Source organism: Coffea eugenioides, chromosome 1 (genome assembly GCF_003713205.1).
Source record: "Coffea eugenioides isolate CCC68of chromosome 1, Ceug_1.0, whole genome shotgun sequence".
Lineage (NCBI taxonomy): Eukaryota > Viridiplantae > Streptophyta > Magnoliopsida > Gentianales > Rubiaceae > Coffea > Coffea eugenioides.
Genome location: NC_040035.1, coordinates 40251859 through 40312806, shown reverse-complemented (window position 1 = coordinate 40312806; position 60948 = coordinate 40251859). Strand labels below are relative to the sequence as shown.

Below are 60948 nucleotides of genomic sequence, written 5' to 3'. Positions count from 1 at the left end.
TTTGCCATTGAACTTCAATTGGTATGTGAATCAACAAATTCTACCATATGCTGTTCTTTAATATAGGGTATTTCATATTTTCTTGAGATTTTCCTTGGTGTGACTAATTTGTGAATGCAATTATGGCGAGTTTTTTATTTCTATTATAAGAAATTGATGAATTGCGGGCAATGTTTTTAATTAGATGGTTAATTCTCTTGAACTGATTATTCTGGATCGTATATGTTTTTTATGTCGATGCCATGATAAATTGGTTAAATTGGTTCTTGTTCATTGTGAGCAATCTAGATTTGTATTGGAACAGATTGCCTTTCTTTTTTTATTTAAATCAAATGGTGAAAATGATTTGCCTTACCTACTTATGTGCCTATAATTTGCTGAAGAAAATGACCTTTTGTTTATTCAGCTTAACCTAAGCTTTCGCCTTTCTTGGATTTCTTCTGGACCTGGAAGCAAAAATGGCCTCCCGTGAAAAACAATTGGTGAGGGAAAACGTAAGTTTTGTTGTATCATTCTGATTTAATTTTTTCCTTTAAATTGCTCTCTTCAGACCTGGCATGCTTTCTCTTTGGTTATTTTCTTTGGCCTTTGCTCTTTTCAAACTTATTCAAATTTTCTTTTTAATCATTTTTTGGCGTCTTTCACGCAGATATTTTGTTGATCTTCTCCAAAAAAGCAATCTATATGGTAACTAAAAAGATTCACTTGTATAAAATATATTTCTTCATCTTCAAATGTCTTTCTTTTTGCTTCGGTTCTTCAGTTTCTTTTTCCTTCATTGGGTTTCCAACACTTGAAGAACTAATGAATTTCTTCTCTAGGAATTCTGTGCCAAGCTGGCCATTGGCCAAAATTTTGCATTACAAAAGATCTTGGGATGCTACTCTTTTGAATGCTTTGTGTTGAATTTTTTTTTTTAGCACAGAAAATTGTCTCTTGTTAAAACCTTTTGAATATTTGTTTTATGAGCCTTAAGTGGATATTAAACCAAGTATTTTCAGCAATATTTTTTTGATTAATTGTTTCTGATTCACTGGATCTTATAAACGGTTTCCTGTTTATAGGTGGTTAAAGGTTTGCCCAAGACAAGGATTCTCAAATATTAGATTCGAAGCACCTGCTTGAAATAGTGAGTAAGTTATTGTTTTAATTAAACACCTTAAATGTTCTATTCATTCACTGGAAAAAGAATTAACTTGCTACATAACTGTAGTTTTGCCTCTTTAATCATAGACTAGGATGTTTAGTAGCTTAGAAATTCTTGTTAGAAAATTCAGTTTTAGTTGATTTAAATCTGTATTTACAAAACATGTGGTGTTCTCTCAGATTTGTAACATCTCAGTAAGATTAAGTCTGGAAAACTAATCCTTACAACAAATTTATTTTACTTTGTAAAATTGAACTTAATTGAAGAAAGCTTACACAGGAAATTTTGCAAAAAACATGAAGATGGTATTCCAATTGATAGGTTCAAAGAGGTGAATGTGCTGCGGACCTTCAATTTGTGTTGAAATTTTTATACAGGAAAGAACTTAAAGAAAGGGCATATTACTTTTGAAGAAGATTTGGTAAAACTCACTGATTTGTTTTAACAGGATGGATAATCTGTAATAAATATGACACATCCAGATGTTCCAATATGAGGAGAATGCCTCTACTTTGAGATAAATGACACATACTTCTTCCTAGAGTTTGAGAATACATTCACTGCTTCGACACATTCAATTTTTTTTCCTTTTTTTGTTCTTTTGGTGTTAGTTTTCTAAGTATAATGAGTTTGGCTCATCTTTTCATCGAATTTGATCCCAGTAAAGATCCCCAACTGCACCCAGTAAAGATCCTCAACTTTCTCGTTTGGCTCATCTTATTCTTTTCATCGAATTTGAAGTGTATACTATTTTTCTCTTCTTCGTCTGATGAAAAAGGAATGATTTTTTAAAATCGTGGACAACTGCTTCTGTTGCCTGTGTGAAAAGATTTCAGTAGCCAAGTTCTCGTATCGGCTGTTGTTATTTGGAGTAACATCATACGTGTTGACACAGATTTTTCACTAACCCGTAATCATGAAATCAAGATCAACATTTTGGGTTTACAAGAATTATTTGGCATGTTGACTTGATCCAAAATTGGTATTTCCTTGGAGCCCTGTGGAGCCAGTGAAAAGTAAAAGTTAATTTTCTCAAATAATTTCATTCTTCGCTGCTGAATACCGAGGAAATTACAATTTGCTTGGAAGTTTTGCAGTTTACAATCGCTCACAATTAACATATACATGCCAAAAATGTAATTGTTCTCAATTGGAATTTTCTGTAACTTGGTTCGTCTCTGAAATTGAACACTAGCTTGAAGTCGGATAATCAAATTATTACAGCTGCTTCCTGTTACAGTAGAATCTAATAATGATTCTGATCCAGATTTATCACTGGTCTTACCAAGATTGCTTTGCTTTCCCAATGTTGCTTGTAGGCCTTTCCTTGAAGTCTCAGGAGCTCACGGCCATATTTTTGGCCGTAAGATTATGCTGTAGCTTCTTCATGGAGGGAGATATCCATACTGCACTTGATTTTGCCACCCTTGTATCAACTTTATGGGTTATTTACATGATAAGATTTAAACTGAAATCCACCTACATAGCAGAGCTGGACAATATGCCCATCTATTATCTGGTAAACTCGTTGCTCCCAGATAGCTGCCATCTTATGCTAGCTTTTTGAGGCACATTTCAGTTCCTCGTGTTGATTTCATGCATTAATGCAAGAGTAGTTTAATTGTGGTGATCAGTTAGTAATTATTGTAGTATGCAACTGATTTTCGTCTGTCTGCTTTGGCTCATCTGGTATATCTGCAAAGGGTTTTACTAATCGCCATGCCACTTGTTCAGCAAATTTTGTTACTATAACATGTGGATTAATACATATAATAATCTCGTTTACTGAGAACAGACGCCTGGTTTATTCTTTTCTATTAATGTCATACTCTTTGTCCGCGTAACATGTTTGTTTGGGTGGAGAGTGTGGAATGGTAGGGGAAATCTGCCCTAATTTGCTCGAGTTTCGCTATGCAGCAGCTCAATCTGTGGAGCATTTCAGTAACATAAAATTCAGCCCAATTTAAATAAATTAAAAAAATAAAATGAACATTCATCACATGCTTATGGTCTATGTATTTTAGTAGAAATGTTTTGCTATGTCGCCCTGTGATTTTGTTGGCAGGTGGTGCCATGCGCAATTCTAGCTGTAATTAGCCATCCATATACCTATCACGCACTCATCTACAGAATACTTTGGGCCTTTTGTGTTTATTTGGAATCCGTGGCAGTGTTGCCCCAAGTCAAGGTTTTCGCCATTTCTTGTTAGGTTTGCTTTTTTCAAGCTGATGCATGTCTTGCAAGAATCTATTCATTTTCTCACATGTATTTCAGATGATTGAACCATTTACGGCCCATTATGTATTTGCTCTGGGTGTTGCAAGATTCTTGAGCTGCGCTAACTGGATCATCCAGGTTAGTATGAGAGTCCATATATATATATATATATATATATTTTTTGGCAACGATAATATTTGTATAATCTAATCGTATATTGAGAAGCACAATTCAGTATTTATAAGGGCAACTGATTGATATTTTATGAGGTATTTTGCTTGTGCACTCTTTAGTGGGACTTGGGAGGTGCAAATTTGTAACTAGAATCTCTGATCCACTAGTCCAAAACTGGGAGGTGATATTTACAATTTTGTGATAACTTTTGTTAATTGCTATCACTAAGACTTGCTAAATTCCTATTCATTACTCAAACACTCATTAACACTGAATAAAATGCACCGAGTATCTTAGAATTTTTGGGGTTTATAGGAACTATGAATGAGATGGTTTTGCATAGGGAAACCATAAAAATAGGTTGACGTGACCTGACCCTTATTTGAGGAGGCAATTTTGGTTTTCATAGTGTATTTCTTGGAGGAGACATGAGATGTACTAGAATGCCCCTAGCAGCATAAGTCTTGTAAATTTGTAGATGTTGAATAGCTAGCATTCTTCCCTGGAAATATAGTCCCTAATCCATTTAAATACATTTGCAGGTTTATGATACTTCTGGAAAGTATCTGTTTGTGCTTGGAGGAGGGTATTTGTGGGTTCCAATAGTTCTTCTATCTGAAATTGTCCAGACGTTCATCTTGGCTGACTTCTGTTATTATTACGTCAAGAGGTGACATGCTTAAGCATTTCATTTCAACTTCTTGCTCATAATTTGTCATTCACTGGTTCTCAAGTAGCTTACCAGTCTTACGCCTATTTTTTCCTTTTGCAGCGTGATCATGAATGGCCAGCTTCTAGTCACCATGCCTCTGCCTGTATAATAGTACCACATTAATATCTTCTTTTTTTTTTTTTTTTTTTGGGGTGATCATGGTGGGCTTGGACAGAACATTTTACCATGCTTTTATTGGGTAAATTGACTTTTGCCTTTTTTTTTTTTTTTTTTTTAAAAAAAAAAACCATATTCTTGCGATTTTCTGTGGGTCTGGATCAATTTGGGCTTGGGTCATGGTCCATGCTGCGGTAAACGAAGAAGGAACGTGATTTATAATTGCTTGTCCAATATCTCAATCCAACAATTATTTGTAAAATTTTGTATTCGAGATTCATTAATAATGGAGCGAGCTGCAACTAAAGACCATTTCCCTTCTCTGGGGACTGAATTCCGTATCTACCTAATAACCCTACAATCCACGCCAATGGCATCAAAATTCTTAAACAATGGGTTGTCTTAACCAAGAAAGGAGGGTACTAGTGTATTTTGCATTTGTACTTATTATGATTAGCAGTTTTACCAAAAAAGCTGTACTATATCATATGATTGGCTATTTTTCTTTTTTTAAAAAAAAATGCAGCACGTGCATTATTTGACCAAGACAAGAGAAACAAATCATATATATCATTCTACGACTAATGGTATGGATAGTTGTGGTTTAGGGGCGTCACTGAGTATTAACTACACGGTACAATATAAATGGTAACACAATTAATATGGATATGGATATTAATAAAACAAATATACACACTAATATAAGAAGAAGACAAGAAAATTTTAATAAATTTTTTTGGCACATTGAAATTAATAATGTCTTTTCCTCCGTTCAATTCCAAAACACCCAATCTTCTACCTTCAACCGTACCTGAATGAATTCCTATGACCAGGGAGGGAGGATCTCAATTCGATAGTGATGAGGCTTAAAGGCACAGATAGTGAATCAAATACCAGTACTTGCTGCTTTACCTTGTTTTGATTGCATTGTTTTTTTTTTAATTTTCAATCACTTTTTCATCCACTATAATATAATTTTTTCTATAAAAATTTCAAAAAAAAAATAGCAATAGAGAGGGGTTATAATAGTGGGTGAATTATTCACCCCTCTCTGACCATGTCTTTGTAGAGAGGGTAATGTCTTTGACTGTCAAACAGAATCTTAATATTGTCAGCCTCATTGCACCAAAATTGCACGAAAGAACACTTGTTTGCTGCATTCAACCTTCTCCTTCAACATTCAGGCTGTCTCGAGCATCTGCGTTCAACATTATAACTTCGTACTTTTTGGATGATCTTCTAGGCATTTATCAGCTCAACTTCCACAACCTAAACATTCAAGATTAAAATTAAACTTGTTTGATTTTCATATTTAGAATGTCTGTATAATTAAAACTTCTTTCCAATCTTACTAATTTTCACTAATATGCTTGTATAATATAGTTCCATTTTATGGTTCCATTTCATTGTACTCCATTTCACTAATTTTCATTCTCACCAACATTACTAACTAAACATTAACTGGACATATATACCACCGCGCACCGCACGGTGCCACCACCTAGTATGATGCTAATTGATATAAGCCATATGCATAAAATGACAAAATAGCAGGAAACCAACAAAAATCACACAGTCCAAAGGTAATCTTAGAACTGCATAATTGATGAGCAAAAAAACAAAAAACAAAAAAAGAAAAGAAACATCTGCGTAAGAAAATCTGAGACTCAACGACTCAATTGATAAGAGCACTAGTAGAAATTAGGCCGGTGGTGCAAATTTTTCTCTCAAATCTCTCCTAAAAGTCTTAAATAGTTCTGTTCCATGCAGCGTCTGTCAGCGGATAAGATCGTCATAAATTATGAAGATGTTATACGCATCACATGGGTTGTGACGTAGGATTGAGATGGAATTTGCCCACAAACGCTCCACCCCCACCCATCTCCGTCCCTCTTTGGTCGTTCTCTCCAACTCTTATCTAATTCTTCTTCTGCACTATAAGTACATGCAAGACTTGCACCAAAATAATGCCATCCCAGATTTGCGTGATTGCATCTTGTCCATGCAAATTACTTCATTTATATTCATATAAAGAGAGCAGTTTTATTATTAATTAAGCCACAGATATCAAATAAGTGAAGGTAACCAGCTAGCTAGGGAGACAGGAATAATGGAGGAGATGTTGTTGAGTCGTTCATCTTCATCATCATCAATACATTCTTTTCCATCATCATCATATTCTGCTTCTTCTTCTTCCGCTGCTGCTGCTGAGGAAGCAAAGCAGGCCGCACAACAACTACCCCTGTTGTCCTTGAACCATGTCTCATTTGTTTGCAAATCTGTCGGCAGATCGGTGAGGTTCTATGAGGAAGTACTAGGATTTGTGCTCATTAAAAGGCCTTCTTCTTTCGACTTTGAAGGAGCTTGGTATGTTCCATTTGATCTCTTACGTACATGTCATCTTTGCTTAATCTTTTTATTCAGTCCAATAAAATTGTTCCTCAGTTCCTTATTTTTAATTATTTGAGTCAAAACCAAGCCAAACAAATGAATAGGGTTAATGTATGAGAGATGAATGGCTACTAATCAATTGCATGATATATATTGCCCAAAGAGAAGAGGAATCTAAATGAAAACTAATTCCACACGATCGATGAGAACTTGCTTAATGCTTATAGACCCTCCATGTAATATTAGGGGCCCATGTCGAATTAATTAGAAGGCAGTGACATTAAGATCTATCAATAATTGAGGGCCCTAGAAAACTTTTGACTTCGTGAGGTTCACAGCTCACACATATTATTTCCTGTGCAAAACAGCTTTGCTCATTGTCTGGTCTCTTATGCTAGTTCTTTAAGAACTCAAGGAAGAAGTGAGAAATCAAGAATTGATGATGAACAAAGACATTGATCCACTCCCTAACCTCCTCCTAAGTCCTAATTCTTGGCCTTAAAGTTGCAGTACTAAAATGTGAAATTCAACAGTAAAAAAAAAAGTTTATCCTATCCTATTTCAAATGGGAGAGAATCCAATTAGTACTGTTACGTAAAGGGTTAGAAAGAAGATTTAGATCTCATCTGGTACCAATTACCACGTTGTTAATAGTACTTTAACAATTGTTCATGCCAAAAAATATAACTGCAATCACCACTCGGAAACGTCATGCAACCAACCTACCAGGAAAGATACAGTTACACACAATAATGGCATACAAAGGATCGATGTGAGATCCATATATATTCGCCAACCAAAATAAAAATTTCATTTAAAGATGATGGGAGGTGGGATATATATAGAAGTCAAACACAACTTAGATCATTTTTAAAGAGAATTGTGCAATTATCTATGGTTGGAATACGTACATTTATATGTTAGCGTGGTAGTCTAAATTTAACTTTTGATGAAAACCATTACCTATTAAACCCAAAATCTATATGGCGATTATTAAGAAATAAATTAATAAGAAAAATTGCGGAAGTATACCTTGATCCATGTTGACAAACTTGATACTTGAATCCCTAGAGATTTTGGGGTGGCCTTCCAGATCAACACGTATTCGCCAGTCCTTGAAAGAGCCTTTTAGTTTCTCTCTGGTATCTTTCTTGACGATAGGATATCAGGAAAGAGTTATTTTGTCGGTACTAGAAAATACGACAATAAGAAATACGTGTAACCTGGGAACCATAACTCTATTTATAGATAATATTTCTGTTATCTTTTGGATCCCTATTTCAGTCCATCATAGAAATAGAAAATACTCTTAAATCTCTACACATTAAAGACTCACACCCTATTAGATACATTAAATTCAAATCATATTTGATCACTTTAATTGGACTTAGCCTTATTTGATAGTTTGCAACACATAATTATTCACATATATAAGTCCAACGTTGGATTAAGGATCCAACAATCTCCCACTTGGATTATATGTATAATTTTATAATTATATTTTACAATTAACTGTATGAGTTCAATTTTATTGTCATTACTAAAATATATCTGTAATCAATTCAATCCATTAATCATACTAATACAGGATCAAAGCGGCTTTTGTTAGAAATAGAAAATACTCTTAAGTCTCTACACATTAAAGACTCACACCCTATTAGATACATTAAATTCAAACCATATTTGATCACTTTAATTGGATTTAGCCTTATTTGACAGTTTGCAACACATAATTATTCACACATATAAGTCCAACGTTGGATTAAGAATCCAACAATCTCCCACTTGGATTATATGTATAACTTTATAATTATATTTTACAATTAACTGTATGAGCTCAATTTTATTGTCATTACTAAAATATATCTGTAATCAATTCAATCCATTAATCATACTAATACAGGATCAAAGCGGCTTTTGTTAGAAATAGAAAATACTCTTAAGTCTCTACACATTAAAGACTCACACCCTATTAGATACATTAAATTCAAACCATATTTGATCACTTTAATTGGACTTAGCCTTATTTGACAGTTTGCAACACATAATTATTCACATATATAAGTCCAACGTTGGATTAAGGATCCAACAATCTCCCACTTGGATTATATGTATAATTTTATAATTATATTTTACAATTAACTGTATGAATTCAATTTTATTGTCATTACTAAAATATATCTGTAATCAATTCAATCCATTAATCATACTAATACAGGATCAAAGCGGCTTTTGTTATAATTTCGTAACTCAACCCATTAATGGTCACATATATTGATATAACTGAATGACATGAATCATGATGTGAATGTGTAGTATGAAAATTTCATGTAATGTGATCATAACATGCCGATTTTCAATTGGCCCACTTTAAATTTTCACGAGATCAAACCATACCAAAGTCAGAGTGTAAATAAATTCAAACTTTATTTATGTATAAAATACCTTAATCATTAATAATCGAAAAGTATCATAAGAGCATTTAAAATAACAAACTCCCACTAAAACTGCACGTCATTTAATAACATGACATCCATACGAGCAGTATTCTCATGAAACATTTTACGTGACAATCTCTTAGTAATCGGATTCGCAACCATGGAGTTTGTCCCGATATGCTCTATCGATAATTGTCCACTCTGTACTCTTTCCCTAACAGTCAAAAACTTGATATTTATATGTTTAGATTTCGTCGAACTCCTATTATTATTGGAATATATGACTGTTGACTTATTGTCACAAAATAATTTGAGTGATGTTTCAATACTATCCACTACACGTAATCTTGTGACGAAGTTTCGCAACTAAATTTTATGGTTGAATGTCTCATAACAAACTATAAACTCTGCAGCCATAGTAGAAGATGCTATGAGGGACTGTTTAGCACTCTTCCAGGATATGGCACCTTTAACCAACAAGTAGATATAGTCTGACGTTGACTTCATAGTATCTTGGCATCCAGCATAATCGTAATCTGTATACCCAATGATCTCTAACTTATCTGACCTCCTATACGTGACCATGTAATCTTTTGTATTCTGTAAATACCGCAAGACCCGATTGGTTGCTTTATTACTTAAATATCTACCCAACATCCCAATAATGTATACAATATCCGGACGCGTATAAACTTGAGCATACATCAAACTTCCCATTGCTAATGTATAAGGAATCTTTTGCATCTCTTTTTCCTCCAAAGCATTCTTAGGATACTGTTCAAGACTAAATTTGTCTCTTTTAACCACAGAAGTGTTACTTGATTTACAATTTTGCATGTCATACATTTTAAGAACTTTTTCGATATAACTCTTTTGTGATAGTTTCAAAATACCCCGAGAGCGATTCCGGTATATATGTATGCCTAATACAAAAGATGCATCACCAAAATCTTTTATCTCAAAGTTTTTAGTTAGAAATTTCTTGATTTCATACAATAGACCCATATCGTTGCTGGCAAGCAAAATATCATCAACGTATAATACCAGAAAAATATATTTGCTCCCACAGAACTTATGGTATATACAATCACCGACTAAATTCATCTCAAAATCAAATGAGATGATCACTTGATGAAATTTAAAATACTATTGTCGAGACACTTGTTTGAACTCATATATGAATTTTTTAAATTTGTAAATCATATTTTTTGGATCTCTCGATACAAAATTTTCTGGTTGTACCATATTAATCGTCTCATCAATGTCACCATGATGAAACGCTGTCTTCACATCAATCTGGTATAACTCAAGATCGAAATGCGTCACTAATGCCATGATAATTCTAAAAAATTCTATGAAAAGACCGGAGATAAGGTTTCTTTATAGTCGATACCTTCATTTTGTGTAAATCTCTTAGCGATAAAACGAGTTTTGTATCTTTTCACATTGTCTTTTGAATCCCTTTTAATTTTAAATATCAATTTACAACCAATGGGTTTCGCTTCTTTTGGCAATAGGACAAGATCACAAACATCATTGGATTTGCTTGGATTGAAATAATTTCAAATAAAAAATTTGCTTCACAAATTTCAATCATTTTTTATCTCACATACATCACATTACAAAAAGTACTACAGTAATTATCTTAAATAAACTCCTACCCAAACAAACTTATTGTCTTTCATGGATTTAATCTCCTCATTCATGGTGTCGATCCACTTTTGAGAATTGAATTTTTCATGGCTTGACAGAAGTTGATTGGATCATCTTCTATCAATTCAGTGTCATCTTTATGTTCTTGGAGAAAAACAATGTAATCATCTGGAACTCCACTTCTTATTTCTCTAGTGGATCTTCTTAATGGCACTGGTTTTTGGAGAGGGAGAGTTTGTTCTTCTCTAACGGTTTATTTTTTGACATTGTCTTGATTTGTCATGTCATGATCAAATTCAGGAATAAGATCCTGAACAAAATCAATGACACCTATGAAAATATTAATATATTTTTCTTTAAAGACAATGTCTCATATTGTATTTTCTCTCCTAAACTCGATATCCTCAAAGTACCGGGTATTTCAGGTCTCAAAAATTGATTTAGTCGTGGGATCATAAAATTTGTAACCCCTGGATCTTTCAAAGTATCCAATAAAATAACAACTAATTATTTTTGAAACTAGTTTCTTTTCATTTGGCCTGTAAGGTTTTGCCTCAACTGGACACCCCGAAACATGCAGATGCTTTAAACTGGACTTTTTTCCTGTCCAAAACTCATAAGGGATTTTGATAGTTACTTTAGTTGGAACTCTGTTAAGAATATATACTGCAGTCTTAAGTGCTTCTCTCTAGAGTGATCTGGTAAGGTAGAATGACATATCATACTCCTTATCATGTCTTTAAGCGTTCTATTTCGTCTTTCAGTTACACCATTCATAGTGGGTGATCCCGGTATAATGTACTGTGGGACGATACTGCATTTCTTTAGGTATTTAATAAATAGTCCTGGAAGTTGTTCACGTGAACCGTCATATCTACCATAGTACTCACAACTACGGTCAGATCTGACACTTTTAATTCTTTTATTGAGTTGATTCTCAACTTCAGTTTTAAAATTTTTGAACATGTCCAGTGACTGTGATTTTTCTGAAATGAGATATATGTAATCTTGAAAAATCGTCTATGAACGATATAAAATATTGTTGACCATTTCAAGCACATGTAGGAATGGTCCACAAATATCTATATGTATAAGTTTTAAGATGTCTAAGGACCTATTGGTTTTAAATCTCTTTTTATTGGTTTGTTTCCCCTTTATACAGTTAATACAATCATTAAAATCTGTAAAATTCAAGGGGTCGAGAATTTCATTTGACACAAGTCTTTCCATTCTCCGTTTAGAGATATGTCCCAATCATTTGTGCCATAATGGAGCCGAATTCTCATTGATTAATTTTCTCTTTACTCCTCTAATACTCAAATGCAGAGATTCATTAAATAAGATAATTGTATCAATTAAATATAGATTATGGTAGTCCATTAAGGACCCAAAACCAACCAATTTTGAATCATGAAATAATTTAAACTTTCCATTCCCAAATAAATAAAAATAACTAAATTTGTCCAAAATAGAAATATAAATCAAATTCCGTTGAGAAGACGGTACAACAAATGTCTCATTGAGATCCAATAAAATTCGATTTTTAATAATAATCTAAAAACTCCTATTGTCTCAACTTGAACTATTTTGTCATCGTCCACGTAGATATATTTTTCATTATTATTAGGCTTTCGACAATTCAGGCAACCCTGCATAGACACACTGATATGAGTTGTTGCACCAGAATCTAACCAACATGTGTATTTAGGCACCGAAGTTAAATTTACCTTAGAACAAACCAAATTAAGAAGCATACCTTTTTTAGCACGCCAAACATGATAGTTGGTGCAATGCTTCTTTTTATGCCCTTCAGATTCACAGAAGAAACAACTATTCTTTTCCTGATCAACTGATTTCTTTTGTTGTTTCTTTTATGGCGCTGTACCTGCAGCTCCTTTTTCCTTCTTTCTCTTAAATTCCTTGCTTTTATTATTAGTAATTGACACCAGATGGTCACTTTCTATCTAATCTTGTTTCAACCTTTTCTATTCCTCTACACAATGCGAGATAAGTTCATTTAGACACCAAATCTCCTTTTGATAATTGTAACTCACCTTAAACTGGCTAAACTGTGTAGGAAGAGATATTAAAATCAAATACACTAGTAACTCTTCGGAGAGTTTCAATTTAAGTGCATTCAATTTTGAATGCACTTGAGATATCTCCATAATATACTTTTTGATATTATTTTTATCACTATATTTCATTAAAATTAGGCATGTCAAGAGTATACTAATTTCAATTTTTTCATTATTGACAAACTTTTTTTCAATGTACTGAAGGAACTTTTTAGCGGTTACTATCGTTTCTAACATTATTCCTCTGAATGCTTCTGGAACAGCCTTTTTAATGATCATCAAACACAAGCGATTCAATCTCTCCCACCTTTTGTTATTTCTCTTTCATCAGAGGTACTCTGATCTGTAAGAGGTGGGGGAGAATCATCCCTTAACGCAAGGTTGAGATCCGTCACTCCAAGTACTATCAAGAGATTTTCTTTTCAGAACTTAAATTTTGTGCCATTCAACATAGGAATATTATTGATATTGGTAGTAATATTTGTAAGATTATTTGCAACTGAACAGAAAATATAAAATAATTAAAACTATGCTCATATAAATCAAATAATTATAAATTCAAATAATGGTAACACCATCTCAAGATACCGATGTTCCATCAATATTTTATCTTTGGATAAAAATATTAACTTCAAAATGATATTTTGGTACAGTAATAAACACTGATAATAACAACATGTCAAAAATAAATTTACCTTTGGGCCAATTTATAATTCACATGTAAAAAAAAAAAAGAAAATCCAAATAATCATCATGTATTTATTACCACAAATGCACATGTAATTTTATTAAATATTGACATTCCTTGGGGTCGATCAATATTCATAAAATTACAAGTACCCAACTAGTTATATCTTAGAACAAATCAATTTCCATAATAGAGGTCACATTGGAGGCATATTATTTCAATTAATTTATTCTAATATATATATATATAATCATACCAATATTCAAATTAAAATTATCCAAATTAAACAAAAATTTTAATCAAAGTCAACTTTGGTCAAAACGTGGTCAAATCAGTCAATTCGATCAAGACTTATTGGACCAAAAGTCCATATCCATAATTTGACCCAAATTTGTCATTCAAGCCCAACAAAAATTTTTTTTTTTGAAGTCCATAAATATTTTATAAAACTATATATTTAGTGGGCAAATATATGGACTTTTATAGGGTTTAAATGTTGTATTTAACTTTATTAGGGTTCATTCAAATTAAAGAAACTCTAATTTCCTGGATTCATAAATATATGCAAATTCTCTTACGCAAGGAAGTAAGCCAAAATAAAATACTAATCACGAAAGTTATATAAACAAGTTCTTTAAAATGAACCCCACGGTAAACAAGATAATCCATAGGTCTCTTAATCAAGTGTTAATGTCCCGTTAATAGTCTAACAAAATTTAGCCTTTACGGGGAACATTCATGGTTCATAGGATATCAACAAATAATGAATGAAACAGAGGAACTTGAATCACGATTGTTACTGTTTAAGAAACATGGACTATCTTGACTTTATGTTATATAGCAAGTACGACCAGAAGAGTGAAAATCGAAACATATGACTAAAGATTGAAACCAAGTAACATGTGGGGCCTGCCATGACTTTTGCAACATAATAGTTCTATGGCCAGAACATAAGTTAACAATCGGCCAACTCAAGCTTGACTAAGGTGGGATCCACTGAATTCCATATAATCAAAACTATGAATCAATGGCATGAATGACATCATAGCAATCAATCTGAACATAACGACAGAACCATATCATGACTTATTCATCATGCGGTGGATCCAGGCATTCATAGTCAAAATTCAAGACAATCCTGATTACCAAGAATTCTCTTGTTTAATGGCCTATGTGCATATATATATATATAAAACGAATTTGCGAGACATAAATATATATATGTTTATATATAAATTATTAAATTCAAATTATTTCCTAATAATCAATCACATTTAGCACTGATACCACTTGTTAGGGTGATTGTCTAAGTTTAACCTTTGATGAAAATCATCACCTATTAAACCCAAAATGTATATGGCGATTATTAAGAAATAAATTAAAAGAAAAATTGCGGAAGCGTACCTTGATCCATGTTGACAAACTTGATTCTTGAATCCCTAGAGATTTTGGGGTGGCCTCCAGATCAACACGTATTCACCAGTCCTTGAGAGAGTTCTTTAGTTTCTATCTGGTATCCTTCCTGACGATGGGATGTCAGGAAAGAATTATTTTTTTCGGCACTAGAAAATACAGCAATAAGAAATACGTGTGACCTGGGGACCATAATCCTATTTATAGATAATATTCCTATTACTCTTTGGATCTCTATTTCAACCCATCATAGAAATAAGAAATACCCTTAAATCTCTACACATTAAAGACCCACACCCTATTAGATACATTAAATCCAAATCATATTTGATCACTTTAATGGATTTAATCTTATTTGACAGTTTGCAACACATAATTATTCACACATATAAGTCCAACGTTGGATTAATGATCTAACAATCTCCCACTTAGATTATATGTGTAGCTTTATAATTATATTTTATAATTAATCGTATGAGTTCAATTTTACTGTCATCACTACGATATATATGCAACCAATTCGATCTATCAATCATACCAACACCGGATCAAAGCAACTTTTGTTACAATTTTGTAACTCGACTCATCAATGGTCACATATATTGATATAAGTGAATGACATGAATCATGATGTGAATGTATAGTATGAAAATTTTATGTAATGTGATCATAACATGCCTATTTCCAACTGGTCCACTTTAAATTTTCATGAGATCAAACCATACCAAAGTCAGAGTGTAAATAAATCCAAACTTTATTTATGCATAAGGTATCCTTAATCATTAATAATCGAAAAGTATCATAAGAGCATTTAAAATAACAAACTCCCACTAAAACTGCACATCATTTAATAACATGACATCCATACGAGCAGTATACTCATGAAACATTTTACGTGGCAATCTCTCAGTAATCGGATTCGCAACCATGGAGTTTGTCCCAATATGCTCTATCGATAACTGTCCACTCTGTACTCTTTCCCTAACAGTCAAAAACTTGATATTTATATGTTTAGATTTCGTCGAACTCCTATTATTATTGGAATATAGGACTGTTGACTTAGTGTCACAAAATAATTTGAGTGATGTTTCAATACTATCCACTACACGTAATCTTATGACGAAGTTTCGCAGCAAAATTTCATGGTTGGATGCCTCATAACAAGTTATGAACTCTGCAGCCATAGTAGAAGATGCTATGAGGGACTGTTTAGTACTCTTCCAAGATATGGCACCTCCAACCAACAAATAGATATAGCCTGACGTTAATTTCATAGTATCTTGGCATTCAATATAATCGGAATCAATATACCCAATTATCTCTAACTTATCTGACCTCTTATACATGAGTATGTAATAATTTATTTTCTGTAAATACCGCAAGACCCGATTGGTTACTTTCCAATGATCTAATCCAAGATTACTTAAATATCTACCAAACATCCCAATAATGTACGCAATATCCGAACGCGTACAAAGTTGAGCATACATCAAACTCCTCACTACTGATGCATAAGGAATCTTTTACATTTCTTTTTCCTCCAAAGTATTCTTAGGACACTGTTCAAGACTAAATTTGTCTCCTTCAGTCACAGGAGTGTCACCTGATTTACAGCTTTGCATGTCATATCTTTAAAGAAACTTTTTTATATAACTTTTTTGTGATAGTTCTAAAATACCCCGAGAGCGATCACGGTGTATCTATATGCCTAACATAAAAGATGCATCATCAAGATCTTTCATCTCAAAGTTCTTAGTTAGAAATTTCTTGGTTTTATGCAATAGACCCATATAGTTGCTGGAAAGCAAAATGTCATCAACATACAATATCAGGAAAATATACTTGCTCCCACAGAATTTATGGTATATACAATCATCTACTAAATTCATTTCAAAATCAAATGAAATGATCACTTGATGAAATTTGAAATACCATTGTCAAGACGCTTGTTTGAACCCATAGATGGATTTCTTAATTTTACAAAACCATATTCTTTGGATCTCCCGATACAAAGTTTTCTGATTACCCATATAAATCATCTCATCAATGTCACCATTGAGAAACGCTGTCTTTACATTCATTTGGTATAATTCAAGATCGAAATGCGCCACTAATGCCATAATAATTCTAAAAGAGTCTTTTGAAGAGACTGGAGAGAAGGTTTTTTTTAAAGTAAATACCTTTTTTTTGTATAAATCTCTTGGAGACAAGACGAGTTTTGTATTTTTTCATATTGCCTTTTGAATCCCTTTTCACATTACTCTAAGTACTATCAAGAGATTTTCTTTCCAGAACTTGAAATTTGTGCCATTCAACATAGGAATATTATTGATGTTGGTAATAATATTTGTAAAATTATTTGCAACTGAACAGAAAACGTAAAATAATTAAAACTATACTCATATAAACCAAATAATAATAAATTCAAATAATGGTATCCCCATCTCAAGATACCGATGTTTCATCAATATTTTCTCTTTGGACAAAAATATTAACTTCTAAATGATATCTTGGTGCAGTAATAAACACTGATAATAACAACATGTCAAACAATAAATTTACCTTTGGGCCAATTTATAATTCACATGTAAAAAAAAAATCAAATAATCATCACGTATTTATTATCACAAGTGCACATGTAATTTTATTAAATATTGACCTTCCTTTGGGTTGATCAATATTCATAAAATTACAAATACCCAACTAATTATATTTTAGAACAAATCAATTTCCATAATAGAGGTCACTTTGGTGGCATATTATTTCAATTAATTTATTCCAAAATATATAATCATACCAATATTCAAATTAAAATTATCCAAATTAAACAAAAATTTTGATCAAAGTCAACTTTGGTCAACTCTAGTCAAAAGGTGTTTAAACCAGTCAAATCTGGTCAAATCAATCAATTGGATCAAGACTTATTAGACCAAAAGTCCATATCCATAATTTGACCCAAATTTGTCATTCAAGCCCAAAAATTTTTTTTTTTAAGTCCATAAATGCTTTATAAAACTATATATTTAGTGGGCCAATCATATGGACTTTTATAGGGTTTAAATGTTGTATTTAACTTTATTAGGGTTCATTCAAATTAAAAAAACCCTAATTTCCTGGATTCATAAATATATGCAAATTCTCTTACGCAAGGAAGTAAGCCAAAATAAAATACTAATCACGAAAGTTATATAAACAAGTTCTTTAAAATGAAACCCACGGTAAACAAGATAATCCATATGTCCCTTAATCGAGAGTTAATGTCCCATTAATAGTCTAACAAAATTCAGCCTTTACTGGGAACATTCATGGTTCATAGGATATCAATAAATAATGAATGTAACAGAGGAACTTCAATCACGATTGTTACTGTTTAAGAAACATGAACTATCTTGACTTTATGTTATATAGCAAGTACGACCAGAAGCGTGAAAATCGAAACATATGACTAAAGATTGAAACCATGTAACATGTGGGGCCTACCATGATTTTTGCAACATAATAGTTCTATAGCCAGAACATAAGTTAACAATCGGCCAACTCAAGCTTGACTAAGGTGGGACCCTTCCATGTAATCAAAACTATGAATCAATGGCATGAATGACATCATAGCAATCAATCTGAACATAACGACAAAACCATATCATGATTTATTCATCATGCGGCGGATCTAGGCATTCATAGTCAAAATTCAAGACAGTCCCGATTACCAAGAATTTTCTTGTTTAATGGCCTATGTGCATATATATATATATATATATATAAAACGAATTCGCGAGACATAAATATATATATATTTATATATACACTACTAAATCCAAATTATTTCTTAATAATCAACCATATTTAGCTCTGATACTACTTGTTAGGGTGGTTGTCTAAATTTAACCTTTGGTGAAAATCATCACCTATTAAATCCAAAATTTATATGGCGATTATTAAGAAATAAATTAACAAGAAAAATTGCGGAAGCGTACCTTGATCCATGTTAACAAACTTGATACTTGAATCCCTAGAGATTTTGGGGTGGCCTTCCAGGTCAACACATATTCGCCAGTCCTTGAGAGAGCCCTTTAGTTTCTCTCTGGTATCTTTCCTGACGATCAGATATCAGGAAAGAGCTATTTTTGTCGACACTAGAAAATACGACAATAAGAAATACGTGTGACCTGGGGACCATAATCCTATTTATATATAACATTCCTATTACCTTTTGAATCCCTATTTCAGCCAATCATAGCAATAGGAAATATCCCTAAGTCTCTACACATTAAAGACTCACACCCTATTAGATACATTAAATCCAAACCATATTTGATCACTTTAATTGGACTTAACCTTATTTGACAGTTTGCAACACATAATTATTCATACATATAAGTCTAACGTTGGATTAAGGATCAAACATTATATAGATAATTTAACTTCTATTGGTTAATTGATGTTAAATGCTACAATTAGTTTCATCTTGTTTATTCAGCCGTTGACTAAAGTAGTACCATGTAGCTTGAATTTTGGAATGTTAACTAAGGTTGATGAACTGAAACCTGCAGGTTGTTCAACCACGGAATTGGAATCCATTTGCTTGAAGTAACGGATGTCCCAAGCAAGAAAGGCAAGATTAATCCAAAAGACAATCACATTTCTTTCCAGTGCTCCAATATGGAGGTCATAATGCAAAAGTTGGAGGACATGAACATAGAATATGTCACAGCAGTGGTTAAGGAAGGTGGTATAACAGTGGATCAGCTCTTCTTCCATGATCCTGATGGCTACATGATTGAAATTTGCAATTGCCAAAATCTCCCAGTCCTTCGACTTTCTTCCTGCCCACTTAAGAAGCTACCAAGACCAACCAGCAACAACCAATTAAAGTCATCCTCCTACGGTGTGAATGCACCAAAAAACAATAATGATATTTCCTTTAGGTTACTTTAACGAAAAATAAGATAAAACAAAGAACTAATCCAGTTAAAATTTTAAGCTAAGAATTGGGTGAAAAAGTTCACTAACCACTATTTTTTTCCTTTATGCAGGAAAGTCAACCCCAAGTGTACAATACTGTCGTGGAGAAGTAGAAGCTATAATGATGGAGAACTTAGCTGTGGACATGATGAATATTTCCTTCTGAGATTGGGAGCTTCTTTGATTTCCTCAAGAAAAACAAAAATAGTAAATTTTACATGATTGCAGCTTTATGAAATAATTGTAGTCTATATCTAAAAAGATGTATGCAAAAGTATGTAAGAGTTAAGACTGCAAAACGAACCGAACCGCTCGAGTCGAGTTCGAGTTGGCCAAATCGAACTCGAATTCAAAATATTAAGATCGTTAGCTCGCGAGATCAAGTATATATTTATTTTTTATTTTTTATTTTAATAGTAAAATTACATATATATCCCTAATATTTTATTATTTATTAAGAATAATAATTATTTTTTGTTTTTATTAGATTAATTTTCAGAAACTCAAGCTAACGAGCTGCTCGTGAGTCAGAAATTTGAGCTACGTTAGGACCTGAAAATTCGAGCTGCTCGCAAGTCAGAAATCGAGTTATATCTCGCGAGTCTTGTTGAGCCGAACTCGACCCTGGCTTTTTCTTAGTCGAGTCGAGCTCAAGCTCGAACTCGATCCTACTTATTATTAAGTCAAGCTCGGTTCTATAAGTCCAAAACTCGACTAGACTCGGCTCGTTTACAACCCTAGTAAAAGCAATTATAACACAAGGATCATAGTTCAAGGTTGGCTCTTTTCGGTCCTTAATAAGAAAGGTCCTTTGTTTACAAGTATGCCGCTGTGTGATTTGTTCTCCACTTTTCCTTGTAAGTTTTTGGCGTGTAAGTTTGTTCTCCACATTTACCTTTGTTTATTTGTGAGCTTGTTTGGGCAGTGAATTATTGGTCAGAGTTTTTTTATTTGTATAATCAACACGTCTTTCAGTTGTTTTTTTATTTTATATATATCACATATCTGTATCATCAACATATTTGCACAAAACTTGCCATTGTCAAAAGGTACTCTAACACCTCTGGCCGATATTGTCCCACAATTAGCCGTCCCGTGGGGTCATGGGTTTTGTTCCTGGCGGTGCTGGATAATGCAACAGGCTAATGCCTCACCAAAAGGCCTCGGTCAGGTGAGGGACACCATAACAGGTTATTAAAGCAACCCAGGACTTCCTCCCTAGCCGATGTGGGATCATTACAACCCTAGTACGTACTTTGTTGTACATGTTTTTCCTCCAAAACATCAACTTCAAAAGAAAAAGAAAGTATTAATGGCAACGTCAAATTAATACTCCCTCTATCCCATTTTGATAGTCCTAGTTTTTTTTTTTCTACACAATTTAAGAAAAAGTAGTTAACTCTATTGGAAAAACAAATTTAGATTGCTATTTTTTTAAAATACCCTTACATTAAGTAAAGTTGGTTTTTCATATATCAATATATTTTGGAAAATCTAAATGCATTAAATGGAAAGGTTATATTCAATACTAATAATCTATATTAAATAAGATAGTTTATAGTAATAACAACTTACATTGAATAAGGGTATTTTAGAGAAATTAAAAGACACCTACATTTTTCAATTGGAAAGTGGACTACAATTTGAGACAAACGAAAAAGAAAAACAAGATTATTAAAGTGGGACGGAGGGAATACTGTAAATCTCGGGTCTATATAAGCGTAAGCTGGCGGAACTTTGCTACCACAACCAAAGTCTCACCCTCAAAATTTCCTTTCCTTCTTACAAAGTCTCCCAACTGCCATACTTTTTCCCTTCTTACAACTCTCGCTCCCATTATTCTCTTTCCTTCTCACAATGGTTAACTTGATTGCCTCTCACATTGTCAAACCAGCAAAACCAATCCCCACGAAAGTAATGTTTTTATCTGAGTGTGATCAACGTGTAGCCGTGACTCATGCGCCTGTCGTCCATTTTTACAAGCCAGAAAGTCCAGAATTGCTAAAAGATGCCACTGAGGTTTTGAAAGACTCACTAAGCGAAGCCTTGTTGGCGTTTTATCCACTTGCTGGACGTTTATACCCAAAAGATGGGGGCCGAGTTGAGCTGCAGTGCAATTCCATGGGAGCTTTACTTGTTGAAGCTCAATCTGAACTCAAAATCCATGATTTTGGAGACTTCTGTCCAGCGCCACAAATCCGTGCCCTGATCCCAGCTATAGATAACAATAATACTCCCCTTCATGAGGTACCGCTCCTTCTAGTGCAAATCACAAAGTTTGCCTGTGGTGGTGTTTCTATAGGCTTGGCCGTGTCACATGTCATTGCGGACGGCCAAAGCGCGTGTCATTTTGTTTCCGAATGGGCAAAGATTGCACGTGGTGAAAAATCTGATGATCAACCATTTCTAGATCGAACAATTTTTCAGAAATATGAAGACGATCACCCATCATCAACAGCTCCAAAATTACAGTACTCGGACTTTTTCCCACTACCCGTCCTGATAGGCCAGTCTAGCAGCTTGGAAGAGCGTAAAAAGGCTAGCATCTGTGCCATGCTTAAGTTAAGTAAAGACCAAATTGAGCAGATCAGGAACAAGGCCAACTACCAAGATTTGATGATTCACAAAACTAGCAATCAAAGCCCCTTTAGCCGGTTTGTAGCAGTATCTGCACATATATGGAAGTGCTTATCCAAGGCCCGGATGCACAACCCCGCCCAAGAAACGGTTCTATATGTGATTGTGGATTTTCGCAATCGGCTTAAACTACCCTTGCCCGGAAGGTACTTTGGAAATGCTGTCTTACCTGTACCAACAAGAGCTATTGTAGGTGACCTCCAATCGAGGCCACTAAGCTATGCTTCAAGGAAAATTAAGGAAGCAATAGAGAATGTTACAGATGAGTATGTAAGGTCATATCTTGTTTGTATGAAGAACATTTCGGAGGTATCTACCAGTCCATATTTTCACACCGTTGGTCGTCCGCAGGGGTTGTTCTTCGGAAATCCCAATTTGATCGTTACGACTTGGGTTGGTCTGGGCTTGCACAAAGCCGATTTTGGGTGGGGAAATGAAATTTTCTTGACCCCTGGGTCAGTAGCTTATGATGGAAAACTCTTCATTATTCCTGGTCCTAATGGAGATGGGTCGTTCTTGATACCATTGCGCCTACAAGTAGAACATATTAATGCTTTTAAGAAGTATTTCTATGAAGATATATGATGATATAGACTTACAAGGTTGGTTCTAGTGTAATTTGTGTAGTTCCATTGGGCTCGCTAAAAAGCTTAGCAATATATGATGTAAACTCTAGGTGCCACTAACATTTGAATTTATTTGTTGTACAGGGAATCTACAAATTGGCAGCTGTTGGAGAACAGTTCCAGGAGATATTATTGCATACAAACGAGACGAGGGTGCCCAAAAATTTGTTTCCAAAGCAGTAGCAAAGAAGGAGACTTTTGCCTCCAAAGTAGTAAATAAGGAGACTGGCAAATAAGAAGATGGAGCAGAGGGTACCCAAAAATTTGTCTCCAAAGTAGTACTAGCAAATAAGGAGATAGCTAGTATGACGTTTACGATGTCCTTTTTCTTAAAAAAAAAAAAAGAATTAATCTTGTATATGTACCGGAAGTGGATACGTTAATAAGTATGGATACTTGTTATTTCATCTCAATTCGAATTTGACTCTCAATTTGAATTTTTACACGTGTTGTATATATTTATGTCTAATGTTAGTGTATGTATTATCAATATATGATCTTTTTAATGATATTGTTGCTATTTAGTGTCAATCTATACAACTTGCTTCCTACACAGTTAAATTTTAAGTATGATGATCAATGTGTATTAGGTACTTAATTGTCATATTCCATCCCATAGCAAAGAAAAGGATATACTACAACCTAACCGGGAAACTTGTAATTGCATCATGGCATGTCGACTACTAGGTTAAGCTAAGAATGGAGTAGCTTTGGAAGCACCATGGACACTACAAAAAATGATCAACCATGCGCTTGAATTTATTTAGAGAAAAATGGTGACCATGAAATCTTTTTTCCCCCCCTCTTATGCAATAACATTTATAACCTATCTTACCCAAGTCTAAGAGGAAGAAAGAGTCCAAGTGAGCTATATGAGGGATAAGAGGGAAAGAACCCACATATAGTAGAGGAGTGCACTATTGGACATCCTTTTGATTTTTTTACTTTTAAGTTTCAAACACCTGACTTCCTTACAGTCCCAAAAGGAATTTAAATTCCTTCTCGATAATCAACTTAGTGCAGAGTTCCCTTCATGTCTTTTAGCTTCTACATTGTGCACTTAAGAACCATTCCTTTTCGTCTTGTCTCAAATTTAGAGCTGCCTCAAAAAGAAAAAGAATAATCATGCAAAGTTAACCTCTTAATTTCGAAATTTGATATATAGAACTCTTTTGATTATTTTCCAAAGTCTTTAAGGTACTTTACCAGGTCATAATTCTCTCTCTCTCTCTCTATTTTTTTTTTTTAAATTGCTTACATATTTGTAAATTCCTTTTTGGTTAATTGCCTTTTTCTCACAAAAAGATCGCCATCCAATTTATCAACTTAAAAGGGGGTCTTTATAATCTCTATATTTTTTTAAAAAAGGAATAATTTCAAAAATTTTAAGTGCTATAGACTTGTTCTTTTTTCTTTTTTCAAAATATAATGGTACAGTTAAACCCCTATGTCAAGGCCTGTGGTCAATTTTCTCCTTCAGCAAAACAGTTGAGATTTTCTATCCATCACCATCAGCATCCAAGTTGCTGGCACCATTAATGCCACTTATCCATAAAAAAAGTAGAGATTTTCTATTATTAATGCGACTATTCATGATTAGCCCAACCAGATGCATAATTATTTTTCCCTGCTCCAATATTCACGTGACGGTTTTCTGTGCCGCCGACATATATACATTTATTTTTCCCTGGTACATGTTGATGGTATCAAAGTACCAGTACTTATGTAAGATGGAAAACCTAATACAATCCTTGCGCATTTTCAAACCGGGAAGAATTTTCAAACCAAGTGTAATGCCACAATTATGTATGCTAACACAAGGCAGGGCCGGCCATGCTTTCAACCTTTATATGGCATACTAATAATTTGGAAATTGAAGTATATATAAACCTTCAAGTTGGCTGAAGCAATCAGTCTGACAATTTAGAAGCTATATACATAGAGATAATTAACTTCTACAATGCATATAAAAGTGCCCAGTGATATATTGACTGTTTAAATAATGAAAAATTCGACACTAAGCGACATTGCGACTAAACGACAGAAATAAACTAAAAATTAATTTATCTTCTTGATTTTGGCGATTCTAGTGCTTGTATCTATTGCTTAGTAATGTCCGGATTTACCGTCACTTTTTGTAGATGGGTTCTTAATTAACAACATCTCCTAGAGATTGACATTCGAATGCTATTTACTTGTCTAACTTAAATTTTCTAAGGCACTGTAAATAAAATTAGAACTTGCCAAGTTTTTTGTCAAGCAAAGCTATAATTCATTGATATGAGCTAGAAGGTTTCTAAAAGAGAATGAAATCTCAAGTACATAAACCACCTTTAATAATGGGCATTCCTGTAGTAAAGTATTATTAAATGGGCATGTGTGTTTGGATTAAGAAGATTTGAAATAAATAATTTACTTCATAAATTTCAACCACTTTTTTATCTTCTCAATTACCTTTTTATTTCACATATATCACATCACAAAAAGTGTTACAGTATTTATCTCAAATAAATCATCCAAATAAACTTTATCCAAATATTAACTTTGAGTTCGAGTCTTCTGTACGGAGAAAACAGTTTTGAGATAGCCATCCCCAAAATAGGACATGACAAGGTTGAGATTAGGGCTGCGTTCGAGTCGAGTCGAGCTCGAGTAGTGCACTACACGAGCTCGACTCGATGTAAAATAACTAACCTCGAGATCGAGCTCGAGCTCGTCGAGCTTTTAAAATTCGAACTCGAGCTCGAACTGGACATCAATTTATATTACTCGAGCTCGAGTTTAATTAGATATAATCAATTCAAATCAAGCTCAATCGAGCTTATTCGAGCTCAATCAAACCTAATTAAGCTCAATTAATTAAAATTAATAATTTTAAATAAAGGATATTATTGACATTTCACAATAATAAAAATTAAAAAATATATTATAAAGAGCTTGATTAAGCTCGTCGAGCTTTCGAGTGCGAAATATTGAATCTCGAGATTGGCTCATTGCTTTTACCAAGTAGCTCAAGCTCGAACTCAAACTCGATCAAAACGAGCTCGAGTTGAGCTGCTGACCGAGTAGCTTGCAACCTCGAGCCAAGCTACACAGTTCAGCATCAGCCCTAGTTGAGATAGCCACCCCATTCCCATTATTGGCATTCTACCCTACTTGTGGTAGAGCATTATTAAATGTGCATGAAGCAAATGAAATGCCAACAACTGACAGTTTAGTGCGGATACAGTACCCTTCACGTCCTATCCTTAGGGGAGTTGGCTTACGAATATGAATAGTAGTAATGGTAGGGGATCATGACTAGGTGGCTAAATTTGAAATTTTACCATAACATGTTAGTATTGTACAGATTGAGTTGGGTTAGTGGTACATCGGTTTTGTTGCCTTATTACGTGGAAGCAATTGGAGGCTGGTGAATTTGCATGTCTGTCTAAAATGCTCTAAATGCAAATTTAGTGTTTTTTTGTGCTGGCAGTTTCTTCTCCCCACCTATGTCTAAAACCATATATCCCACATATGTTTTGAATAGAGGTGTCAAAATAGGTAATTTGAACGGATTTTAGTTGATTAAAATAGATAATGGGTATAACATGTTAGTATTGTACAGATTGAGTTGGGTTAGTGGTACATCGATTTTGTTGCCTTATTACGTGGAAGCAATTGGAGGCTGGTGAATTTGCATATCTGTCTAAAATGCTCTAAATGCAAATTTAGTGTTTTTTTGTGCTGGCAGTTTCTTCTCCCCACCTATGTCTAAAACCATATATCCCACATATGTTTTGCATAGAGGTATCAAAATAGGTAATTTGAACGGGTTTTGGTTGATTAAAATAGATAATGGGTATAAGTGAGTTAACCCATTTATATCTATTTTAATTAGGTACGTATAAATAGGTAAGTCAAAAAATGAATTAGATAACCTAATAACCCATTTATAACCCATTTATTTTAACTTTTTGTACACTCATTTAAATTCATTTTTACAAACTAAGTTATCATTTTATACCACTATTTGTACCCATCATTAGTCTTAAAAATTTACTTATAATGTTCAATAAGTCTACTTACCAATTTTTTTTTCGATTCGTACTCTATGTCGCAAAATTACATATTATTTAATAATTGAATAATAAGAATATAAAATTTTGAACTAAATACTATAAAAGTTAACATAAAAACTTAATCCAAAAATAAGAGAGGAGAGTTGGGAGAAGACAATTCTAAATAAGTTAATTAGATTTGATAGGTTACACAATAATACCCATTTAATATAATACCCATTTATTGGGTATCGTTGGGTAACCCATTTATATCCATATGCAAAAATTTAAGATATCGGTATCTATCTATTCATATGTGGATATGAATAAATTTAGTCAAATGAATTTATTTGTTACCAATGGTTTTGCAATAGTCGTTGACATTAGTTTTCTACGATGCAACCAATTACTTTTGCTAATATAAATAGTGCTTTTGTCTACAAATGCAATGACCAGTTTTTGGTAACTTACAAATAAACTCTAGTGATATATATAAGTGTGTGAATGGGTTGGATGAACAGTGATTATGGGTTGGATGAACAAAATTATATTTTTAAAAAATAAGGAATAAAAAATATCATTTTATAAAATATGATGGATGTTTTGACCGATTTTCCTTATCAAAAGTATCTCTTCTGGTCCAGACAAGATCAATTAGTAGAGACTTTTTTCCATGCATCCATGTCCATATGTATACGATCCCCCCCTCAAGACACTGTTCAGCTGACTTTGAGTCGTACACTCATACTTCAATTTGGCTCTTTCCAACTTCAACACCAGTCCAACACACTCTTTTAGAGCTGCCTCAAAAATGAAAAAATAATCATGCAAAGTCTTTAAGGCAAATTACCATGTCATAATATTCTCTCTCTCTCTCTCTATCTCTATTTTAAAAAAAAAAAAAATTGCTTACATATTTGTAAATTCCTTTTTGGTTAATTGCCTTTTTCTCTGATGTTAAAATAGGCAATACATAATATTGCTGGAATGAGATTGACGTCAAAGTAATGAAATGTCATCTTCTTATTCTTTTAAAAAGAAGTAAAGAATGTTAAGAAAGAATGCCATATCTTATTAGCTTGAACTCTTTGGGTACATTCTATCTTTGATATTTTTATTCGAGGAGCCCACCACCCCTTTCAATAATTGATATTTGTTAAGCGTAAAATTACGATCATTATTCTTTGTGAACATCCATTTTCCAAGAGAATTTTATGAAAAGTTGAGAGTAAATGTAAATGTCACAAAAAGATCGCCATCCAATTTATCAACTTAAAAGGAGGTCTTTATAATCTCTACATTTTTTAAAAAAAAAAGGAATAAATTCAAAAATTGTAAGTGTTATAGACTTGTTCTTCTTTTTTTTTTGTTTTTACCGTTAAACCCCTATATAATGGCCTGAGGCCAATTCTCTTCTGCAGCAAAAGAGTTGAGATTTTCGCATCTAATTTGCTGGCACCATTAATGGTAACTGTCCTTCCAAATGCCCCACACGATATTGGACACAATTAGCCTGACCAGATGAAACTTCCTTCACCGGAAATTACACGTGGCGGATTTCTGTGCAGCCGACATATATACATTATTTATTTTTCCCTGGTCCCTGTTGATGGGGTGTCATGGTACCACTAGTTATGTAAGATGGAAAACCAAGGGGAGGAGCCCAAGCCCACCTTTCAATTAGACAATGACCAGGAAGAATTTTCAAACCAAGCGTAATGCCACAATTTAGGAGCCATATACATAGAGATAATTAACTTCTACAATGCATATAAAAGTGCCAAGTGATATATTAGCTGTTTAATTAATGAAAAATTTGATACTAAGTGATATTGCGACTAAATGATAGAAACAAATTCAAAGATAATTCATCTCCTTGTTTTTAGGATTCTCACGTTTGTATTTATCATTTAATAATGTCATGATTTATAATCGTTTTTTTTTAAGATGAACTCTTAATTAATAACATCTCTTAGAGATTGGTATCCCAATGCTATTTATTTGTCTAACTTAAATTTTCTAAGGCACTGCAAATGAAATATAAGTAGTCTTAGAAATATGACGGACAATATTGATAATATTCCACCTGTAGCACAGTATTATTAAACGAGCATGAAGCAAATGAACTGTTAACGACCGACAGTGTAGTCTGGATACAGTGCCCTTCATATCCCAACAATAATATAAGTCTGTGATTTAGGGTCCCTCATTATTCATTAACACCTTTACTATGTGGATTCTTTCATTTCACTTGTTTTTTTATGTTCATGGGTTGCAGAAGTAGACTTGGCAATAGGGTCTTTTGGTTCCATCAAAGTCATTCAGACACCTACTGCATTATCACATAGCTCAGGTTCCGATTTGGTCTCGTTTGGACGGCCCCGAAAAATGACACCGTTTTTTGTGATATTTTTTTATTATTTTTTTTACGTACATTAAATCATTATAATAATTATTTTATAAAAAATTCAAAAAAATGCAGACAAAACCTTAGCATTGCGGTGGAGTTCTGTTTTTCCTTGCTGCTGCATGCTCATTTGTTTTGTCTTTACGCTGGACCAATTTGTTTTACCTACACCAGGTATGGTTTAGTACTCGCTCAGCTACCTTCTCTACGCATATTATCAGTTTTCTGCTTGTTAAACAATAAAAAATTCTACTAAATGGTATAGCGGTCTGTACCAATACGTTGGTAAGGAGTACGGATCACGTGTGAGGTACTAATATAATTACTGACATCAAAGCGGTTTAGATCAGGTACATGAGGGATACCTTTATGGTAGGAACCTGCCTATGGTAGGAATGCCGGCAGAGAGCGACACGTGTTAGGGGCAAAACGGTCCAAACGGAGACGTTAAATTGTTGCAGAGCGCGTGCATAGGGAATCAAGTAAAAGCGTGTACGGATGGAAGCAAACAGCAGATTGACTTCCGTACTATGTTATTGCAAGTCTTTCCTTTGTACCAAATATTTGGTGACCCCACTTCTTCCCCATAGCGTCTGAAGTAAGCTTCAACTTTGGCTTTTCATTATTGAAGTTCGGCTTCCACTATGGACCCGAATACCGGATGACACAATGTAACTACATTCATTTTATATTCATTTTTACATTACATATGCATGTCATTCTTTTTAGTGGTTGCACCTTATATTCGTGAACTATCTGCAGAAAAAAAATAAAATTTTAGACTATACCAAATTTGTTATACCAAATATGTTATTCTTATTATTGTATTATTTGTTACGCCACTTTTCTCATTTTGTTAGGTCAACATTAATGCAAGTTTAATTCTTATTATGTCTCGTGTATCAGAAAATACATATTATCTTATTGACGTTGATACGTCCAATAGGTAATCAAATTGATGCTAAAATTTTAGAATGAATAAGTTGCTTTTGCATAACGGTTGTAAAGGTTTATTGAGACTTTATGAATTATTCTTCTTGCGTTTGTAAAAACAATTGCAGAAGATTTTTTGTAGTGGAAACGGAATTAAAACTTGCTATAGGTTACTTTCCTGTATTTCAATTTTATCCTAAAGGGTAATTTGCTGTTCAACCTAATTTTATTCCAATTTTATCCAACTAGTAAATTAACTTATGAAATATAGTGAAGTGGATAATTTATGGAGGCAAGCCGTAAATAGTGGGTGGTTAATTGTAAAACGCCTTTATGTTTATTTTATTTTGATAAATAAATGTGTTTTTGAGAAAATGGGTACTCTTTCCTTATAATGTAGGAAAGCCATAAACATCGACTGTTTTATTAGAAAACGGGCTTATTTTCTTTTTTTTTCGAAAAGAAAATTTGTTTTTGGAAAAATGAGTGTTAAAATAAATTTTCTTTTGATCCGATCAATAAATTTTATCTAGACATCCATACAAAAATTTATTTATCGGATAAAATAAAAATAAACCTGTTTTTGAATACAACACTAGCTCTTTATGGCTTTCCGCCATTATAAGAATAGAGTACACATTTTTCCGTAAAAAAAATTTATGGATAAAATAAAATTCTGCATAAACCCATTTTCCAATAAAACACTAGCTCTTTATGACTTTCCTCCATTATAAGAACACAGTGCCCATTTTTCTCATAAAAAATTTTATTTATCGGATCAAATAAAAATAAACCCGTTTTTCAATAAAACACTAGCTCTTTATGACTTTTTTCCATTATAAGAACAGCGTACCCATTTTTCTATAAATAAAAAATTTTATTTATTGGCTAAACTAAAAATGAACACATTTTTTTATAAAATACTAGCTCTTCCTGACTTTCCTCCATTATAAGAATAGAGTACCCATTTATGCATACAAAAATTTTATTTATCGGATAAAATAAAAATAGATCCTTTTTGAATAAAACACTAGCTCTTTATGGCTTTCCTCCATTATAAGAACAGAGTACCCATTTTTCATAAACTAATTTATTTATTGGATAAAATAAAAATAAATCTATTTTTCAAAATAAGCACCAGCTACTTATAGCTTTCCTCCATAAATTATCTATTTTCTTAAGTTAATTTATTAGCTGGATATAATCAGAAAAAAAATTAGGTTCAACAGTAAATTACCCTTTACGATAAGATTGAAATACAGGAAAGTAACCTATAGCAAGTTTTAACTCCATTTCCAATACAAAAAATCTTCTGAAATTCTTTTTGCAAACGCAAGACACCTAATTCATAAAGTCTCAAGAAACCTTTACAACCGTTATGCAAAAGCAACTTATTCATTCTAAATTTTTACCATCAATTTGATTATCTGTTGCATGTATCCACCTGAATAGGATATTATGTATTTTCTGGGACACGAGACATAATAACAATTACACTTGTATTAATGTAGACCCAACAAAATGAGAGAAATAGCGTAACAATTAATACACTAATAAGAATAACAGAGTTGGTATAACAAAATTAGTATAGTCCAGAATTTTTTTTTCTGCAGATAGTTCATGAATATGAGATTGAACCACTAAAAAAAAGACATCTATATCTATCTATATCTATATAAATTTGAGAAAGAATTTTTAGCAACAAGCCTTCACACGTCTTCCCACTACCAATTCTATTTTTCTAGCATTTCACATTTAATTTAATTTATAAAATATATTTCTCTTAACTTCTACATCTACTCTTCACATTTGAAATTGTTAGTTATTTTTTAAAATCATTTCATTTCAAATTGTTGGTTAATGTGCATGTTATCTTATTTGTACTTCAACCTATCACGTTTTCGATTACCTTGCGTTATTTATGATTCTACTCCAATTAAAACTTTTATAAGACCATAACAAGAGATTACAAATATGACATCCTTTCATGCTTTCTTATTAATTTAAATAAGTAAGATTATTTACACTATATTTTTGTTATTCACACTTCAATAATCATTTTGATCATATAGTTTTCATTAATTAGACTATATGATAAAACAAATGGTGGAATTACAAATAATAAAAAATGGAGTGCAAATAACATTTTTCTAAGTAAGAAGTGCCTTCCATGCCTTTCTAATTTAAATAAGTAAGAAGTGGCTCCACTTATATAGGAATTTGGTTTGAAATTTATTAGTGGGAAGGTAAATAAAGAGAAAACATTACCAAACTTAGTAAAAGTAAAAAAGTAAATAATAATATTTTATCTTTTAACTTAGTAATCCTAAGTAAAATAGCAAAATTATACAGAAAACAAAAGGAAATAATGTCGTGGATTTAAAAAATCAAGAATGGTACCATTCATGAAATCTAAATTATGAAATCACTAAATAAAAAAAAAGTACTACTGGCCTTTTAACGTGGAATTTTTTTTTTGATAAATATGATAATAACAACACCAATTCTACCAAAAATTTTAAAAAAAGTAACATTATAGTTTAAGAAAAAATATAGAACATTCGACCCTAAAATACTACTTAATTTGTATATATCTAACCCAAATTTGACCCTGATTAGATTTGAATAAGAATGTAAAACCCAAACACTAAGGATAACTTTTGGTATCATTAATTATTTTATGTATTCTTATTACCGTCTTCATATGTAAATATGTATTTGCTATGTTAAATAAAAGTTATCTTTAATTAGTTGGCAATATCTAGGCAGACTTAGTCTTTCAAAACAATTGACTATTGTATTCATATAATAGGCAATATCCGAACCTGTGCTTTTACCTTGCAGCCGCGGACAATATGTTAACGTTGCATCTCCATGCGCGATTCCACAGCTTAACGTCTCCGTTTGCAATCCATCCACCTGCAACACGTGTCGGCCTTTGGAGGCCTTCCTACCATAGGCACGGTCAACGCGTTCCTACCATAAAGGTATCCGGTACATGAGGGGTCAATTTTACCAGGAATCATAAGGCTTTTGTAAGACCCAGATTGAATGGACATAAAGATGATTGAGAGGACTGAAAGTGCAGAGCTTTTGTTTATACGAAATAATTTCAGAAATCTCCATGAGGTTTCTAACAATTTTACTGAGCTTTCCTAAAATTTAAAAAATTACACTTATCTCTCTTGATTTGATAATTTTACTAACAAAACTTTAAAATAATATTGACTTGAACAATTTTTTAAATGAACACCCAAAAATACTCTTGTGGAATGAGTTTTAATTTATTTTTTTATACAATTATAGGATTATTTAGTATAATTATACGAAAAAGGTATCAAATTTTTCATGTACATATCTACTATTTAATAAACAACTATAATAATAATTTTATTATTAGGATATGATATTTTTAATGGTATTGTATTATAAATTTAGATTTATAAGATAAAAAAATGTTGAAATAATTCATTTAGAATTTATAAATTTTTGGAAGAGTGAGATTATCCTAATTTAGTAGTGCTTTTGGGCCATTTCTTTTTGATTTATTGTTAATTTTAATACCAAAAAATAGAAAACAAAGATCAGAAAAAATATTGGATTATATATAAAATTAATTTTTCAAAAAAAATCACTAATTCGACATTTGGTTATAATAGAAATCTAGAGTCAATAATGGTAGTTATACAGTTTTATTGGCAAAAAATTTTAAAAAAAAAAAGGAATAAGAATGAAAAAATAATTTTAAAATTCATTCTAAATACAAGCATATCAAATAAGAGAATTTCATAAAATATTTGAGAATAAAATTATTATTTTAAATAATAAGAGAGATATATTCCACTTGTAGCAGAGTATTATTAAACGAGCATGAACTGTCAACGACCGACAGTGTAGTGTGGATACGGCGCCCTTCATATCCAAACAATATGAGTGTGTGAATGGTGATTTTGGGACCCTCATTATTCATTAACACCTTTACTATGTGGATTCTTTCATCGTTTCACTTGATTTTTTATGTTCATGGGTTGCAGAAGTAGACCTGGCTTTAGGGTCCATTGGTTCCATCAAAGTCAGTCAGACACCTTCTGTATTATCACCTGGCCTAGTAAATATACAATAAATCTTTCTGCAGCTGCTTGGATGAGCCTAGTAAATATACTACCTAACGACATCCCTTTCTTGAGAACCATTGAGCTTGGCTTAGTGGCCACCGGATCGTAGGTGGGATTTCTGCGGCAAAAAAATTCAAGTAAGATGCCATAGCATTTTCTTGATTAAGTCAGGTTTATATACCTACTAGTTCCTGACAGACAGGTCTTTTTAGATTTCCTTTCCCTGTAAATTAGGGTAGAATAGGTTATACAATTATTATCGATATCGAAAAAAAAAGACATCCTTTTTTGAGGCCAAACGAGCCTTGCAACTTTTGATAGCCTTCCAATCCGACTTAATGAAGGCCACATGTAATTATCCTTCATGAATCAATATAAATATATGTAAATACTAGAGGTTCGGGCACCCTAGAAACTTAATTGAATACATAGTAACAAATCATTTTGGTATGTAATGAATAGAGATATATGAGAAAATTGAGTATCAAAATAATTAAAAAGTTATTGTGAAGAAAATTTTTATCTATGAAGTTCGTCCCCTATTTTTTTGTGATTTGAACAAAAAATTTTTAACCAGCATTATGTGTACATAATGTACCAAAAAAAAAAAAGAGAAAACAAATCCGTTATGAGTGCATTGTCGGTTTAATAACAACATAATATTAATTGTAACTAAACAAAAAACAATCATATTATTTCTAGCACTTTAATAAATATAACAAGCTTATAAAACCACCAAAACATATCACAGTCTTCAACATCAATAAAAACAGACAAACTTGCACATCTTTCTTTCTTTTTGAGAGAAAAAGAGAGTCAATCCCCTCATTTAAATCCTGCCTAACAGCATTACAAATAGGTGAGAACATTATCTCACCAAATAGCTCTAGAATACAAATAGTAATTTTAGATAAAAATATGAACTATCATATTTCCAGATCAACATATACAATATTGAAACAACAATTAGTTTGATAGCAAAAAATGTCTTCTTAATTTAAATTGAATTTTCTAATAATACTTTATTGAGTGACACTCTAGATTGAAAGGCTTAATGCTAACTTCCACGACTAACTACAATCCTTTGACAATCGCTATCGTTTCAGCTAGTTAAAATATAATATCAAAAGAAACTTTATCAACTCCTTCAACCAAATAATAATGATAGGTCTAGTTCCACACATAGCAATTATCTCAAATTCTAATTACATTATGTATCATCAGGGACAATAAAAAAGAATAAGAGGAAAAGTCATATATAACCAGTTTAGACAAAAGATTCTGAAATCTAATTTTACACTTCTTTATTCTCAAAATATTATTTGTTAAAATTTAAAACTATGAAAATAAACTACCTATCATGGATATAGGCTAGTAATTCAAAATGAAGAGATACGAAATATTTTCTTCACATCCTAAATTACAAGGCCCAACAATTATTTTATATATCATCCACTTTATCCAGTAAATAAGCACTTTTCATTATTAAGAAACTTTATATAAATCAAAATATCAAAATATAATTATATATCCATAAATTAAGAGGTTTTGATTAATTTTTAATTCTGCAAGTCTTACCATTTCCTTTCTAATCATCATTTATCTTAGACATTCACTTGTCAGATTCTTTCTCCTCCACTCTAGCACTATTATCCTATTATCAAATAACAATTTTAATAATTAAAAAATTAAAATTGGAATGAATATGTATAATGGCATTTATTATTTTACGAGGAAAATGTAGTTACAATTCTTTCATTGTCAACCTGAAAATTTGTCATGTAATCACCACCAGTCCTCTTTTTAGCCTTAGGGAATTTTTTTCCAAAAATAAAACAGACCAAAAGTAATTTTAGAATAAATAAAATTTTAAAAAACAAAAAAAAAAACACCATTTCTTTAGATTTATGGGGAAGAAGTATTCACAACATTACATGCAAATTTCAACTTGTCTCTTTTAGAGGGAAAAAGGAAGTCAAATGAAGGAGGAAATGGTAAGAAAAAGAATAAGCAAAGGTTTCTGATTAGGAGGCAAAAAGTAACAATAAATATTAAATAGTACATACCAAAAAGAGACGGTAAGAGGAGAAAATCATGAATCATGATTACTGGACTTAGTAAGAAAGGAAATGTCAAACTCTTTCTGCAGTTCCTATAACGAAACCAGTTATTTAGTTATATATGGATAACATTGAAAGAAAATTCATCAACTAATCCAATAGAGAAAAAAGGCAGAATAAATGATGAGAATGAAGGGAAAAAAAAGAAAGAAGTACATAATAGAAACTAAATGAAAAAGTTGCGATGTAAATAAGGGTTTGTTTAGTTATTTTTATTCAGAAAGAAGAAAGGAAATAAGGTGACAAAAAAAAAAAAGAAAGTAAAAAGAAGAAAAGAAAAAATGAAAATAATTTCCTCAAAAGAGAGATGTGGCACGTGTCAAAATAAAATGAAAGCCACTTGGCAATAATTGGAATTGCTTCACTTTCTTATCCAAAAACAGACTCAAAAAATTGAATCCGGGCACCCTCACACCCTTGTAACTCATTGTCTCTTATGTTAGATACTTTGAAATAGACAAGTTTTTTTTTTTAACTTTCCAAAAGAATAAGAAGAAATATTGCCACCTTAATAACATAATGGATGATATTTTGCTCTAAAGTATGTCTGAATTTGTGAATTGTAAAATGCCTTCAAAACGGCCAGCCCTAAAATTACAGAACTTCAATTCTAATCACTGAAGATAGGCGACTGTGGGGTTCTTGAGCAGATGAAGAAGCTACCAATTGTGACTCTTTAATTTCTCTACTACTTTGTCCATGGTAGAAATGAAGTTGTCGAGGAATGTTGAACTAAAGAAATTGCCAACAATACTATGATGAGGTACTTTCTTGAGACTGGTTTGCTTTGCTTAAGTGGTTACCTATACGCTACATCCATGGCTAGAGGTAATTTTTGCATTGACAGGTTGTCAGCCTGTGCAATAATAAAACCTGCTCCAACTAAAAGAAATTTCTGTAGACAGCGGTAAGCAGGGTCGAATCCACAGGGACTGGGAGTAATTGTCTCTTTTCAAACTCACAGTGACAAAGGGGGGTGTTTTTGTGGATAGGCAACTAAAAATAATTAAACAATCCAACTAAAAATAAATAATTAACTAGCACAAGTTTAGCAGGAATTAAATCAAGAATAAATAAATTCTAGCCAAGGACGCAACTACTCCGGCACAGTCCAATCATCCGATCATTGATGCAAGGGATGTTCACTTAATGTATTAATAGGCTAGTTATAATCTGACGACCAATTTTTCCTTAAATTATTGATAACCAAGGTACGACCGTTGATTACCCCTAATCAGCAAATACTCCTAGGTACGATCATAGGAAGTAATTTTCCAATTGCATTAATAACTAGAAAAACCTAGCCCTAATCAGTAACACGCTACGGGGGTTATTTAAATTAGATCGCACGTTCCCCTAATGTGTAAACACACCAGTTGCCACTAATATTAATCAATCAAACAATTACGGATCTAATTGACTAAATTGGCACGAGACTAATAAATCACATTGAACATCGGGCCCTTGACATCCAATTAATAAAATAATCCCATGAAAATTCAAGCAGACAACGTGCAAATATTAATAAATTAAGGAACACGTGAAAACTAATTAGATCTCACAGATTTTCGGGACTGCGCCGTCGAGTTGACCCTTGACTAGATGGAAGGCTTAGCCACGCCGCATAATGAAATCACCACACGAATTAATAGATTGCAAAGACATTGCGTTTTCTATTAAGAAGCAAGGAATAAAAGGTGTTTTTCCCGTTGGGGAATATTGTCGAACACCTGGCGTGTGTCAGAGGCCAGTCAGGAGAAGGAAAAAAGAAAAACTAAAGACTAGGCCAAAAACTAAAACTAAAAAGGTAAACTAAAACTAGAGCTGTCTTCGTTTCCTCCGTTCCCTCTTTAAGAAGCAAAAGAAAGATAGACTAAAGCTATCTAGGTGGTCCCCACACATGTGGACAAAGCCTCCAAAGTACTTCTTGTTCCAAGTCTCTTTTTACGTAGCTTTCTTTGAAGAGCCCAAATGACTTATAGCTCTGTGGTCCCCACCAATCCAAGGGCCCAAGGATTGAAGCCCTTAGAAGTCTCCATATTCTTCATAAAATCCCTCATTTTTGGTAGTTTTCTGTTTCATTCCTGAAATTAAGTCCAGATACCAAATATGAGTAGATATCAACAATTAACACAATATTTATCAGGGATAAAAGGGGAAATTAATAATAAAATTACTAACAAATTATACCCTATCAATTCCCCCCACACCTGAACCATGCTTGTCCTCAAGCATAAGACACCAAAATTTGATAATGGTCATTGCCCAATCTACCAAGTTGCCAAGATATTCAAGAAAGAACCACATATCGGGCACTAGTAATAAAAATCCGAGAAGCATCCCCCCAGTTAGTCTCTAAACCACAAACTCCTTCAATTTCCAAATTAACCAATCTAAGGAAAAGGAACGGCACGCAACACATATCAGCTAATGGTCCAAATATTCACACAAATCCCCATATTAAGTCCATAAACCAGCAAGCTTCCCTCTTATTTATTCTCTCTTTTTTTTTTTTCCTCTTTTTTTTCACGCGTTTTTCAAGCAAATCATAATATTTGACACAAGAAGACTTAGTCTCTAGCCGCCGGAGCCTTTTGACGCGAACTCCAACATTTTTAGATGAAGGAGCCCGATTACTCAGCTCCTACCGCTATACGACCACGTACTCATAGAGAGTACCACCTTTTGACGCGAGAATCGACACTTTTAGGTGCCGATCCCCGGTTACTCAATAGTAACTCATAGCGGAGTACAGTCCAGATTATTCACAGCCAAACAAAGCCAAAAACACCTAATAACAACACTAAGAACCAAAAATAGGAGCAACTCGCCTCATTATCGCCAAACATAGAGAACTGGAGTCAATATTGGACCAGTTCACATTAAAATGCCAACAGCCATTCCCTATGCCTAGAGAAATTAACAAAGAAATCAAAAGAATCAAGCAGTCCGATATTCACCAAGGAGACATCTCGAATCCAACCCCATTAACCCGATACCTTTGTATTTTTTTAAAAAAAAAACTTGGCAAAAGTAGACTTGGAGTCAACATGTCCACATCTCAACTTTTGGCATTGTCATGAAAGATAAGCGCCAAGAAGGAAGAACGAAAATAAGCAACTAGAAATAAAACTAAGAAAAACTACTAAAATGAAAAGCTGAAAACTGAAAACTACTAAAAACGGAAAACACTAGCACAACTTCAGATCCCCCCCCCCACACCTATAGGACACAGTGTCCTCAATGTGTCAAATAAAAAGCAAAAGTGAGGGCGAAATCAACTGAACTTCCCTGAAACCGGATCAAAGTGGGGGATGCGGTGTGATCGGGGGTGGAAAACCCGAGTGCCGCATGAACGCTTCCAAATTCTGTGCCAAGGCAGCCACATTGTTGTCAATGTTGACCATCCAGGCCTCCAAATTCGCAACCTGCGTCCGTAGCTGGCGCCAGTCTCCAGCTTCCGGTGACGGAGGGGGGTGCGCGGAAGTCGAGGGGCTGGGATTGCCGCCAACTGAGGCTGGCTGGGCAGAATGTCGTCGAGGTGGGGTGCGGGGTGGTCCCGGGGGAACCAGACGGTAGCGGCCCTCAACGACCTCCAGAATACCCATCCTCTCCAAGCGTTCAGCGTTTAGAGGTTCCATGTCGCAGGCCAAGTGGAGGTTATGATCCTGTAGGTTCAGAACATCTAATTGGACCGCCAAGTGCGTGATATACGACCCAAGGATCAAGGGTCTGTTCTTCTTCGCCATAACGGACTTGAACTGTGCCGCCAACCAGCACCCCAAATTGACCTTGAAACCATTCTTCATGCACCAAAGAAAGAAGAGCTCCGGCCGAGAGATGATACCGGAGCTGTCTTTCCTGCCTGAGTAGCTGTATGCTAATAGCCTCTGAACATATCGAGCACTCGGATCCTCAAGATAGGAGCTCCTAGACCGAGAGGGGTCATAACGCTTCTTGTCGGCAGACATATCCTCCCACACCTCATGGTAAGCGGAAAGAAAAGGCTCCACATAATCGCCGGCACTCTCAGCATATTCTCGAGTCTCAGAGTACTCCCGAGTGATGAACCCAAAAGCCAGATTGAACTGGGTAATAGAAAAATCAAATTTGTGACCCATGAGGCGGAAATGGATGACATTGGGAGTCTCAACCGTAAACCTAGCAGGTAAATTGAACTCAAAAGTGGAGTAAAACTCCCTAGTCAACTCGACAAAGGCGGGCCGGGAGATAGCGAGATAAGGGCGCCAACCAATGGCGGTATACATGCGCTCGACCTCCTCCTGAATGCCCAGAAAAGCCATAGTCCTGTAATCCGCGCACTTGGACGGAATGATACGCCACTCACATGCTTGAGCGTAGCTCCGCTTATCGGCGGCTCTAGTGAACTCCAAATGCCCTCCCAAGTGAGTGGCGGAAGCCACGTGGGCACCTCTACCCCTACCTAACCGGGTTCGGACACCGGGAGCAGTAGGTTGATTGATAGGGGTATTGACTGGAATGGAGGGTTGGGGTGAGGATTGAGAGCGAGTGGCTCGGGACCGAGTGGATGATTTAGGTCTCACCATGATTTGGAGCAATCAACTAATTCAACAAAAGCCCCAACAAATATAATAACCCGCCAATGCCCACAACAAAATGAGGAAATGCCAACAATTAAAGGACCCGGCGAATGCAATACACTAGGTAACAGTGATCTGCAGCTCACTGTTTTAAAAAAACTAAATAAATCGGATTCACCCAAAACTTGAACAATTTCCCCAAGCAACTGCTAGATCCAGCAATACCAGTTTCAGAATTTCCACAAGGCAACACAGTCACAAGGCCACGACAGTCAACCAAACACTCAACCCCATAGAGGTTTCAAATTATAGGGAGAAGAATCCAATAACAGCACCTAAAAACTCAATAAATGGCTCCAGTTGGCCAGTTTAAGTGAGCCAGTCAAGCAATTCAAAACAGCAACCAGGATGATCCCAACAATCGATTAAAGCTAATAGTGAAGCAACTCTCACGGCTGAGCCAAAGTAATAACAACCCTAAATCTCAGTCAAAAGCAAACTCAGTCCAACAAGAATATCCACAGATGTCCCCAGAAATTCGCACCAATAGTCAGAGCCAAGCAGGAGTCAGCACTGGACTCAATGGACAGAACACCCACAATGGTGAATAAAATTTTCCAAATTGCACAAAGCAGATAAACTGGCACAAATGCCACCCAATTCAACAAATGCAGGGAACTCCTCCAAATAATGCGAATAAATTTAAGCAGATAATGCAGCCACGGAGTTTTCCAATCCAGTCAAGCAATTGAGTCCAAGAAATAGTGCCGGAAATAATCGGGTATAAGTGTTCTAGGGGTGAATACCTCCATCTGTTAGGGAAGAGGGAGAGCGCAACATCAGAGGAAGGACGTGCGGCTGGCAGCGGGTGAGCTGGAGAAGAAGAGGAGAGCTCGCGCCAGGTGCGGCGGCTACGGTGGGGAGAGGCGGATAAGCGGAGGAGCTGGAAGTGAGGCGGCGTCCGTGTGTAGCGGTAAGTGGATTCGGCTGTGGCGCGCGCAGGGAGCAGGTGAGCAGCGGTCGCGCGAGGAAGAGCTGGAATGGGAGGCGGCGTGCGCAGAGGGAAAAGGGCTGCGGCGTCCGTGTGCAGAGCAGCAGCGGCGGCTAAGAAGCTGAGTTGCTCGCCAGGGGCAGCTGGACAGAGCGACGGGCAGCGGATGGCGTCCGTCCGTGGCTTTGGGAGGCCGCGGCGGCGGCACAGAGGATGGGCCGCGGATGGCTGGAGTCGCAGGTCGGGCGACCGGTAGCGGACTGTGGAGGCGAAGAGAGCTGCAGTAGGGGTGAGGCGCGCGCGATCAGCTTGGCGCGGCGGGCGGCTCGCGCTTGCGGGAGTGGAAGGCGGCGGTGTGGACGGCGGCGGGCGCGGGTGGTCTGGTGCGGCGTGCTGGGCTGGCGGACCAGCAGGGGAACAGAGTAGAAGAAAGAAAGAAAAAAGAAAGAAAGAAGAAGAAAGAAAGAAAGAAAAAGAAAGGATTTGTTTTTTTTTTTTTTTTTTTTACGTTGACAAGTCAAGAACTAGCTACGGTTAAGGAGAAAGAAAATTTTTTCCTTTTGATTCCGTATTACTTCCTCTTTTTTTCTTTTTTCTTTTTTTTTTATTTTTTCAAAAATTTTTTTATTTTTATTTTATTTTTTCTTTATTTTTTTCTTTTGTAACAAAAAAAAAAGGAGGTAGCTACGGTTAAAAGAAAAAAAAAATTTTTTTTTTTTTTTTTGAATCCTTACCTTTCCCGCGAACGTGACGCGGGCGCGCCATGAGAGCAAGAGAGCTCCCAGAAGTTTCTGAAGTTTCTGATCGTGAGCTTCCTGCACATCACCACGCGGGCGCGTCATGAGGGCAAGAGAGCTCCCAGAAGTTTCTGAATTTCTGATCGTGAGCTTCCTGCACATCACCACGCGGGCGCGTCATGACTGAAGGGCACCTATAAATCAGCAAAAACGAAAACTGAAACCCAAAATCAGTCTGAATTCAAGGAGAACACATCTAAACTACCACACGAAATTGAACAAACAATTAAAAGGAACAATTGGGTTGCCTCCCAATGAGCGCCTTTCTTTAATGTCTTTGGCTAGACATCGTCCAAAACTTTGCTTAAACTAAGCAAATCGAGTCTTCCAAGTGCACCATCTCCACCCGTTCAATTGGAACCCCTTCATAATACGGCTTGAGACGATGACCATTCACTACAAATTTCTTCTCAGTCTTCAAACTTTGGATCTCTACTGCACCATAATGAAAGACATTAGTCACAACAAAAGGACCAATCCAACGAGAACGTAACTTACCTGGAAATAACTTCAATTTGGAGTGGTACAGGAGAACTTTTTGCCCACACTCGAATGTCCTCCTCGAGATCTGTTGGTCATGAAAAATCTTATTTTTCTCCTTATAAATTACCGCATTCTCATAGGCCTCATTGCGAATCTCCTCCAACTCCTGTAAATCCAATTTCCGTCGGGCACCGGCCTCTTCTAGGTTCATGTTGCATTGCTTTATCGCCCAAAAAGCCTTGTGCTCGAACTCCACTGGAAGATGGCAAGGCTTACCAAATACTAACCTATAGGGAGACATCCCTATAGGCGTCTTGTAAGCGGTCCTGTATGCCCACAAAGCATCTTCCAACCTTGAACTCCAATCTTTCCTATCGGGGCGCACCATTTTCTCCAGAATGGACTTAATCTCCCGGTTTGATACCTCCGCTTGACCATTGGTCTGAGGGTGGTACGATGTCGAGACCCTGTGGAGTACACCATACTTGCGAAACAACGCAGCTATGGTTTTGTTGCAGAAGTGCGTCCCCCTATCACTGACAATGGCTTTTGGCATTCCAAATCGTACAAAAATATTAGACCTAATAAAATCTGCAACTACCTTCGAGTCATTAGTCCGAGTGGCCTTAGCCTCCACCCATTTGGACACATAATCAACTGCCAGCAAAATATACAGAAAACCAAATGAAGTAGGAAAAGGCCCCATGAAATCTATACCCCAGACATAAAAAATGTCTACAAAAATCATCGGGACTTGGGGCATATGATCCCTACGGGTTATATTACCTATCCTTTGACAGCGATCACATGACTTACAAAATACATAGGCATCCTTAAACAATGAAAGCCAATAAAATCCACTTTCTAAAATCTTATGAGCAGTTCTCTTGGGTCCAAAATGACCTCCACAGGCAAAAGTATGACAAAAAGCTAGAATCGATTGGAATTCCATTTCACTTACACATCTCCTCATTACCTGATCTGCACACCTCTTCCACAGGTACGGGTCATCCCAGATAAAATACTTGGCGTCGCTCTTCAATTTATCCCTCTTCGATTTTGGCCAACCTGCAGGAAAATTACCAGTTACCAAATAATTGACCAGGTCAGCATACCAAGGCAATTGAGAATGCAAGGAAAATAAATGCTCTTCAGGGAATGCATCCTTCAATGGCTCATTGTCCTCCCCAACTGGTATGCGACTCAAATGGTCTGCTACTAGATTTTCTGAGCCTTTTTTGTCCCTTATCTCAAGGTCAAATTCCTGTAGTAGCAATATCCACCTGATGAGTCTAGGTTTGGCATTCTTCTTGGTCATTAGGTACCTTAACGCTGCATGATCAGAAAATACAATTACTTTAGCTCCTAACAAATATGACCTGAATTTTTCTAAAGCAAAAATAACCGCAAGAAGCTCCTTCTCAGTGGTGGAATAATTCAACTGGGCTCCATTCAAGGCCCGGGATGCGTAATAGATGACATGAGCCGCCTTTCCTACTCTTTGCCCCAGTACAGCCCCAACAGCATGATCACTGGCATCGCACATGATTTCAAATGGCAAACTCCAATCGGAGGGCTGGATGATTGGGGGTGAAGTCAACAATTCCTTCAGCTTGTCAAAGGCTCTCTCACACTTGTCATTAAACTCGAAGGCTACATCCTTTTGCAAGAGTTGGAACAATGGGGCCCCAATTTTTGAAAAATCCTTGATGAACCTTCGATAAAAACCTGCATGCCCAAGAAAAGAACGCACCTCCCGCACATTTGCGGGGTAAGGTAATGCAGAAATAACGTCTATTTTAGCCTTGTCAACCTCGATGCCCTTAGATGATACAATATGACCCAGGACTATCCCGTGCTCAACCATAAAATGACATTTTTCCCAATTAAGCACGAGATTAGTCTCTATACACCTTATCAGGATCAATTTCAGGTTATCTAGACACGTATCAAACCTATCACCATACACACTGAAATCATCCATGAAAACCTCTATTATTTTCTCAACATACTCAGAAAAGATGCTTACCATACATCTCTGGAACGTTGCAGGTGCATTGCATAATCCAAATGGCATTCGTCTATAGGCAAAGGTCCCGAACGGCCATGTGAAGGTTGTCTTCTCTTGATCCTCTGGTGCAATTGCTATCTGAAAATATCCTGAAAATCCATCCAAAAAGCAATAGTAAGCCCTACAAGCTAGACGTTCAACCATCTGATCAATGAAAGGGAGAGGGAAATGGTCTTTTTTAGTGACGGCATTTAGCCTACGGTAGTCTATACACTGCCTCCATCCAGTGGGCTTGCGTACTGGTACGAGCTCACCCGTTTGGTTGGCTTCTACCGTTACTCCTGTCTTCTTTGGGACTACCTGGACCGGACTCACCCAAGGGCTATCAGATATTGCAAAGATGATCCCCACATCTAGCAATTTTAAAATCTCTTTCTTTACAACTTCCATCATGAGGGGATTAAGCCTCCTTTGAGCCTGCCTAACAGGTTTGACATCCTCTTCTAGTCTAATCCGGTGCATACAGATGGCCGGGCTGATTCCCTTAATGTCAGCAATTGTCCAACCTATCGCCTCTTTATGCTCTCTAAGGACCCGGATCAGTTTCTCCTCCTGGGTTTTTGACAGTGCCGATGAGATAATCACCGGGAGTGTCTCATTATCACCCAGATATGCATATTTCAGGTGCTCTGGTAGAGGTTTCAACTCCAGTACAGGTGCCTGCACCACAGATGGCAATACCCTCTGGTGAGGTTCGGGAGTAAAAATAGGTAAGACTTCATACCTTTTCGTGGTGGTCTGCAATGAGTGTAATGCACCTATTGTGCATTTTAGATCTTCACTCCACTCCACCTCAGGAGTTGTTTCCAACTCGAGGTGCTTGGTCAAAGCTACCTCCAACTCATCCCTGCCAACAGTTTCAAATACTTCCTGCACCGCAGGGTCAATAGCACTCACAGAGAAAACTGAGCTAAAGTTGGAGTTTGAGGGATATTTCATAGTATCAAAGATATTAAAGTGCACAATTTCCCCATCAAATTCCATGGATAAGGTACCCTTATTAACATCAATTTTTGTTTGTGCTGTGCTCATAAAGGGTCTACCTAACAACAAAGGTGAGGGATCGGGGAGTGATCATCATCCATATCAAGTACATAAAAATCAGCTGGAAACACCAAATCATTAACTTTCACCAACACATCTTCAACCAACCCATCAGGATATGCATTAGTGCGGTCAGCTAATTGAATGATTATTCCAGTTTCTTTTAATGGACCTAGCTTTAGAGAAGCATATATAGATTTAGGCATGACATTAATTGATGCTCCCAAGTCCAACATGGCCCTTCTAATCACAGTGTTCCCTATCCTACAGGGGATAGTAAACATACCTGGGTCCCCGCACTTGGGTGGAAGCTTTCTCTGCAGGACCGCTGACACATTCTCCCCAACAATAACCCGTTCATCTCCCCTCAATCGCCTTCGGTTGACACACAAGTCCCTTAGGAATTTGGCATATTTTGGTACTTGTTTGATTGCGTCTAACAGGGGGATATTTATCTCAACCTTGCGAAAAACCTCCAAAATCTCCTTTTCCTTATCCTGCTTCTTCGATTTTTCCAACCTGCTAGGAAAAGGAGGCGGGTTAGTTTTAGCTGTAATTACTGGGTCAGGAAGAACCTTTGGGTCTGCACCATTGCTGTCCTCCCTTTCAAGCTCATTTTCGATCTTTTCCTCATCCTTATCCTTAGGGATCACAGGTTCAGGCCCCTGAATTTCCTTCCCGCTCCTCAGGGTCATGGCGCTCACATTCTTCGGGTTCAACTCAGGTTGAGATGGCAGCTTCCCTTGGTTCTGGGAATCGAAACGGCTGATTGTTGTGGCCATTTGACTTATCTGATTCCTTATATCCTGCATTTCGGAGTCCGTCCTTTGCTGACTTTGCACCATGGTTGTCATCATTTGTTGATTTTGCGCCATGGTTGTCATCATTTGTTTCATCATCTCCTCCAAAGATTGACCAGAGCTTGGGGGCGGAGGTGGTCGGGATTGGTATTGCTGCTGGTACCCTGGTAGCTTATTTGGCACAAAGTTAGACTGCCTGTTCGGTGTAAAGTTGGGTTGCCTATTCCCTCAATAACTGAGGTTGGGATGATCTCTCCACCCGGGGTTGTAGGTGCTTGAGTAAGGGTCGTACTGCTTCCTTGGCGCGGGCGCGTGGTCAGCCATGTTCACCTGTTCTGCAGTTTCTTCCTGAATCATTGGGCACATATCTGCAGAGTGACCTATACCAGTGCAAATTCCGCATACCCTGGCTTGTGATGCATTTCTCACAGCCTGTTGCCTAACAAACGCGGTCAACTCAGTTAGCTGCTGCCGCATGGAGGGTGTCTCTACCTCATTCACCCTGCGTATTGGACAATCCTCTCTCGTAACGAATTGTTGTGAATTCTCTGCCATCCTCTCAATCAACTCCCGTGCTTCTTGAGGGGTTTTGTTCACCAGTGCCCCTCCACTTGCAGCATCAATTATGCTCCTGTCCCCAAAAAGGAGCCCCTCATAAAAATACTGAATGAGCAACTGCTCACTTATCTGGTGCTGGGGACACTTGTGCAACAAGAAGTTAAACCGTTCCCAATACTCATAGAGTGACTCCCCTGGGTGCTGCTTGATCCCACAAATTTCTTTCCTCAGACTTGCAGCCCTGGACGCAGGAAAATATTTATCCAAAAATTTTTTCTTCAATTGGTCCCACGTGGTGATGCTACCTGGTGACAGGTAGTACAGCCAGTCCTTCGCAGAATCTTTCAAGGAGAAGGGAAATGCCCTCATTTTTATCTGCTCTTCTGTAATGCCCGGGGGCTTCATACTGTTGCACACGACATCAAACTCCTGCAGATGCTTATACGGCTCCTCACCTGGTAAACCATGAAAAGAGGGTAAAAGAGAAATCAAACCAGATTTTAACTCAAATGAAGTGTTTTCACTCAAACTCGGGAAAGTAATGCACAAAGGCTGCTGATTTAAATTAGGGGCAGCCAACTCCCTTAATGTTCGTGCATTAGCCATGGAAATTTCTTCTTGCTCCGAGTCACTCGAAGTGTCACCAAATGAATCTGTTGGTTCAACTCCTGACTCAGGTCTCTGAGATGTAGCACTGGAGTGCTCCTCTCTGAGCTGTCTGATTTCCTTCCTCGTTCTACGCGCGGTCTTCTCTACTTCAGGGTTAAAAATCAAATCACCTGTACGAAAAGATCGAGGCATACACTAGAAAAAAACCAGAAAATTAGGACAAAAAATGAATTTAAAAAAAAACAAATAATAACGCCAGTCCCCGGCAACGGCGCCAAAAATTGACAGGTTGTCAGCCTGTGCAATAATAAAACCTGCTCCAACTAAAAGAAATTTCTGTAGACAGCGGTAAGCAGGGTCGAATCCACAGGGACTGGGAGTAATTGTCTCTTTTCAAACTCACAGTGACAAAGGGGGGTGTTTTTGTGGATAGGCAACTAAAAATAATTAAACAATCCAACTAAAAATAAATAATTAACTAGCACAAGTTTAGCAGGAATTAAATCAAGAATAAATAAATTCTAGCCAAGGACGCAACTACTCCGGCACAGTCCAATCATCCGATCATTGATGCAAGGGATGTTCACTTAATGTATTAATAGGCTAGTTATAGTCTGACGACCAATTTTTCCTTAAATTATTGATAACCAAGGTACGACCGTTGATTACCCCTAATCAGCAAATACTCCTAGGTACGACCATAGGAAGTAATTTTCCAATTGCATTAATAACTAGAAAAACCTAGCCCTAATCAGTAACACGCTACGAGGGTTATTTAAATAGATCGCACGTTCCCCTAATGTGTAAACACACCAGTTGCCACTAATATTAATCAATCAAACAATTACGGATCTAATTGACTAAATTGGCACGAGACTAATAAATCACATTGAACATCGGGCCCTTGACATCCAATTAATAAAATAATCCCATGAAAATTCAAGCAGACAACGTGCAAATATTAATAAATTAAGGAACGCGTGAAAACTAATTAGATCTCACAGATTTTCGGGACTGCGCCGTCGAGTTGACCCTTGACTAGATGGAAGGCTTAGCCACGCCGCATAATGAAATCACCACACGAATTAATAGATTGCAAAGACATTGCGTTTTCTATTAAGAAGCAAGGAATAAAAGGTGTTTTTCCCGTTGGGGAATATTGTCGAACACCTGACGTGTGTCAGAGGCCAGTCAGGAGAAGGAAAAAAGAAAAACTAAAGACTAGGCCAAAAACTAAAACTAAAAAGGTAAACTAAAACTAGAGCTGTCTTCTTTTCCTCCGTTCCCTCTTTAAGAAGCAAAAGAAAGATAGACTAAAGCTATCTAGGTGGTCCCCACACATGTGGACAAAGCCTCCAAAGTACTTCTTGTTCCAAGTCTCTTTTTACGTAGCTTTCTTTGAAGAGCCCAAATGACTTATAGCTCTGTGGTCCCCACCAATCCAAGGGCCCAAGGATTGAAGCCCTTAGAAGTCTCCATATTCTTCATAAAATCCCTCCTTTTTGGTAGTTTTCTGTTTCATTCCTGAAATTAAGTCCAGATACCAAATATGAGTAGATATCAACAATTAACACAATATTTATCAGGGATAAAAGGGGAAATTAATAATAAAATTACTAACAAATTATACCCTATCATGCATGTTAGTTATATTTCATTGACACAAACTAGTACCAGAAAAGCAAAACATGGAGCAGCTCGTCATAGAGCAACTAAAAAGGCATTAAATTTTTTTTTGACAATACCTATTAACGGGCTATGATTAAAATTTTCCTAAGATTGATAATATGCTAGACTAAGAATCTAAAACTTACCATAGACCATTCAAGAACAAAACATCAAAAACTACAGTTGCCCCCTATTGTGAATACCGTTGACATCAGAGACAAAGAAACCTGTTTTTACTTAAATTTTTTTCCATATTGAACCTTTAAAGCTATGAGTCGCGGAAAATATGTCTTGGTTGCGAGTAATGTGCTTTTGTGATGACCGTATAGATACTCAAATAAGAGTCTTGGTTGTTGTGTCAATTGAGATGAACTCAAATGATTCTTTTCTGTTTCTCTGTAGTTTTTCTTTTGGAATTTCTCGTGAATTTGGTAAGATATTTATTCGTATTACAATAAGATATAAAATTTTAGAATATACTACTTTATTTAATAGCACGTGTCTCGCACGTGATATTAATGATCTCTAATATTATCTGCAATGATTGTTTTAAAAGTTAAGGTCCATATATTTTATTCAGTGCAAATGGAATAATGTCATAAAAGCAAATTCAAATTATTCTATTTGAAGAAATTACAAAAGATTTTAACAAAAGAATGAAAGAGAAAAAATTTAGTTGCATATGACGTTTCTATATATTGCTCATAAAAGAAATCAGGAACTGCCATTTAAGACGAACTTTAAAAAGATTAACTCCAGGCGGTAGTACTTTTTTTTTTTTGGCCAAAATTATATATATATTTCCCAAAAGTCAGGACCGATTACATGGAGAAGATCAAAGGAAAAACCAGAGGCTAACGCGTAGGGCTATCACTCCCGTACACGCTGAACCCGAACATTCGAGAATTCCCTACTATCCAGTAGAATTGTTGCCCTTACTTTCCCTGGGAGGCTTGCAAAGGATGTAGCGACCCACTCCCTCCCCAGCCGCGTGGTTCACTTCCCTGAAGCTGTGACAAACGGAAGCAGAGAAGGACCTAACTAACTCCGTGATTTGTCGGACAAAATTGTAGAGAGGCCACTTAGCAGAATTCCTTGTGTTAACCAGATTGACCACGTGAGCGAATCTGCTTCCAACCAGGTGGTAGTACTTTAACAAGCAAAGAAAAAGCAAAAAATAAAATCCAAAAGTCCAAAACAAATGACCTTGAAGAGATAGACTTAAAATTGTAGCTTTTTGTGTGGAAGGAGCTGATGATATTTGAGATAATGAATCTCTGTGGAAAAATACTTATTTTAGATGGCTTACCTGTTTGATATTGAAGTATTGTGGAGCTACAAAAGTGGATGGCAAGAAAGTATCAGTAATTTATGCTCTAAATTCTGTTGAAATATGCGACTTTATTACAGAATAAATGAATTAGTTGTTGAATAAATCTTGTTATTATGAGTAGTTCCACATTTATAGTTTTTTTGACTAGTTCAAACATTTTGAATTATAAGTACTTTTGTTGAGATTTGTTAGCATAAGATTATATTGATTTGTTTCTCGTATGCTCTAATAAATAGAGAGTTGATGAATAGAGAATTTAAACTCCATTTTTTAAGCCCTCAATACAAGTCTTAATAAACCATTTTTTTCTCAGAACTAAGTGTTATTAGAAAGTTATGCTATAAATTCTAATAAATTGGTATTAGAGCCAACAAAGCGGTTCGGGACTGAGTTTTTTTTTTTTTTTTGAAAAACTGGTTAGGGATTGAAATTTAAAATACTGAAAATAGTATTTGAGTGATTCTGTAGTTTATCTGCCTTTGTCCAAGCTAGAAATGAAGATGTCAAAAAATTTTGACTCGTGTAAATGACAACTAAATTGAGGACTTTCGAGAAATTCTTTGCTCAAGGCTTGAAGGTAATTTTCATGAAACTCCTGTCCAATTTACTTGCATTGTGAAGTACGCTTTGGACTTGATATTCACCTGAATTTTGTTATTGTCAGTAGCTCAATGCTGTGGACGTCTCAAATGAGATTAAAAAAAAAAAAAAAATGCACAAAAATCTCTTGAACCAAGTTTACTACTTATGTTGCGCTCCCAAAAAAAAAAAAAACTACTAATGCTGTGTTTATGCTTGTTTCATTTGGGGAAATTATTAGGTGTTTAAATAATTTCTTACTTAAAATAATTATTAGGTGTTATTGAACAATTCCGCATTGTGCGAAAAAAGCGTTTTCAAGTAACTAAATAAATAAATAAACTTGAACACTAGTTTAAAGTCATCTTTTTTTAATTACCTGTTAACAATTTGCCAAATTGGATAGTTGCATAACTTATTTATGTTCAATTACGTTATTTCTAGAATCTAGATCACTAAATTGGCCAAAAAAAAACTTTGACTTTATGCATGTTTTTTTTTTAATTTTTTGAAAAAGGAATATGGAAAGGGTCACAGAAAAGAATATGAATCCTTAGTTAGACAGATATTTAATTTATCTGGTAATCAAGCCAGGGCAGAAAATTGGCTGAAACTTTGACTAGTGAAGCAACTGAATCCCAACTCTTCACCCCCTAACTTAAGATTTCGTTAAGAGAAATCTAAATCAAGGATTAAAGCCAACCAGTTGGAGCTTCATCATCCTTAAATTTTTGCCCGCTGCCCATTCAACGTTTCTGCATACGCATCCACGAAGAAGCTGTCAACAATATCAACAAGCAGGAACGGTAAATCGCAGGTGTAATACCATATGAAGTATGAACAAGTTGTAACTTATTATTTTTTTTATTAAAAGCTGTAACTCAATGTTAACAAGTTGTACATATCCATGAAGAATTTGTCAACAACATGATCCTAGACAAGTCAGAAGAGAGTAGTAATGAAGGGAAAAGAAGCAGGAAGGTTGAATGGCGGGTGTCATGAAGCGACGAAGTTCAACGAGTTCCTTTTGGGCAGAACAACCGACCGGGTAGAACTTGTCCAATTCTCTGTAGCTTTGGCCGTAATCGATACTTAGGAAAAAGTCGTGCATACTGCGGCTAATGAGATGAACTAAATTGATTCTTGTATGTTTCTTTATAGTATTTCTTTTGTAATTCTACGTGAGTTTGGAAATTATTACTAGTTACAATAAGAAAATAAGTTTAAAATATGCTAGTCATTTTTTTCTTTTTTCTTTTTTCTTTTTTATAATTTAAGAAGCAAGGAGGGGGTAGCGTCGGGGCATTTAGAAAGTCTTATCGACTAAAAATGCTAGTCTAAGTGTACATGCATCACACGTGCCGATACTCATCTTCGATATTATTTGTAGTTGTTTTTTCTAGTGATTAATGTTGATTTCAGTATACCAAGAAAGTATGCATCCAAGGATCAAAATTAGTTATAAAAATTCTTTTGCTGATAATTAATAAATTGCATTAATTCTGTTTAATGAGATCTACTTTTCTAGAGTTAAAACAATGGGGTTATTGAATGGAACATCTTTCTTAAGTTACATCATGTTCAACTGTCTTGTAGATTTCAACACCTTTCGTAGCTCTCAAGTTTCACAATTTTTACAATAAAAACAAGAAAAGAATAGTGTTTGGAAGAATACGTCTACGGAATAGGAACCAATACATATATTAATGAAAAATTACTGGAGCATTAATGACTAACACATCATGGCTCGCTAACCTTGGCAAACTAATGAGGTGGCCGATTAAACGCAAGTTCTCTCTCTCTCTCTCTCTCTCTAATTACTTTTGATTTACTGCTAATTGGTGCCCATTGAGAACTAATCACATTGTTTCAATTGAAATACAACTTTTGGTTCTACATCTATTTTCAATATTCCCAAAATCAAACAAGTCACTGGCAAGGTAATTAATAAAGTTTCTATATAAATGCTAAGTCTTATTTAAATGTCAAGCTTACGGTTCTGCATCTATATAAATGTACATATAAATAATGCTTGTGATTTAGATTATATGAGAGAGAATAAGAATCGAGCCAGACAAAATAAGTAGAAAGAAGACCTTAATCACTATGTCAACCCTTTCTCAAATCAAGAACTAAAGATTCATCGATTCATTTATGGACTCAAAATCAAAAAGGAGACTTGGCAAACTGATGAGAAGAAGGAAAAGCTTACCTAGGATAGCACGATTTTTTTGTCCAAAAAGACGAATTCTGGAAAGCACAAAAGTACTTCAATGGCAGCGTCAACAGCGGCCGAAATTGGAGGCGGAGTTGGAAAATTTCGCGTCACTACTCAAGAGGAAGACAAGATTGATGCTGTGCTGCACTAGACTAGAGGGTGAAAGAGGTTTAGCAGGGCAAAATGACAGAGGAAAAATATGAAATATTTTTTCTGGAAATAAATGAAGACAAGAAATGGGAGAAGCAGCGATAGGTACGGGGTTATGTTTATGGGGTGTGGGTATCGGGAGTGTATGACTATTAAATGATTAATATGTATATATATTTTATAATTATTTTTTATTTAAATGGGTCAGGGTCAGGGTCAGATGCAATACTTCGTATTCAATTCGACTCGTTAATTTCAGTAAATGAATCGAGTATTTGATTCTCGAACTTGACTCGTGCATCTATCGAGTCAGGCTCGGGCTCGCTCGGCTAAGTGGGCGAGTCTTGCAGTATGTTATGTTTAACATCGGACCGACGAATGAGACTTGTGACTCGAGCTCGATTCGTTTATCACATACGAGCTGAGCTTGCACGATCTCGAAATCTCGAACAGCTTTTATTGTCAATTTTGGTGATATTCATAAAAATGCCACAATTCAATCACACAAGTTTTATAAAATGACATATATGTCATTTCTTATTGAACCCAAACGAACTACTCGAATAACAAACAATTCGAGCTTACTCGGCTCGTTAATTAATTGAGTATATTTTTAGCTCGAACTCGGCTCGTTTACTGAAATTAATGAGCCGAGCTTGCACATTATCGAACTAAGCTCATTCAAGTTTTCGAGCTACTCGTTTTGTTTAACAGCACTATTCCTATGTCAATCATTTCTCATGGTTAATGCTATGTTTTCAAACTCGGACCAGGACTCGACTCGGTTGAGGTCAGGGATCAGGGGTCAATGGGTTCGACCGGCGTCGATAGATGGTCGACCCAGATGACGTCATAAAGATAATACAGTACATGGTCTTCAACATTGTCACAATTCAACTTCGATTCAATTTTCCAATCAAAATGATAAGTTATATAAAACCTTCCCCAATAGAGTTTAAACACAATGGAATATCAAGTTTTCAAAAAAAATTGACCCGACGAGAGAGGGAGAAGGAGAAATATGGCAACGAGCAGGACAACATAAAATGTCCTATATAAATGATTGTTTTGCAATTCAGACAAATTCATGTAAGTGGCCCCATAAATAGCGATACCTGATAGCAGCAAGAAGTTTATGAAGGTGTCTGAAAAGTTTTAATTTAATAGGAATACAAAGCCATTGACTGAGTAACCACATATACACCAGGCATCAAAAAGAAACAATTATTTATATTCACCAGTATAACCCAAAAAACAATACTAATCAAATAAGCTACTTCAAACAAAGGTTTTAGCTAAATATCATGAATGGCCAGAATACTGGGTAAATAATCAAACATTGAATTTAGTTGTCAAATAAGCATTAAATATTTAAATTAAGCTCAACAATTTTCACAAAATAACCACAATCAAGTAACGAAGTAATACATGCAGAGGATAAAAAGGTTAACAACAAAGTTTTACACCAAAAAAAAAAGGAAATAGATTTATGAAAAGTGAAAAAGAAAACAAATGGAATCTGGGTCGTGCAGCTGATGAACAAGGACTACACACCTCTAACCAGAAACTGTGTGTCTTTGCCTCAACTGATCTAATTCACTAGCTGCCACTGAAGGTGGTCTCTCTTCCTCAACAAGCCTTTCATTCCGCAGGAATTTGCCCCTGAGTAGCGACTGAAGTAAAATACATAAATTTCAGGTCTTCAAGAATCTGCGTCAAAACTCAAGTCCTTCATAGGCGCTTTCCAGTTAACAGACAAACATGTCCATTACATGGTGAATCAAGTGACAACGGTGGAGGCTTTTAGATTTAGGGTTATTGGAGCTGAAGAAGAAAGAAAGAAAACGACCGAAAGAGAAGCAGAGGAGCTAACCCAAGAGTTTTGTTAATTTCGTCTGATTTTTTTAGTCGTCAGTCAAACTTTTGACTGAAAACATAAGGCCGAAAAAGGTTAAAAAAAAAAACCGGGGTTGATCAAATTATCCGGTTCACCGGTCAAACCCGATTTATGACCAGGTTTGACCGAGTTTTTAATACCCGAGTTTCTTAACTAACTCGGACCGGATGCCTGGCCGATTCCTAGTTCGACCGCCCGATCCGATCCGAGTCTGAAAACATAGGGTTAATGAGCTGTTTTGGTTTCAAAATCTTGCTAATAAGGGAACACATTGGCCTAAGTCTTGAAAATAAGAAACCAAAATAGTGATTTTTCCTAATAATAAGTTTTTCAACTGCTCAATTTCATATTTTGTCGTGCAACAGGCGTGCCATGTCAAAAAGACCTCAATCCAAGTTTTCTATTTGGTCATGTGAGTGTCATTACTTTTTTGTAATTGTGTCAACTTAATTGACTCAATTTTTTTTTTTAAAAAAACTGAATTATGATCCCTCTAATACTAGTAATTTATCCAAGTTCCTCCATCCAAATACCAGGTTTTAATGTGTAACTGCCAAGTGAATGAAACAAAAAAACTTCATCAAATATCAAAAGTTAAAGCTAAACCAATACTTCCACAACCAATACCAAGATAACATATACATCTCCAGATCATAGTTGAGGTAAGTCCCAAATTCCAAATGTGAGGCCAAAAGCACAAAGTATAGGTGTAAATCTGACAGGTTGTCAAGCCTGTGCAATAATAAATACCTGCTCAAACAAAATATAATTTCTGTAGATAGTGATAAGTAGGGCCAAATCCACAGGAACTGTTGATATTTGTCTCTTTTGAAATTCAAAGTAACAAAGAAGGGTTTTTTTTTATAAAAATGGTAATAATTAAACGGTTCAAATAAAAAAAAATAGCCAACTAAAAATTAAATGACAAATTATTAAAACCAAATTAATAATAACTAAGCTCTAGCCAAGAAATAACTTCGGTAATGGTTCACCTAATTGATCATCGATGCAAAAGTAATATCAATTATTAACTAATAAATAAGTTATAATGGTCAAACAAGCGATGACAGTCAACTCCTCCTTACTGTGTCGGTGATTAAGGTACGACCGTTAATCACTACTCTAATCGAGAAATAATCCTAAGTACGACGGTAAGATTTAATTCCCCAATTGCCTTACGTATTAGAGGAGCCTTATTCTAACCAAATAACACACTACCAGAGTTATTTTAGATTAACCCGCGTATTCCCCTCACACAAACCCAAACCCAATCATGCCAGTTGCCACTATTTTAGAGTAATTAAATAATTACGGATTTAATGCTCCAATTGGCATTAGGTTGCTAAATTAATTTAACGTCCGGACTCAGGATACTCAATTAATAAAACAACCATAAGCACTGTAATCAGAGAATATGTAAATACCAGTAAATAAGAAGAATAAACAAAATTAATTCGATCTCACAATTTTTAGATGAACCAAAGCCTCCGTTGCTCATTGACTAGAAAAAGAGATTTAGTTCATCTCCGCCGAAACAATCTCATGCGAAATTGCAGAAGAAATTGTCGCGTACATTGTCCTCGATGGATATGATTGAATCCGATGGAATAAGAACAATTGAAAGAACTACCAAGTCAAAAGGATGACTAAATGTTCCTTCCTTCGAATTGTCTACCCGAAGGAATAAGAAAAACAAGAAAAAGTCAAAGTTGCTCTATTATGGCCCTCTGATTCCTTTTTGAAAAGCTACCAAAAGAAGAAAAAGGAAGTGTTCTAATTTGACTCCAAGTCTGCCGCACTTTTCCACTAAATAAGGAAACAGAATTGAATTAGTCTTCTCCTTCCTACTACTACTCAAACTCTTTTACTTATTGCCACAAGAATTAATCCTGCACATGTCATGTATACCGAGGACATATGGCTAGCAATTGCATCAATTGGCAGACTTTGTGACCCCGCTTTGCAACTCTGGATGTCCTGCATCAATTAGCAAATGTAGCAAGGAATTTGCGCCTTTTACTATATTTTATTCCAACTCCCTACAATCAGCACAAATTTTCAAAAGTGAATAAAATCTACCCAATAACGCACATTTGGTAAGATAATAAGAGGGAATTAATTATAAAATAAATGACAAAATTATGACCTATCAAAATCAGCTGACTTCCGGTACATATTGCTCAAAATTAAGCAAAGACACTTGTCCACCGAAAGTAATTACAAATAGCTTATTATCAAACAATAGGTGGATATTGCTTGACCTAGTGTCTAATCCTTCTTTTGTATTCAGCAGGGTAATAGCTTTCAGTTTGTGTTTGATCAGCAAGGTTTGGTTCACCAGGAATGGTGCAGTGGTTCACCATCAAATTCACCGACCCATTAGCACTGGATTCTGGCATTGCCACAAAACCATGTGGACGTTTTTCATGACCTGCTTTGCAAGTTTACATTTCTCAGGGAAAAGATAATGACATTTTGGTAATGGAATTTGGTGGACAAGACCTATTTTAGGTGGACAGAAAATTGAAGTATCGTCCAACATTTACTCGTTTAGCATGAAGTTGAAATAAAGGTGTAAAGCATGGAGAAGTTGTGCTTGGTGATTCAGTTGTTCCTCCACCTATTTCGTTGAAGCTGAAAATGAGGTTGTCAAACCTATCAATATACCGTCATCAAAATTGGCTAGGATTGGTAATATGTTTACAGTCAAATAATACTAGACCAAGAATTTAAAACATACCATAGTCCATTCAAGAACAGAACATCAGAATTACAGTTGCTTCTATTATGGAGTTCCATTTTGACTCCAGATACAAATACACTAGTTTTCACTTCAATGCTATTTCTTGTTCAAATTTTAAGAGTTTAAATCGAGGGAAATATGTTTTGGTGGAATGATTAAGGGCTGTGGAGTATTGTGCTTTTGTCATGACTGCAAATTAATTCTTTCTAATTGCAGGTATTTAGATGAAAATCAAATGATTCTTGTATGTTTCTTTATAGCTTTTCTTTTGTAATTCCACGTGAATTTGGTAAGATGGTTATTAGTGGTTACAAAAAGCAAATTTAGTATTTTAAAATGTATTAATTTAAAAGCACGTGTGTCGCACGTGTGTCACACGCACGTAGCATTGCCAATCTGCAATATTATTTTTAGCCTTTTTTAAAGTTAATCTTGACACGAATTTACCAAGAAACTAGGAATCAAATATAAAAATTAGTTGACATAAATTGTTTTATTGATACTTAATAAAATAAAATTTAATAAATAAAAAATGATGTACAGTTTGAGATCCATTTCGGATATGAACTAATATAAACATAAATTCTAACAGATAAGAAAATAGTGCAACATGAGCATTAGTTCTAAATAGGAACATATCTAGAGTTTAAACATATTTTAACCCCTAGTTTTTAGTAACTTAGGTGGTATTAATTATAACTTGTGCAATTGGACCTTTGGAATTCAGATTGTGTATCACCTATTCTTGATAAATTGCATTAGATCAGATCATCGTAGAGCAACTGAAAAAGCATCAAACAGCAAATTAAGATTACTTGTCAATAGACTATCATCAATATTGCCTAAGATTGAAAATATGCTTACAATAACATAACACGTACAAGACTAAGAGATTAAACAAACCATAGCCCATTCAATAACAAAGTATCAAAACTCCGGTTGCTCCTATGGAGTCCCACTAACACCAAACATAAACAAACTGTGATTTACTCCAAAATTTGTACTTGGTTCAAATTTTAATGGTTCGAGTCAAAGGAAGTATAACTTGGTAGAGAAATCAACATCAATGGGGAGTATTGTACTTCGGTGAGGACTCCAAAGGGGACTTGGGTAAAGAGTCTTAGACACTTAATTGAATCATCAAATGTTAGTTGGAACTCGACTCAGTTTCGTATATCCAGTGATGGATATCAAAATATACTTTAGGAGGGGGAACCTTCAAACACATACAAATCTTGGAGTCAACATGAAAGATTTTGACATTTTCATGAGAGCAAAGATCTTAATTCTTAAACGAATTTTTGGTAAACTTTCAAAGAGGGGTAAAAAAGGTGGCATACATAAAAAAAGAAAATAACATGCATTGACCACTATAGAGATATCAACATCTCCAAATGCCAAAAAAAAAAAGGACTAGGAATTTGCTAAATGTCTAAAAATGGTTAGAAATGGAATATAATACTTAATTAGTAGAGCTTTGCCATATACTTGGTACTTGACTATAAATATAAATCATTCGCTTAAGGTGAAAAATAAATAGAATTTTGGTAGCATTAGAGATTCTCCAAGGATTAACT

The 60948-nt window shown here is 35.2% G+C and overlaps 3 protein-coding genes and 1 pseudogene across 3 annotated transcripts; 3 read left to right on the top strand and 1 right to left on the bottom strand.

The window, feature by feature from the left end:
- Positions 1 to 458: 458 nt before the first annotated feature.
- Positions 459 to 4365, top strand: LOC113772607 (annotated as a pseudogene).
- Positions 4366 to 6477: 2112 nt separating this feature from the next.
- On the top strand, positions 6478 to 20156 carry LOC113772600. The gene is made up of 3 exons (XM_027317239.1): positions 6478 to 6734; positions 19579 to 19913; positions 20062 to 20156. The coding sequence occupies exons 1-3, from the start codon at positions 6478 to 6480 to the stop codon at positions 20154 to 20156; spliced, it is 687 nt and encodes a 228-aa protein (XP_027173040.1).
- A 1614-nt stretch (positions 20157 to 21770) lies between these two features.
- On the top strand, positions 21771 to 23406 carry LOC113783773 (spermidine hydroxycinnamoyl transferase-like). Its single transcript, XM_027329984.1, has 2 exons — positions 21771 to 23229; positions 23338 to 23406. Exon 1 carries the CDS (start codon positions 21848 to 21850, stop codon positions 23210 to 23212), a length of 1365 nt encoding a protein of 454 aa, XP_027185785.1. The 5' UTR covers positions 21771 to 21847; the 3' UTR covers positions 23213 to 23229; positions 23338 to 23406.
- A 23409-nt stretch (positions 23407 to 46815) lies between these two features.
- On the bottom strand, positions 46816 to 48975 carry LOC113772584. Its single transcript, XM_027317217.1, has 4 exons — positions 48807 to 48975; positions 48497 to 48629; positions 47947 to 48415; positions 46816 to 47787 (listed from the first exon to the last, which is right to left on the bottom strand). The coding sequence occupies exons 1-4, from the start codon at positions 48973 to 48975 to the stop codon at positions 46816 to 46818; spliced, it is 1743 nt and encodes a 580-aa protein (XP_027173018.1).
- Positions 48976 to 60948: the final 11973 nt, after the last annotated feature.

What these genes read in the sequence shown, in the direction of transcription:
- LOC113772584 (XM_027317217.1), bottom strand. Translation starts at nt 48,975, where the DNA reads ATGCCTCGATCTTTTCGTACAGGTGATTTGATTTTTAACCCTGAAGTA. An exon ending in GATTCTGCGAAGGACTGGCT is followed by an intron (nt 48,416 to 48,496) that starts GTACTACCTGTC and finishes TCCTGCGTCCAG; the next exon opens with GGCTGCAAGTCTGAGGAAAG. An exon ending in AGGAAGAAACTGCAGAACAG is followed by an intron (nt 47,788 to 47,946) that starts GTGAACATGGCT and finishes GTGCCAAATAAG; the next exon opens with CTACCAGGGTACCAGCAGCA.
- LOC113772600 (XM_027317239.1), top strand. Translation starts at nt 6,478, where the DNA reads ATGGAGGAGATGTTGTTGAGTCGTTCATCTTCATCATCATCAATACAT. An exon ending in TTCGACTTTGAAGGAGCTTG is followed by an intron (nt 6,735 to 19,578) that starts GTATGTTCCATT and finishes TGAAACCTGCAG; the next exon opens with GTTGTTCAACCACGGAATTG. An exon ending in ATTAAAGTCATCCTCCTACG is followed by an intron (nt 19,914 to 20,061) that starts GTGTGAATGCAC and finishes TCCTTTATGCAG; the next exon opens with GAAAGTCAACCCCAAGTGTA.
- LOC113783773 (XM_027329984.1), top strand. Translation starts at nt 21,848, where the DNA reads ATGGTTAACTTGATTGCCTCTCACATTGTCAAACCAGCAAAACCAATC.